General features: G+C 40.1%; 3 protein-coding genes and 1 long non-coding RNA gene across 6 annotated transcripts; 3 read left to right on the forward strand and 1 right to left on the reverse strand.

Moving 5' to 3' along the window:
* The first annotated feature begins 2 nt into the window (after positions 1 to 2).
* On the forward strand, positions 3 to 2673 carry LOC125179269. Of its 2 annotated transcripts, none has more exons than XR_007157209.1 (3): positions 3 to 19; positions 958 to 1074; positions 2609 to 2673. It is a non-coding gene; the product is annotated as an uncharacterized LOC125179269 (long non-coding RNA). The 2 variants fall into 2 exon arrangements; XR_007157208.1 differs by lacking the exon at positions 3 to 19 and adding an exon at positions 139 to 157.
* Positions 2674 to 3111: 438 nt separating this feature from the next.
* LOC108667191 (PH domain-containing protein DDB_G0287875) lies at positions 3112 to 6951 on the forward strand. Its single transcript, XM_047884831.1, has 5 exons — positions 3112 to 3131; positions 3468 to 3702; positions 3962 to 4067; positions 4537 to 6339; positions 6546 to 6951. The coding sequence occupies exons 1-5, from the start codon at positions 3112 to 3114 to the stop codon at positions 6572 to 6574; spliced, it is 2193 nt and encodes a 730-aa protein (XP_047740787.1). The 3' UTR covers positions 6575 to 6951.
* Positions 6952 to 18322: 11371 nt separating this feature from the next.
* Positions 18323 to 37358, reverse strand: LOC108667192. The gene is made up of 4 exons (XM_047884832.1): positions 37280 to 37358; positions 33183 to 33696; positions 27286 to 30375; positions 18323 to 23293 (listed from the first exon to the last, which is right to left on the reverse strand). Exons 2-4 carry the CDS (start codon positions 33231 to 33233, stop codon positions 18323 to 18325), a joined length of 8112 nt encoding a protein of 2703 aa, XP_047740788.1. The 5' UTR covers positions 33234 to 33696; positions 37280 to 37358.
* Positions 37359 to 42045: 4687 nt separating this feature from the next.
* LOC108667193 (beta,beta-carotene 15,15'-dioxygenase) lies at positions 42046 to 51885 on the forward strand. 2 transcript variants are annotated; one of them, XM_018154187.2, is made up of 5 exons: positions 42046 to 42115; positions 47471 to 47568; positions 48620 to 48770; positions 49567 to 49828; positions 50658 to 51885. In XM_018154187.2, the coding sequence occupies exons 2-5, from the start codon at positions 47484 to 47486 to the stop codon at positions 51771 to 51773; spliced, it is 1614 nt and encodes a 537-aa protein (XP_018009676.1). In that variant the 5' UTR covers positions 42046 to 42115; positions 47471 to 47483; the 3' UTR covers positions 51774 to 51885. The 2 variants fall into 2 exon arrangements, with proteins under 2 accessions (XP_018009676.1, XP_018009675.1); XM_018154186.2 differs by lacking the exon at positions 42046 to 42115 and adding an exon at positions 43770 to 44097.
* The last annotated feature ends 8455 nt before the right edge of the window (positions 51886 to 60340 follow it).

Here is a 60340-nt window from a genome sequence, read left to right on the forward strand (position 1 = left end):
ACCGTCCACTACGCTGCAGGTGGGTCATCTTGACACGGTTTGGCATACCGTCCACTACGCTGCAGGTGGGTCATCTTGACACGGTTTGGCACACCGTCCACTACGCTGCAGGTGGGTCATCTTGACACGGTTTGGCATACCGTCCACTACGCTGCAGGTGAGTCATCTTGACACGGTTTGGCATGAGCACATGTGCCTTCAAGTGCTACCTGTAGAATGTGTCACTAATGGGACAATATTACTCAATTATTTCTCCAATTGATGGGTAGGCTTAGTGGGAAATGATGTACGTACATACAAAATAAATGGACTATTCCCATGAGTTTATCCAGCTAACGCTCAGAGAGACTTTGTGGTGTGTTATTTGGCCTTTTGTGGGTCATCTTAACACGGTTTGGCATGAGCACATGTGCGTTCAAGTGCTACCTGTAGAAAGTACTCATTTATTTACCCATTTATTACCCATTACGTAACCATGTTACTCATTTATTTCTCTGAATGATGGGGAGGCTGGGTGGGAGATGGTGTACAATGTACATAAATAGTCATACATACATACAGATGGAATGGAAGGAGGGGGTGTGTATTTTATGTGTGATGGGGTGTAATGTGCGATGAAGTGTGATGTGGAATGATGAGGGTTTGATGAGTGGTGAGTGTTTGACGGAATGATTGGATTGTAATGATTGTGTGTGTGTCTAAGGGACAAACTGTGGCTGTGATAGCGAATGCGCAGATATATTTGGAGAGGTAAAAGATTGAAATTTTGAAAATTGATGAATAAAATAGATTGAAATTTTCTGATTTTGAAGATTTATGTAAAAATATAAAGAAATGAATTAATCCGTCTCAGCAACATTTTCGTGAACGGTACCATGCTTATTGTGGCAGGTTATACCTAGTAACTCAGTGAAAATGTCAGTCATTTAACTATGTCCATTCATGTTTGGTGTGCAGCGTCGGTGCCAGACGTAGGCGAGGAGGAGGAGCGTGTGCTGCGGCAGCGCGTGCTGCTCTTCGCTGAGAAGTACGACAACTTTGCCGCCCGTAACCTCGCCCCTCTACTGGCCCGAGGTAATACGTCTGGCGTCGCTGTTTCTACTCATACTTGTAACATGGAGACCTGCTGATGCTATTATACCTGCAAGTATGATATCTATTGTGTATATCAAGAGATAAAAGATGTATTACTATCCATATTCATTCACCTTCAAACCTAAATATCGAAAGTGTTCGTCATCAAGAAAATGTCTTGCATTTGTCGACACACAACGCAGTGACCTTCCAGCGCCGTGGCGTTCGCTGGGTAAACTTATAGGAAGAGGTCATATGGAGGCTTTGGGTGACGTAAGCGTGGAGGAATTCCATGCGGTTTTTGGAAACTAAATTTCTGCTTTGCGAGCAACGTCAGCCGATGCTCCATCGAGCTGTGGTGGTGCAGTGGTGAGAGACTCTGTCTCTCGCACCCAGCTCCCGAGTTCGAGTCCCACTGAGGACAAGTTCTACCGGGAAGCTCACCTCATGATCAACTCAGCCATTCATCCAACTCTGGTTGATAAATGAGTACCAAGCTTGTCCAGGGTGTTGTGTAATGCAATAAATTGGTTCTAGCGGGTCAGCGAGCCAGTGATGGTCGTAGAACTACCAGTGGCATTAAAGTGCTCGGAAAAACTGACCTATCACCCCCTCCCTAACCTAGTCGCCACTACCAGGATGGGCAATTACAGCAACACAACATGCTCCATCGGCAACATTTGCGCCGTGCTCGTTCGACTGCGTGCTCCAAGAATTCACTTGCATCATCGCTGCAGTGCGCGCGCTGCGGAACAATCAGTGTGCCAGCGATCTGCTGCCGATGTCGTTACTTAAGGGGAATGTCATAACCCTAGGACCATTTCTGGTCGATTTTTTCAACCGCTGCCGCACTGACGGTGTTGTTACGATGAACTTCAAATCAGCACTGAGGGCTTTCAGTGCTGCTTTCAGTGCCAGTGTCTGACTGCAGGTCTCGGTTGTGGGGTTAAGTTATTATGTAGGTAGGATTCCTTACATTTCCCTTCTCTGTCTCTCTCGTGCGGGCGGCCGATGCCCCGTAGAAGCTCTTGTCTTAGTTTCTCTTGCGTTTCACCTGTCCCTCCTTGTTACTTCGTCTCTTTGAGATGCTAATGCTGCTTCTTCCGAGCCAGCTTCAGCGGGGTGGACAATTGAGGCCTTCCGCCCCCTTGTGGGTGATGCACAGTTTTTGATTTGAGAAACTTTCGATAACTGATACCTTCCACCTCTTTGGTGATGTTCATTGTGACTTTCGGTGCGAGATAGCTAGATAGCTGAAGCGCTAGTAAACATGTGGCAACTAAACTAACTTTAACACTCCACTGTAAACCAAGCAGCAGGAGGATCAATTACCACAACAACCATCAGAGGAGCGCAGCAGAACTAGTCCGCTGAGGACACATACACTTGCCCCGATGCGTGTACGCCCAGTTTGCGCTCAAAATTGACATTCCCTGGCAAGGTAGGATGATTTGCAGGCGGACGAAGCCACCACCAAAGCATCATAAGATTGTATGATGAATATAATATTTTACTTGGTCTTTCGTTCCTTCAGAGGAGAGCTGCAGCTTCCTGGGGCGGGAAGGGTGGGGCGGCCACGTGCTGCTGGGGGGGCACCGTGCCCTCTACAGTGGTCCACTCTGCAAGTGGGAGACGGCCCACACGGACAGTGGGGCCCGGTGTAGGGTGAGGAGGAAGATGAGTTAGGTTTGGGTGGATATTTGTTACCTCTTGCGTACAAACATCACAATTACGTGGTTTTCCTGCTCAATATTGCATTGCGTTGTTCTATTGCTGTTTATTCAAAGAATATAAGTAGTGCGCCGCATAAAGGCTTCTTGAGTTACGAGCGGGTGTCGTAACTCGTAAGACATTGTTATTTGCAATAACATGTAAGGCTAATTATTGTCATGTCATTTCCATTACAATAACATGTAAGGCTAATGATTGTCATGTCATTTACAGTGCAATAACATGTAAGGCTAATGATTGTCATGTCATTTCCATAGCAATAACATGTAAGGCTAATGATTGTCATGTCATTTCCATAGCAATAACATGAGACTGCCTAGACCCTTGTGAACTGCCTAGACCCTTGTGAACTGCCTAGACCCTTGTAGACTGCCTAGACCCTTGTGGTCTGTCTAGAGCCCTAGACCCTTGTGGACTGCCTAGACCCTCTTGGATTGCCTAGACCCTTGTGGACTGCCTAGACCCTCTTGGACTGCCTAGACCCTTGTGGACTGCCTATTCATAAAAAGCCTTTGCTAGTAAAAAAAAGAATTTCTTCGTAATTTTAACTGATACTATCACCGTTGATGCTGCTATAGAATTCATTTCACGAAGATTTTGTTGATTGCTTGCAATTGTCAACATTATTGCTATCGATGCTACATTTATTCATGTTGTTGCAGGCGCGAGAGCGGCGGGTGGCGGGCGTGGAGCGGCGGTGGTGGGGTGCGGGTCGTGGTGGTGGTGGCGGCGGTGACAGCGGCGGTGTGGTGTGGTGGGCTGCTGGGTGGCGTTGCCGGCAAGAAGGGAATATCTCTGGTGGGCGGCGAAACCCTCCTGCTCTCAGACCTGGGTGAGTGGGCCACGGGGCTACGTGAGTGGGACTCGTGGCTACGTGAGTGGGCCACGTGGCTACGTGTGTGGGCCACGTGGCTACGTGAATGTTCCTCATGGCTACGTGAGTGGACCACGTGGCTACGTGCGTGGGCCACGTGGCTACGCGAGTGGGCCTCGTGGCTACGTGAGTGGGCCACGTGGCTACGTGAGTGGGCCTCGTGGCTGCGTGAGTGGGCCACGTGGCTACGTGAGTGGGACTCGTGGCTACGTGAGTGGGACTCGTGGCTACGTGAGTGGGACTCGTGGCTACGTGAGTGGGCCACGTGGCTACGTNCTGCAGGTGGTGGGTGTGGTGCACCGCGTAACGCTCTCCACCTTACAAGCTTGTGAGCGAACCGCGGGCGTCGCCTTCCCGCGAACCAGCCTAACCCCACACCTGCCCACCGGTGGGTTGGGTGATAAACTAGGCAACTAGTGTGCTGAACCTAGAAATTTTGTATCTGTTCTATTATTACAAATTACCTTTTTACAGTATTTATCAAGCCCCACTTCTGCTCACTGATAGGTTACGGGATAAGTTAGTAATTCTGGCAACTATTATGCTTTATCTAAAAATTACCTGCTTTGAAAATATTAATTAAAAGTTTTATTTATTTATGAAGTATGAATCGGCGCTAAAACAGTCGCGAGTGAAATAAATATGAATATTTCGTCGGTATAAGCGTATGTAATCCAGCTCTTGTGTATGATAGTCATGAATTGTAATTAATGTGGTAGAGCACATCATTAATGTGATTGAAGTGGGAAAGAAAATGTTTTTCTTGAGTTTTTATATTAGTATATAAATATCGCGAATTATTATGAAATTTAATATTTTTTTTTGCCGCAATTCACTTATTCTTCTTCCCGCTGCAGCTGAAGAAGAGCTGGTAGAGGCAGCTGAAGAGCAGCTGCTGAGTCATGAAGCACCTACAGCAGCTGCCATCACACCTGCTCCACCTGTTGCACCTGGCGCAGAAGCACCTGTAGTTGATGCACCTGCTTCCAGTGGAGCATCTAAGAAGACGCCACCAACTGAAAAACCTGATGAAATTGTGGCTGCTGATCGAAACAAAGAAGCGGAGATGGAAATAAATTCGGCAATTACGGCTGAACAGCTGGCACCGTCTTTGAGATCAGATGGTAATGAAAGCTGGACTATTCCACCAGCTGTGGACGTTGGTACGCCATCTTTAGTCGCAGAAAGAACTTGTTTGGATTTCGAAGAAGAATTGCTGTTGGTGCGCGAAGCTTTACGAAGGGCGAAACAAGCGCGGGGTGTTGATGAGAGGGAGAAGAAGGAGCGCAAGCAGATGGAGAAAACGATGCGCAAGCTCCAGCTGGAGCAGAAGGCAAGACTCCAGAAGGAGCAAGAGCTTGCCCTCGAACAGAGAAGACAGGAATTTGAAGCGAATAGAGAAAAATTCGAGAAAATTCTCAGCGAAAATGCTGCATCTGCTGAGGAAATTTCAACGCAGTCTACAGTCCCTACTACTGTTCCGTCTACAAGTCAGTCTGATGTTACTGGAGATTCTACCTCTAGCTCTACCGCTGTCCCTGCGCCTTCTAAGGATGGGTCGCAAACTGGGCCCGTGACATCTGACTTGCCAAACCTGAATTGTACATCAGCTCATGCTACTGCACATACCACATTGCCAGCTACTGCATCTACGACACCGAATGTATCTACTGCCACATCGCCGGCCACTGCATCGATGACATCTACATCTACTCTTCCGACATCTGCGCCTACAGCGCCTACACCTACTTTACTAACTCCTACAGCGCCTCCATCGAAACCTCAGCGAAGTGCGCTCAGTCTGGCAGAGCACGTGGCTCTCCTCAGGGAGCGGGGAGGCAGCCAGCAACCCCAACCTCATGGAGAGAAGCAATCCCATGGGGCGGAGGAAAAGCAACCCAAACCCCGTGAGGCGGAGGAAAAGCAACCCCAACCCCGTGAGGCGGGAGAAAAGCTATCCCGTGAGGCGGAGAAGCAACCCTTTGAGGCGGAGAAACAACCCCGTGAGGCGGAGAAGCAACCCCCTCGTGAGGCGGGAGAAAAGCCATCCCGTGAGGCGGGGGTGAAGCAATCCCCGGCAAGCAAGCGGGGGAAGTTCGGGGAGAAGTGGCATGTGGTGGAAGAGGCAGACGAGGCAGTAGGGGAGGCGGCGGCGCTGAGAGCGCGCATCATGCGTCAAATGGAGCGCATAAATGAGGAAATGCGACGACGCGATGCCATCCTCACACCCGCTGATGACGGGACCAAGTCTGCTGATAAGAAATGTATATCAACCGACAAGACTGATACCTTATCACGTGGAGTAGATAAGAGTTTGGGATCTACCGCTGGAGCGACCACGGCGATAGGGGAAACAGATGGCGGAGGTCAGGCAATAGGTGCTGCTGGTATAGCACCTGGTTCTGGTATAGCACCTGGTGCTGGCATAGCACCTGGTGCTGATAAAGCACCTGCTGCGTCTCTAACAGCTGCACAGCTGCGTAAACTGGAACAAAAACGTAAGCTGGAAGAAGAGAAACGTAAGCTGGAACGTCGCATCCAAGAACAAGTTGTTCTGAAACAACAACAGCTCGTGCAACTACGCATGCGGAAGCAGCAGCAACAACAACAGCAGCTGCTAAATAGCAGCAAGAAGCGCCAGCTGCAGCAGCAACTTGCTGCTATTGACGCAAAGAAAAGTAAAAATTGATGACATGAAGCAGCAGCAACAACAGCAGCTGCTAAATAGCAGCAAGAAGCGCCAGCTGCAGCAGCAACTTGCTGCTTCGCGTCAATTGTTTAATTGCTCTAGCAATTGACGAAGAGAAAAGTATTGACGTAGTCAATACTTTTCTATTGACGCGAAGTCAATAGAAAAAAGTACTAACTATTGACGCGAAGAAAAGTAAGAAATGATGACATGATCTCTGGACACGCGGGTCGAATACAGATTCTTCTCATTTTGATAGTTGATATCATTTAGCGATTGTGATATATTGAAATTGTTCGTGGCATTTGAGACGGGGGATTCTGTATAATAACTGACATAAAATAATAGATTAAAATGAAAAGTCATGTAAAAGTGAATACGTATTAATCTCCCAATATTTTCGCTTTATAAACGGTCAGTTCATTGAACTATACGTTATTAGCGCGATGATATAATTTTATTGTTGAAATATGTATAAAAACAGTGGAACTTGCAAGTGTAACCTTGGGGATCGATTAGAATTTCATTATGTAATAATTCTACTCAATTAAACTTGACGAAAAAATTGAATTGAAATTTTAAACATAAAGTCTATTTGCGGGCGCATGCTGGTGAAATTCCTGCCGTAAAGATAGCGCAATGTTCTAGATAAAAGTAGTGATAGGAGAGAAATACAAACAATTCGTTAATAAATGTTTTTATTGATAGACAAAATTATATTAGTCGCAATACAAAAAGAGTTATTGTAAGTAATATTAAGGTTGTCAAGTGGTAAGGGCGACATTACCATTAGGAAGCAACCGCATGCATAGTCGACGCCCCGTGTAAATAGGATCTGATAATATGGAGGTGAAGACCAGACTAGTACGCGGCATGTGATGTACAGGACACGTGATGTACATGGCATGTAATATACATGACATGTAATATGCACATGTAATGTACACGACATGGGATGTACATGGCATGTAATGTACACGACATGTGATGTACACATGTAATGTACATGGCATGTAATGTACAGGACATGTGATGTGCATGACATGTAATATCCATGACATTTAATGCCTACCATGAAATATTGCAACGGTTGGCACAATGGATAAACTATGCCCTCGGAATGGGGTACGATAGTGGAAACTAGCAATCCGGGGGTAATAGAGGGCTAAGGTTCGCAATTTAGCTCAATATTTATTAAGTTTACAAGGGAAACATGCTAGGGAGTTGTTGATTCGCTCGTAAGGAGCGAACAAGATCAGGAAGCACCTGCTAGAAACGACTGCATCATGGCTAATGCTTATAAGTTTGTGATCCAGACGCACTTGGGCACTGACGCGTATCTATCAAGACAAACTTCAACAAAAAAGCTATGCAGGTCTTGAAAAGGCACAGAAAACTTTGCAGCAAATCCTTGCTACCCAAGGGCGGCCCAAGCAACTGACACGAAGCTATCATGTGAACAGAATTGGTGACCTAAGTCCCTCGACCCTCCTCAAACTATTATGAATTATCTTTGCTCGATACGCAATCACTTTGAATTCCTTTGAAACTTCTAATCGAATTACTTCGATGGTATACATCGCTACCATTTATTATTATTATTATTGTAACCCTAGAAAACTAGGCTCAAATGGAGAACATGACTCAGAGATTCACGAGAATGGCCAAAACAAGATTTAATCCTGTCGACTAGTTGTATGGTACACGCTTTGGTAACGAATATAAGCAATATTTAAAACTAAATCAGTAATTATTAATAGAACTTTAACCAAGAGGAAATTATCTAAGAATATCGTGTGGACACGTTCTACGATACAGGGGAAAGTAGCTACAGTAAGTAAAGGCGAATCAATGAGGTCGATAAATTTCTTGCAGCCATAAACAATATGTTCTGAGAGAGATACGACTAGAGCTATCAACCTGTCACATTTGAAAAAGTATTATTTCAATACATCACTCAATGCGCGTGAAAGTATGGAATAAAGATGTTAAAAGTCGATCGGAAAGCTGCAAAGTATAGAACGCTTAGACGCTTCTATTCTAGAAAGCGTAATACGTATTAATTAAATTACGTGCTCAAATTGAACAAACGAAAAATTATCAAGTAAATGATGTGCATTTGAAGGCATGTGATGCGAGAGCGCCAGCAACACGCAACTGAGAGTCGGCAGTGCTCAGTGCGCTTAACAAACTACAAAGAAAAGATGATCATGGGATAACGAAGAACATTCTTGGCAATAATTACAATCCAACAGGCCTGATAAACTCAAGAAAAAACGTTTATGTATAATTGTAAGAACTACGGCTAGCAATTCCAAGACATGATGGTTCTTTGATTCGAATTCTGGAATTAATGTTGGCAGTAGAAGCGAGGCGCAAGCGTCTTTGTGAAAGTTACATTCCGCGGATCTTGTAAGAACGATTTACGAAGTACAAAAAACGCTAAAGTTAGAAACCTACGTCGCGATATTGAGATGACAATGTGACATGGCACAGACTTGATAAAATAAAATACATTCAGAATTTACAAGGAAACGAGCTATCCTCATAAGAGAGTGTGAACACGGCAGATTTTCATCAGCGCTTTTTAGGACTTATTTATACTTTTGTTTCATTGGAACAAACCAGACGGCATTGTTCTTAAAATCTCATCATTCTCCTCGTTTTTTTTAAAGAAATCACTAGAGGCTAATGGGGAAAATGACGTCCAAGTGTTGTTCTCCTGTAACATTGGCAGCCTCTTCAACTATAGACTTTACGCCAAACCAATAAAGTGAAGTTGCATATCAATATGAAAGTCATACTTTGTTGGTGTAGAAGTATAAACTTCTGACGTCAGTTCAAAACATGAATACATTGAATACATCCTAAATCTGCTTGCACTTCTAATTGCTTTGATTTTAATTACCTCTAGTCACAGGAATGGACACAGTTACGGTACTCATTTTAGGCATCAATAATTATCAAATCTAGATCAATCATAACTCAACCCAGAACATTAATGCTCAAGATCGACAATGCTTAACAAACCTTGCATAAAGTAACCTTGTCCATATTAACCTTCGAATTCAATTTCTGCTTAACTAGGCACAAATAAATTGAATTTTCTCAATTTTATGCAATAAAAATGGTTGACCAGAGATAGTAATAACACTTGGGTAAAGGAACATCTATAGCAACGGACACGTCTAATGAAACTTAATGGACAGAAACGAAGACAAAGTACGGCCAGCTTAAACAAAAAACAGACGAATCGCTCTTCAATAATATTTATGGCGTAGTAGTTGAAACTTCTTCATTAGATTTAATTTTGTCCAGAACTATTCATTATTTAGGATTCAAATTGGCATCGAAATGCTTGACTTGAAAGTTGGCAAATGATATCATCCGAATTTGATTTCATCCAATGGATGAAATTTGTGGAAGCGTTCCGTGGACGATAGCTTTAGGTTCGCTAAATAATCGATTACATAAAATAGAAATCAATCAAAATACTGTGCCCACGTATGCAACGGCAATGACATTGATTATTTGTATTGCAATGCCTGGCGCGCAGCAATAAATGTTTTAAAGTAGAGTGAACACTCGCATTAATTGGATGCGCGTAGGAATACCATAGCGCGGTTAACAACTGTAAACCTGTCACGTCGTGTGGCTTATGTGGACGTCGTGTGCACATCGTGCGTCTCGCGAGTGTATTGTGATGTGCTTCGTGCGTCAAGAGGTACATCGTACGCCTTGCGTTTACATCGTACGCTAGGAACCTATCATTTTGACAGAGGTACCACACCATTACATGGTATCAACCATACCGACTAAAAACGTGATAGCAGCAGCACTTGAGAGCTGAGTTGCATAACATAGTTTATAGCTTCTAACATACTTGCTATCATGGTTGAATTAATATTAATTCAACCATGCTTGCTATGATCCTCATAATCAAGAATAAAGAGGAAATAACGACTTCTCAATAAATGAGAGAATTGAGAGTAATAAGCATTTGTGACTGGACCCACTAGGTCTTCAGGGACTAAAGTGAAGCGTAACTATAATAAAGGTCTCTTTGCTTTACAATAAATTTGACCAAAATTGACTATTCTTTGACGATGAAGTTAACATCTATAAAAACATTCAAGTAATTTAACAACAATCAATAAATAATGCGGTAGGTGTCAATACATTTAACCAAGGACTTATTATTATTTGCTGTTAATAGAATGGTCCGGTAACTGCTAGAATAGAAATCATCGAAAGAAAAATTTAAGAAACTGTGTCATCAGTGGCCGGCTGTATTTGATTAGAAGTACAAGTACTGACTATCAACATCTGCTATAATCAACGGTGAACAACATGAAACTTATCCTATTCGTTTCATGATGACACATTCATGATAAATTACCATGATATTTGGCCACTAATGATGATAAACAAGGATATCACTAAATCTTACATAGACATGGCTTGTTCCTGCAGAGAAGTTTGGCTATTAAGGCGAGTCGAGATTTATTTAACAAGTTAACAAACATGTAATCTTCATTTTGTTGATATTTAGCTCACCTAATAACAACACTGAACTATTAAAATAGGCCTATTTCAATCCTGAATGGATATATTTTCATCAGTGCAATTTTTTATTTAAGACTTATTTTGTGTCGAACGCTTCTGAAAAATGACCTGGAAAGCATTTTAGTTCCCAGTCAAGGAGCAGAGATTTGTGAAATCTAAATAAGAACGAATAAGGACTTGACAACTTTGCATTTTCTGAACCCAGTCACCGAGTACCACATTAGTTTATCACAGTTTGTCCTATCAAAGCTGCTTCTTGATTGCCTACCCAACCATCCACACTGGAATCTTCGAAATTGGCACCGACGTTAAATAGTAGAAAACTCGATCTGGATGTCATCAAATGTCTGTCTATTTTGGCACATCAATTTTTTTTATTTGAGACTTTGTCTAGCAAGGCGGATCACATTCAATTTTCCTGAACAGCTTAACGCAGTTAACATGAAGGATATAGCACGTTAGTCCGTCAACTTGATAACCGGTGAGAACCTAAATCAGCCTTTTTAGCAATCTTTAACACACGTTTTAGCAATTCTTTAACACATCGATACTTCCAGGACAACCTATGCCTCAATTCTAATGTGCTTCATAGTTCCGATATAAGTTCAGTGTCAGAAGGCATTCATGAAACACGGCCTAAGCATTAATATCCTAACAATTCTAAGCACAGTAATTTGTCTTGTATTTGGCACAATTTGGCATCTTGGTGGTCAGGAAGTATATCCTCGAACATTCCATTACAATTATCTCTTCATGAACAGAAATACGTAAAAACATTGCCGCTCCGTAAACTTCATATTCGGTCACTTATTACATCGGAAGCTAAATGTACGCATAAATATTTTTGGATAACGTGTTATCAGAAAATATAACAAACAAAATATCCAAAGTTTTTGTTTATCAATTTATGTCGAGAGAATTTGTGAAAAAAAGTATGGTATTACTATTACACATTTGAATCACTTAATCGGTCGGAAATTAAAATGTGTGCAAACACAGGACACCCTGGATAACGTACGTGTTATCAGAAAATATAACTAACAAAATCTACCAAGTGTTTGTCCATCAATTTATGTAGAGATAATTAGTGAAAAATTATGGTATCACTATTACTCATTTCAAAAGTTGTTTATGGTAAGAACATGCATTTTATCACACGAGTAAACGAGTGCAGCAACGACAGGTACGGAGACTGCATGAATGGAAGACTTATGTCCATGTTCTTTGATTATGCGGACAATATGAAAGAAACGAAGAGAGTCCATGTCAATATGAAAGGAGAACAGAGGGAAGAACAAGTGAAGAATAGGGAATGAGTAATAGAAGGAGGAACATATGGAGAATATGCAGGTATGGCTGGCTGAAAAGAGGGCAAATATACGGAACACGGCCAACGTTACATCCGGGACCCGAGGGCGGGGTGACTTGCCTAGCGACGACTCGGAGACGGAGGACGACGAAGGCGGCGCATCAGCTTGACCGGGGGCTACGAAGTCCCGAACTCATCATAAGGTCATATAGAAGAAAGGATGCAGAACATCAAGCAAGACTTTCTTGCTACATTTGAATGAAGAATACAAAAAGGACCAGCAACAGCACCATTGGGAATTATTTTGACTAAATCAGGATGGTAGTCAGAATTGCAGCAACCTGAAAACTTAAGTTAATTTCACACAAGAAACTCGAGCTCATTTGTTACCGCAGTAGCTACTTACAAAGAAGTCTAGTAACATCTTCAAGATGATCAGGCTTAATTGGGTTGATGCATTTTTTCTTATTTAGACTTATTACGAAACGGCAAATGAAGTGATTGTTGGATATACTTTTGTAGCGAGCAGACTTAATTCGATTGAAGTACTTTTAATACTTATAGCGAATCGTAATATTTAAATTTTTGACGAATCGGCGGGAATCAAAGCAAGTTAGCGCGTCAACATAAGTGAAGCTCATCAGTTTCATTTCTGTATGTTCAAATGAAGTGATGGACTTGTACTAGTAGGCTTGTGATCAAGCTGTGCCTCTATCATCTACAACCAAGAACTATCGCCAAACGCACAGTTCAGTCATCACTAGCGTTACTAGCTAGTATATAATGCCCTAAGCACCTTCACCAGCGGCCCAACAATGATATCAAACACTAGGATCCAGGAGTGCTAATTATATAGTCGCCAAATCATCAAATGGTAATTAACCTCATGACGGCCACGTTTATAATCATTGCTGTCATCGCAAGCCGCGTTTTGGTGCTTGGTAATGGCGGATATACCCAAATGCGCCCGAAGGTTCTTCTCTCAATGCCTTCAGTTTTTCTGTACGTCCTTTCCCCACAGTATCCAACGGACAAAATAATTCTGATCAACAGAAATTTTCGTCGAAAGTTAGTTAACAAAAACACCAACAACAAATAACAGGTAATAAAATTGATAAATTACTTGAAAACAGTTGCATAACTGGCTACATGTAAGCGGGAATGAAAGCTCCAACAGAATTCTCCGTACGTAACGATCGTGGACGATAATTATATGTCGGGCGTAAAAATTATTCGAGGTGCTAACGAAGGTATAGGGAATGTATAACATCACACACGGGCCGCCAAATGGAATAAATCGACGCTCCTCAAAATATATTACAAATGAACTCAAACAAAGAATGGATCAAATTGTTCAAATGGTGACACACTTTCTCGCCCTGCACAGCACGAGCCCTTGCACTCATACGCCCTCGTGTCGGACCATGCGGGGTAAAATTAAAAGGTAAGGTTGGGCAAAAGCCTTGCCCACCACAAGGGCTAAAAACTAATCGTTATTTGGACAAAGTCTTGTCTATTTTTCTGAGTGCACCACAAACATACAGTTAATAACACCGGAGTTAATTGGAAGGCTGTCCTCGATATGCAATATATGAAAATTTTTACGGAACGTTACATATTAACAAATAATAAACGCATTTGTTTTAGAATCCACGTTGAGGTCTACCTGCAACTAAATATAATTTTCAGCGTTTAATATCCAATGCATTTTATACTTTTTTTATACTTTTTGCCTAGAAAAATGCGGCGGAGAATCTTACATTGATGACTTACGACGTCAAAATGACCGTGATAACAGCTACGCGCGCTCTTTCTGCTCGTATCAATTCAATATAACTTCTATCATAAGAACAAAAAATCAACTTTTTACGGAAGTTAAACCCTTTTAACATTTTTTTTACTGGCTATCATCACTTCGGTACATGTTTCTCCGACAACGCTCCGACATGTTTCTCCGACAACGCTACAGAAGACAACCGCAGTGCGTCTTTACTTTAACATGACCATCGGAAACAACAGATTTTAGAGAGCTACGGTAATGCAACAAATGATGATGAAACTTTAACAAATTCCTATTGTCACATATAAAATGAGCTTAGAAGGCGACGAGTGAATCAAACAGTTGTCGTTTCTTCTTAAACGTGCATGCCTAATACATTCTGGCGCCTGAAACCATAGAATACAGAAGCCTAATTCAATCGCCAATTTTATGTAATCATAGAATTAGTAACGTAATTATTTATGATAATTAATAGTTAAGTGATGAACACAGAACCTTGGCAGACGTCACCGGTGAACGATCGTAGACATCAAAGCATTTATCAACGGCGAAACAAATTGCGCCCAACATAGGAAAAATTTCGAAAACTCCGTTTATTAAATAAAATCGAAGTCCATTTACGCTTTAGCGGTATAAAAGGCACAAGGAAGGGAGACCAACGTAGCAATAAGTGCCACTAAACTAAACCCACACAACAGCATCCACAAAATACCCCACCATCTCCAGATTGATTACAGATTTTGTTACCGAAGTGACACCAAAAGTTATCATAACAGTGACAAGATCTGTTGCGCACATGCGCAACTTACTTTGTTGGTATAACAAACCTTCATGATCACAAATTTAGAAGATACAGTAAAGAAGTCTCCAGTAAAAATCTAAAGATAAATACTCTGATAAATCAACGCTGAAGTATATAAATGAAGTTAAAATCAACATCTAATACTCGTAAATATTTAGTTTTTGTAACAAAAATAATATACAAAACAATTCGGTGAAAAAATTTTGGCACCGTTTCACCACCTATAGAGGTTCGGTCAAGTTTCGACAGATAGAAGAAGAACTTGAATTACTACTTGAAAAATTTTCACGTTTTTTAAGAAACAAAGTTGCGTAAAAAGTGTTTCAGTTATTTACGCAATTAACTTTGGTGTCAAGCGTTTCTATTCGTAAGCAATCAAATTTCTGAACACACGTTCAGATTCATCCAGAAATCGAATTTTACCGCAATTCTGCACACGTAACAAACGTGTTCGGGGCGTGCAAATAACGCGCGCTTTATAGCAGGGAAGGCAACAGCATGTTCAAGTTAAGTGCAACATCTTAATATTTTACGATGAGAATAAATCTATATAAAAGCGTAAAAAGATAATTTGATGAACTAGGCTACTTAGTTTGTAGTATACCCTATTTTACATATTAATGACTGTTAATATAAAGCCTTGCGTAATGCCACTGTAATATGTGTATTTGGTAAGATACGCTTAACTCTACAATCAATGACTGCGAAGAGTTGAGAAAATGTGCACATGCGCGAATGTCTCGTGCTATTCTATCATACAGTCACCGGGAAATATTTATATGAACATCAAAAAGTTAAATTTAGTGCAATGAATCCATTCAAAGTAAAATTTCCTAATAGTGGAACACAGTTACACGTTCATGACATGAACGATGACATTTATATATATTAACTGAAAGAATTGATAGGTTTCCGTACGAGCTGTGTGAGAGAACGCGTCAATAAGAAATTGTGACGAGAAAAAATTTCTAAAGAATTTGTGAGAGATGCTATTTTGGTAAAAAATACTCTTACAAATTGAAGAATCCAATCATCATTATCGTATAATTTTTAGGAATTCATAACAGACGAGAAACTTGGGTTAATCTAGGTGCCATTTGGGACTAGCAAATAATGCAATTAATTTACCGATAAAAAACATTATGAACGTCATTGTCGCGTCGCACGTTTACAGCGACGAGGTCAATAAGTGTTTAAAAATTACATTAAGACAGCGATCTCATTATGGAATTAGAAGTAATATTGTTAACACCTGAAATATTTCTTTGTCCTGCAAGTGAGATTAAACGCCTATTGACAACAGTGATGTCCGATAAGTTCAGTATAACAACGAGACTTGTATCGCTTGTTGCTAAGATGTTATGCGAGTCTACAAGACTACGCTACTGTAAAGGTCACTTAAGAATGTATAAGTATAAAGAGAACAACAATTCAAAGGCTTATACAGACTATACAATAAAATCTCAGCTAGTGTGTGACTTGTGTAAGGTCGCCTCTCAGTGGTCGAATGGTCAATATTACCAGAAACATTAAACCCAGAAAAAAAACTCTACATTTAACAATCATGCCCTCCATATTTTACCCTCTGACTGAACTAGACGTACGTTACTAAAGCGTTTCCAACGTTAAAAACATACCGGCTTTGTAGTATAAAAGTGCGCTTATAGTCTCCCATAACAAAATGTATTAATCGATTGCATAGTCCACCTTGGAACGAAGCGTAATTGCCGAGTTAGGTTAACTAGAATGGGCAGTATACATGCGAGATATGGCAACGCAACTTTCGTCAAGTTGAATTTATAAAGACAAGTGAAGATTACAGTTGATATCAATAAGGATTTCCATGGCATATAACCGAAGCTCTAACAAACAACGAGATTTCAAAACTGCACGCCGTAAGTTTATGGCAAATTTTAGAAAACAATTTTTTTTACAGGTTTCTTAAAAAACATTCTAGGCGATAAAAATTACGATAATTATAGTAAGATGTCGTTTTGTTTTAGCGTGCGACGGCAACGTGCTTCTCGACGATATGTTAGGGCAAGTAGTATAATTAACTAACTACATATTTTATTAATCGGAACAACCAATTCAACTGCGACACTGTGAACACATCGGCGGACCACAAAGTGCTTTGCGAACGAAACCTAGGAGAGGTCAAAGTTGCATTGATACTTAAGTTTAAGCGAACTTGATGGCATCTAATTGATGAACCGTTCCAAACTTTGATATATCAAATCAATAAACCGTTCCCAAATTTGAAGTATCAAACCTATGAACTGTTCCGAACTTTCAAGTATCAAATGGATGAACCTTGAAGTATCAAATGGATGAACCATTCCGAACTTTGAAGTATCAAACGGATGAACCATTCCGAACTTTGAAGTATCAAACGGATGAACCATTCCACTCAGTCAGGCCCTCTACTGGACTCAGTCAGGTCCTTTACTGGACTCAGTAGAGAGCCTCGATATCCTCACTTGAGAACTGAGAGCGAAATGACTGGAAATCTCAGCAGCTACTGAAAACGTTGAAGATTCTCAATAATACTATTTCCAACCTAGATAATGGCAACTGTCGTCAGTTAAATGGCAACCGGTGACAGGATGCCAAGAGGCAACCGGTGACAGTATGCCAAGTGGCAACCGGTGACAGGATGCCAAGTGGCAACCAGTGACAGTATGCCAAGTGGCAACCGGTGACAGTATGCCAAGTGGCAATCAGTGACAGGATGCCAAGTGGCAACCAGTGACAGGATGCCAAGTGGCAACCGGTGACAGTATGCAAAGTGGCAACCGGTGACAGGATGCCAAGTGGCAACCGGTGACAGGATGCCAAGTGGTAACCAGTGACAGGATGACAAGTGGCAACCGGTGACAGTAGGTGACAGGATGCCAGCGGCAACCGGTGACACGATGCCAAGTGGCAACCGGTGACAGGATGCCAAGCGGCAACCGGTGACAGGATGCCAAGTGGCAACCAGTGACAGGATGCCAAGCGGCAACCGGTGACAGGATGCCAAGTGGCAACCGGCGACAGTATGCCAAGTGGCAACCGGTGACAGTATGCCAAGTGGCAAACGAGATTATCTCTCCTCAGTCGCAACTCAATTTTAAAAAACTTAAGAGAATTCATTCTTAGTTAGAGGAAAGCGGCACGGAATGCAGGGGCAAAACGTGTACAAATCTAGTGAAAGTGAAAAATTTCACTATGAAAGTAGTGAAATATTTGTAATGCTATGCACTAATATTAAGTAGGTTTAACAATGTTGATGAAGGTAAAAAGATCATATAGGAATTAACACGAATCTATAGGTTTTACAATCTCAAAAATCTTAGCCTAAAGAGATAAGTGTATTACTCGTAGCATATTAAAAGCTATAGTAAAGTTTTCACACTTAGGAAATAACAATAAAAAAGCTTAAGGAGTTATTAGGGAAAAATTCTACAACGACTCAAAGATTTACTGCATGATAATCGAGCGTAAAAAATTTGACGTTAGGTGTGTTTTTTAGATTCCACTGGAAGAAAAGTTGCTTCATCCGCTGGTGCTGCGCGCACGTCTTCTTTGGTACAGCACCTGCTGCAACTGCTGCTGAGGGAAGCGTACAACGAACCACAGCACATCCTCCTCTCCTCCTCTAGTTGCTCCATCTCCACCTGTTCTTCCACTTCCACCTGCTCCTTCTTCTCCAACTGCCCCTCCTTTTGCCCATCGTATATCTCATTTCCAGATGCAGCAAGTATAACCTGCGTAGTCCCACGGCACGTATTCCTGCACTCAGTCAAGTGCTCCTGTTCCTCCACCTGTTCGGTCAATTCTTGTTGTTCCTCCTTTGGTTCATCTTCTCGCTGCCCAAATTCCTCTCTTTCAAGTGTGGCACGAGAGACTTGCGTAAAATGCAAGTCACGTTCGTCAGTGTGGCAACGGTCCTTCAAGTCACCAATAGCCTTTCCGCAGCGAGCGTCAACTTGGTAGGCTCTGTCAACCGGGGCTGCGTCAACTTGATAGTCTCTATCAACCGGGGTGGCCTCAACTTGGTAGGCTCTGTCAACCGGGGCTGTCTCAACTTCGTAGGCTCTGTCAACCGGGCCTGCATCAACTTGATAGGCTCTGTCAACCGCGGCTGCCTCAACTTGGTAGCCTCTGTCAACAGGGGTTGCATCAACTTGATAGGCCTTGTCACCCGCGGCTGCCTCAACTTGATAGGCCTTGTCACCCGCGGCTGCCTCAACTTGATAGGCCTTGTCACCCAAGGTCTCAAATGTCTCTGTTACAGGTACTCCAGAAGTCTGGAGCGACACACTACTTGTGTTGTAAGTGTACTGACTCGAACCAGTTTCGTGGTCGCATAACATCTCATTGTTGTGGTCTCTACCACTCATTTCTTCCTTGCCACGGTCATGTTTGAATTCGTCAGTGAGACGTTGAAGATGAACAGTGAGTTGCTGAGTCACCTTCTCTATGGGGTCGCCAGCTGTAGGCACGTAACTCATATCTTTGTTACCACCATGAATATTACCAAGGACTTCATCACTGACGGGAGAGATCAGTCCCGCCGGGGAGACGTAAGAGTTCTTATTATTACCCAGGTGATTGACGATGTTTTCTACGAGGGAAATAGCTGAATCTACGAGGGAAATGGACTCACCGCCATGACATGAATCTTGCGTAGAACGTGGTGAGTTCAACTCTGAGTTCATTGACACTGGGTAACATGGCGAGGTTATTTGATTGCTTTCGACCGTTTCATTTACTAAATGAGGCAAGTGACTTTTAGGTGAGAAGGAATTAGTGGCACCACAGTTGGATTTGGAAGAATGCCCGTGCAATAACTCTTCGGGAGCCGCACGTAGCTGAGTAGGTAGAGGAATTTTAGGACCAGTATCGAGAATTTCACTATTTGGTCTGACATTTTCCTGCTTAACAGCCACGTTATCAATGCCTGGACTAACAGAGGCACGTGAATGAATTGCTTCCTCCCCTGGCACACAACCAAAGTAATCCACACGCTGGGGGGACAGTGGGCTATCCACGGGGTCTGATGGTTCTTGTTTTGGTTCCTTAAGCTCGCTAGAAAGTTCTTCTTGATCGTTGAATGATTCTTTAAGGTCGTTGGATGGTTCTTCGATGTAAGATCTGTCCTCGCCCTCCTCAGCATCATCCATGCTGTTACTGTCCTCTTCAGTAGACTCTACAGTGCCTCTGTCTCTCATGAAATACTTAGATTCTCCTAAAATTTTGATCTTGAGGCTTTTGATGGGATGGCGTTTCTTCTTGTGCGCTTTGAGGCAGCGCTTCAGACGGAAACTCGAGGGACACTCGTCGCACCTCAGCTTCTTTTTCACCGAATTGTGCATGCGTTGGACGTGCGCTTTGAGGTTGGTACGCTGGCTGAACGCTGCCCCGCACGCTTCGCATACGTGGTTGCGAGCTCCCGCGTGCAGTTTCATGTGGATTTTCAGGTTACTCATCATGGTGAACTTGGCGGCGCACTCAACGCACGAGAACGGCTTCATTGCCGTCAAGTTCTTCTTGCGACCGCGACGACTGGCACCGGTGAAAGAACCATCAGGATTGTGAACTCGGTTCTTGTGAGCCTTCAGGTTTGATTTTTGAGTGAAGGCTTTGTCGCACATCTCACATTTGTGTGGTCGCTCTCCTGTGTGTGTCACCTGATGGGTCTTGAGGTTAGCAACCTGCCTGAAGGCAGCTTCACACAAAGTACATTTGTGAGGTCGTTCATCAGAGTGGATCTTCTGGTGCGTTTTGAGGGTGGACAGTTGAGTAAAACAGTGCTTGCATACCGGACATTCGTACGGACGTTCCCCCGTGTGGATGCGGCGATGAGCACGCAGGTTGCCTTGCTGGGTGAACTTTGATCCGCACTCGTCACAAGTGAAGGGCTTCTCGCCTGTGTGTCGCCACATGTGGTTTTTAAGCTGCGTGCTGTTCTTGAAAACGCGCTCGCACTGCTTGCACTTGTGCACTATGGGCGCGCGGGGAGGCTTCGGCTCCTTTGGTTTCTTAGGTCTTGGAGGTCTGGAGGCAGCCTGAGTAGATACTGGGGGTCCCAGTAGGTGGCCAGGTCCAGCCTGCTGGTCAACAATGGCGCATGAGTCCATGTACCGAGGTGTGCACTTCACATCGACGGTGTTGAAAGCGAATTTGGCGCCATCAGGACTATACTTGACCGACTCAGGACTGTACTTGCTGGTATCGTAAGTATACTTGACAGTCCCACCCATTATACCAGGGGAACAAGAGGAGTCAGGCACCGAATCGTAATGACCTGACATAGGCGGCAGAGGATGATTCTGACGAAGGTGATGAGGCACTAAAGGGGCGGGGCTGATAGCTTCAAGAGGCATTTCATGTCCCCTCAAATATGCCTGAGTTGGAGCACACTCTGCGTTGATTGTAGCTTCGTTAGGGGAATCTGACTGCATAAAATGAACCTCAGAACTGCCACTCACAATTCGGTGAGGAGGAACAAGTGAATCTATGATCCTCAGAGCGTGGTCCGGATTCTGCAAGTCCCTGAAGTGGCTGTCATCATGTCGCTGCTGCAGCATGTAAACGTCATTCTGGGACGAAGAAACACTGAAGGCCTGTGACCCCAGAGGGCGGCGGAAGTGCACTTCATCAGCAGCTCGCTGCTGCTGAGCAGCAAGCAGTTCAGGGACGTGGTCAGGTAAGCTTACAGAATTGAAACCAACATCCGGCGCTCGAAGCGACGATGAATAGTTGTTCAAGACGGACGTGACTGGCGTGAATAAGTTGTTGCTATTGAACTGGGTTGATGCAGGACGATCTTGGGGCACAAATGACACCCTAGGGGCTGCGAAGTGTGGGGTTCTCGGCCCAGGCACATTTGGGGAAGATCGGTCAGGAAGCTGTGAGGACGTGTAGTGTAATGCCATAGGAGAGGCTGGAGGGTGACCGAGCCCTGAAGAGGACATCTGTGGGGGATAGCTGGTATCCATCGCACTCATGGCTGACTCAGTGGTAGAGTTATTCATGAGTCCGGTAGCTTCGATGGTAGCGTTACTCATGAGAGGTATGGGTGATTGTAGCTGGCGATTGTTATTGGTATTAATGGGTGATTCTGGTTCATGGCAGCTCATGGCGGGCAGGGGTGATTCTCGGTGGTGATTCATCGAGGCCAGAGATGACTGAGTATAAAGAGACAATGGATTATGTTCACGGTGATGGCCAGTGGATAGAGAGAAGGGGACCCTGTCCAAAGTTGAGGGGATTAAGGGTCGGTTCTGATGGGGTTCGCTAAGACATAGGTTCTCAGGGACGCATTGAGCTGTACGTGGCTCATTGCACGAACTACGAACCTCGCACTGGATGACATCATTGACTGAGCACACAACCTCCTTCTTCCTGAAGCCTTCGATAGATTCTTCTCTCTCTGCTGCACAACACGACGATCCCGGGAAGTCAGACGCACGCGTATGATCTCCCTCTCGTGCGCATTCTTGTCCCACCGGAGGGAAATATGCGCGTAAGCTCTCCTGCACCATGCGCTGCGCTTCGATGTTGGATCGCGCGTGTGAATCTTGTGCGTAACGCAGAGTGGGACTTTGTACGATGAGTCTTGTATACCCAAGGTTCGTGTCGGCAGATTGAACGTTCGTATCTGCAGGATGAACGTTCGAGTCTGCCGGATGAACGTTTGTGGCTGCAGCATGAACGATCATGTCTTCCCGTGGGCGCAAATTAGGTGATAGCCTCGGCCAGTTTTTGAGCGCAGCAAACGAAGATTCATCGGCAAGAGGCTGCGTAGACAGAGCACGAGGCGCATGGCCTTCGCCCCTGGGCACCGATTTGGCGTAGGTACGGCAGTATTGATCATCGTTCTGCAGAGTTTCACTGGATTCTTGGTGATTGCCTGAGGTTTCAAACTTCACGATTCCGGAGTCATTAAAATGATGAGTTTCATCCATGCTTCTCAAATGGGAGCCTAAAGCTTGGTTCTCGGGAGAATCCTGTTCTCGTTTTGGCTGATCTTCATGAAGCTCTTGACGAGGCTGGTGCTGGTGTAGGGTTAGCTGTCGTCTGTCATTATACCGGTAATTTTCTGTCGAACTTCCCCTCACGTGATGAGGTTCGACAGCGCTGCGATGCAGATTCTTGCCGTAATCATGCAGCCCCGTGGACCGAAGATCCTCTCCCAGCTGGTCCTCGGTCTCCTCGGTATACCGCGTCGATAAAAGCATAGCGTCTTTGGGACTAGCATAATATTTCTTGTCGTCGCTGCGGTAGGAATAATCAAAGTCATGTTGCATGCCGCCATAATTAACGGGACATGTGGCGCTACTCATCACGCGGTGGTGAGAAGATGAAGTTTCAACACCGCTATCTTGGCAACCAAACCTGGCGCGGTCGTCATTGACGGTAGTATTACTATGAGTGCCTTCCCTGACACGTTGGTGGGGGGCAGCGCTCCCCGTTGGCACCTGCAACAAAAAGGGGGGTTTAGTCTGGGGGGTTCAGGAGAGGGGGTTTCAAAGAGGGGGTTCAGTCTGGATGGGTTTCAAAGAGGGGGGTTCAGTCAGGAGCAATGAAGATCATTTATCATTTAGATAAGAAAGGTATGATCTTCATCTTTCTTTCTATCTTTCTTATCATTTTAGATAAGAAAGGTGATGTAACTTTCTCTTTTACTTAATAATATTTCTTGGATTAAGCGAAGTTATACCACTGCGATATTGCTTAGGTACTGCTTTACTTAATGGACTCTTGTAGAGTTCTATTATATTGCAACATTACTAGATTTTTTACTCAATATAATAGTATAATGATCGAGTTACATTACAATAATAGTTTTTTATTTAATAATCTTAGAAAGGTTCGCTCACACTTTTAAATTGAGACTCTTTTTAATTAATGACGCATTAGGCACGCGCGTCCGGTACCCGTTAAACTGCGTGCGTTGGCGGTTAATCCGCGCATGGTGGCCATTAATTTGCTTAGAGTTACTTAAAGCGTTCGCCAGGCTATGGCGTAACAGTGAAGCACAATAGCAAGTATTTATTTAAATTAAACATTCAATTACTGATTGAATGACATTGATGGATCCTGCGTTAAACACTTGAAATGAAATAATTCAGAAATAATAAGTGAGTACTCATATTGTTGGAAAGTGACAGGCAAGTAAATGATATCTTATGGTTATTTATGAATGAAATTCATGAAAGTAAACAAATTTCTTAAACATTTCCATTACAATATTTTGATACACACATATAAGTTAAAACCAAAACGTATGTTAATGCCCTTCTTATACCCCACGATTGTACGACCCCACGACGATGATGGTATAACAATCGTCAAGTTACGATGACATCATTATTAACAATCGTCAAGTTACGATGCCATCATTATTAACAATCGTCAAGTTACGATGCCATCATTATTAACAATCGTCAAGTTAAGATGACATTATTCATTAATGCGTGAATGTCATCGGCACACACAGCGTCCTTAAGAAGCTTTATTAAAGATGCACAAATAAGTTAACTAAGAAACAAATTAATTTAACAAATAGAAACTTACTAAATGTTGTAATTAAGAGGGTATTTCTCACCGTTATTTCCTATGTTCTGACATGATGCAAATCAGATCGCTAGTTGCCGTGGTAAGCTAGAGTTCGTACTTAGGGAGAGAAAAAGTTCAATGGACAGGTAGTTTATTAGGGTTAAGAAAGTACATTAGCATTATCAGCTGTAAGGTTATGTACAAAGATCTAAGCAATTTAATTACACTAATTAGAGAGGACAATCTTCCCACTGGTCTTGCAGGTAATATGAACTAACGAACATAGCGATTTATATAATAATGAACGGCAAATGTGTAGTGATGCCATAGTGCACCAGAACAGGCAATGCCTCTACCACAAGCAAACAGAAGGCAGTCTCGTAAACCTTCACTAAGTTGTAAACCCGAAAATAAAATTCGCTTTTTGTAAACACAAACAAGTCAAGTTTCTGACCAACACATGAGGAGATGTATGGTTTAAACCAAATTACTAGTACAATTTGTATTGAACCCATATTTACGCTTTTTAGCTCAGTTACTTGATTGCAGTTCTCCAGCAGAATTTAAATTTTAAAATTTATTTCTAAGGCTTCGGGTGAGCGGGTAACGCACAACCTAGCCTCGGCATAACTGATACTTGGTTAGAGTACTTCACTGTTTTAACCAATTAGCTGTACATTCATTTTGCATCTAAAATCGACAGTTTCATACTTGCATGAAGTGGTCGTCTCAACAACTTCCATGTCCTTCTCAACACATTTTTGCACATCCAGTTACGTGTTCTGAATAATTCGTGTCTCCTTACGTAGTTTTAGGAAATCTTTGCTTTTACTGACGCGAAGATGATTCAGCGTATTTACATCATTAGCTATCAACAAGATTTCATTCCATTATAAAAAAAATTCTGCAAGTGCTATACATGAAAACATAACACGAAAATATAACATTACTGTCACCTGAGAATAGCTCTTACAAGGTTAGCAGCCATACAACATGCAGAACTCAAGCCACCCAACATGACGTGAATAAGGTAATCCTTCAACCAGGACTGTGTTAATAGAAATGTTACGAGTGGAGCAGGAATTGTTGGGCGATCGAGCAGGAATCATTAAGGGGGAGCGGGAATTTTATAGAGCGAAACAGGAATTATTACGATTGAAGCAGGAATTATCAGGAGACATATAATAATAATTATCAGGGGGTGTAGATAAAGTTATTACGAGTGGAACAAGAATTATTATGAGTGGAGCAGGAATTATGATGGTGGAGCAGGTGTGGCAACTAACCCGAATATCATTCTCTAAAATTGTGACGAAAATGAAGCGAGATCGCGTTCACCATGAAGCAAGATCGTGTTCACCATGAAGCAAGATCGTGTTCACAACGAACCATTTACAGCAGCATATTGGGATCACCGCACGGCGATATACTCGCGTAGCCACAAGCATTGAGCACAACACTTGCAGGTATCGCACTTAGCAACCTAAATAAATACAACAACTAATAAGGCTTCCGATCCGTTCAAACGTATCATCATAAAAATATTCAACCTAGAACAAATAAATATTAAAAGTAGTAGTAGAAGTAGTAGGTGGAGGAGCAGGATTGGTAGTATAGTAGTAATATAGTATGCTAGCGCTTCAGCCCAGAGGTCAGATTAAAATCGCCAGCAAGGCGGAAGGTCTCAATTATTCAAAATCTCAAATTAATCATCACCCACAAGGGGCGGAGGGTCTCAAATGTGCAGCCCGCTGAAGCTGGCTCGAAAGAAGCAGCGTTAGCATCTCAAAGAGACGAAGTGACAAGGAGGGACAGGTGAAAAGAGGGACGTCGGCCGCCCGCACGAGAGAGACAGAGAAGGGAAATGTAAGGAATCCTACCTACATAATAACTTAACCCTACTACTGAAGTCCGCATTAAGACACCGAGAGCTCAGCGGTGGGGCGCTTAATAGCAATGCCCCCTAGGAACACGAAATCCCATGGTACTTCTGGCGAGAATAACACGTCAGAAGTCCCTCCTGATAGTATAAATATTAAAAATATTCTAATAACCTTGGGGCTGAATCGAACAGTCACCAGAAATGACGCTTCGGAATCGCTTTTCAAGATTTGTGTACGGTGGAATTTCTAAACCAAAACGTACACTGCCAAGTTAAAAACTCGGTAAAAATAATATATTTATGGATTAAAATAAATTATTTATTACTTTTAAAATGTGCTGTGGGCTACAAAGGCGAGTACACGCCATTTTAAGCTTGTATATTCATACTGAAAACTGGAACGAAAGTCGTTTCTTTCAAGTCGACATTCGAAGGAGGTTTACAGTTTCTATTTTCTTAAGGCAGCTGGGAAGAATATCATGAACATTGATTTTAAAAACTGTTAAATTGTTTTTAAAATGAGTGGGATCCACGAGCATGATTGGACATAATTTGACTCAGAATTTAGGAATATAAAATTAATGCTTAACATAAAAACTGTTTCGAGCAACTAGTAATGAAAATCAACGAATAACTACGAAATAGTGAAATTTACTTAGATCAGTCATTATTACGAGGCAACACGAGATTTTAGCCGTGACGTATTGCGTTGCAAACTCTCGTTGTGTGCCCACTGAACGCGTATGGTTTCTCCGTCAACATAATCTCAAGAAATTTAATTTAAGCAATCGTTCTGGTAGATAAAATTAGTAGAGATGGTAATACATTTACCTTAATTAAAGGTAAATGTTTTGAGCATTAAATTCATTTGAAATTCTGGGTTCAAATTAATTGAAATCTTCGAAGTGATGAAAAACGACAGAATGAGATCAATTTAATCTAGCGAACGAAAAAATTAAGACTTGCAGTAATATTATAATATCCATGTGTTTCCGGATACAAAGCGAAAAATTAATATTTTGAAGATTTACTTTTTTCGTTCATGTCAGTCGTGAGATCCTGACATTGAGAAGCTTCATCGTATGAGGGTAGCCCTCTAGAGGCGGTCTTCACGTCAGAGTTAACTCCCTGCTGGCTGCTCTGGGGAGCAGGTTTTGCATTTAGTCCGTAAAACCCGAGTTTCCTAGCATGTGCCAACGGCGGTTTATTAGATTCAACTTTAGGTTGTGGATGTGATGAACCTGAATTCATTGTTATCAAAGACTCCTGTGAAATGGCTGATAAGTTAGGGCACTGAGATTCTAGGTTAAAAAGAGGTAAACTCCTCTGTAGTTCGTCAGAATCAACTCTTCGACGTGGATCCTCGTGGCATAGCTCAAGGGAATTGGCAGTGTGAGGTAATGAACCATTTGCAGATTGACAATTATTCATGCGAGGCTGATATTTCGAATCATCTTGAATGTATTGAGGCAAACCATGAGAAGTTGACATTGAAGATGCCTGGGGAACTCTTGCCGTACGTGAGAAGCTGCTGCTGCTGCTGATGCTAGCATTTGCGTTGGAAGACTGAGTTGAACAACTTGTAGCACACGTATTGCCTTTATTAGTAGGAAACATTTCATTGTTATCCGCCTGACAAGTGTTGTTGGAAAGGGTCTCGGTTTCGTGAGACCTCATATTTCCGGTTAAATTATGGGCAGGATTGGAAGATTCTTGTATCTGAACGATTGGTTCATCTATGTTCAGCGACGAAGCGCTGGGACTAGTCTCAGTAGGACATCGTAAGTTCAGGGTATCTTGGTTCTTAACACGAGGTGAAGAACTATTACTAAATATAAACGAGTGTTTCTTCTGCATGTGAGCTTTCAGGTTATTCTTTTGCTTGAATGCCAGGTTACATTCAGGACATTGATGAGGACGATCAGAACAATGGGTGATCATGTGTGATTTTAAATTAGATTTCTGAGCAAAGGCGGAACCGCATTCAGTACAAGAAAATGGTTTTTCTCCAGTATGAATCCGCATGTGGATTGTTAAGTTCGACATCATAGAAAACTTGGCCCCACACTCGGGGCAAACGCAGTTCTTAAGCACGTTCAGAACTTTCTTCCTACCCGCACTGTAGCCGCCGCTTGGGTACTGCACTTGATGAAGCTTTACTCGGTGAGATTTGAGGTTGGACTTTTGAGCAAAAGCAGAGCCACAAATGTCGCACGCGAAAGGCTTTTCTCCTGTATGTGTTTTTTCATGAGTCTTGAGATTGGATAGCTGCCTAAACTTGGCGCCACATCTCTCACACGGGAAAGGCCTTTCATTCGAGTGAATTCTCTTATGATTTTTCAAATGTGAAGATTGAACAAAATCGGCACCACAATCCTCGCATTTGAAAGGCCGTTCACCCGTGTGGATAAGCTTGTGACTCTTCAAATTGGACATTTGAGAAAATCTAGTGTCACAAATGTCGCATTGATAAGGCTTTTCTCCGGTATGTGTCTTCTGATGAGTTCTGAGGTTCGATATCTGGGTAAATGTTGCACCGCAGTCCAGACAATTGAACGGTCTCTCGCCAGTGTGGATTCTCTGATGAGTCTTGAGATTAGAGTGCTGAGTGAAGGTGGAGTGGCAGACATTACAGGTGTAAGGTTTTTGCCCGGTGTGCCGCCAGTTATGGTTCTTCAACTGAGTACTGCTCTTGAAAACAAGATCGCAGTCATAGCACTTGAAGAACTTTTGCTGTCTATTTCCATTTGATCTTAAATCATCTGCATCACTGGGCGTAGAGAGATCAGAGCCATCATTATTCTCATTGCTTAATACTTTATGGTGATAAGTGTCTTGTAAATCTTGAGGCAAAGTGTCAATAAAGTCCTTGCTCTCTGTCTCATCTTGCACATCTTCGTCAATGTTTTCATTGCAAACTTTCGACTTTTCAGAGTTGCCGTGGACTTTTTGATCGTAAGCGTATGGAAACCCGTACACTTGCTTATTGGTTACAGCCATGTCACGCTTCGCAGACAATCCATCGCTCATGGCTGTGCTCCCAACCTGGGTTTCTACCGCACCAGCCTCAACCCAACCACGCGTCGCGTCTACATTGTGATGCGAACTCGCGTATCCAGGATGGTAATTTTTGCTATTTGATTGCTTGTTCATAGTAGACTTGAGACGTTTCGACTGATCATTTTCTGAAGGTTCCAAATGTTGAATTTGTTGGATTTGTGTGTGGTGAATGGTTCCAGAAAAGTCCTGTATAATATCAACGGAGTGAGTCATGTGCGAAAGGCTGTGTCTGTCCAGCTTCTGCTCCTGAACTGAAGCCAAGTTTGTACCTCTTCTTTCATCGTTATAATGAGCATTGCGACTACTCACGTTTTTACATGCAGTGGAAACTTGACCCAAGCAAGAATTGCTATGATCATGAGTGACAACTGAAGCAATTGGTGAAGATTTTCTCATGAGATCCCCGCCAACGTTCATATGGGCAAGTGCAGGCGATGTCAAAGTTTTGTTGCCTAGTGAAGTCAAATCAAGTTCAACACCGGGACAAAAACTTGGATGGTAATTTTTAGAATTAGCAGCATATATGGAGGAATTCATCCCAGAATTTTGATGTTGAATGTCTCTATAACTGGCTTCAGTGATGGCATTTTGTGTAAGTAAAATAGGAGTCATGGTTTGGGAAACAATTGGAATTGAATTAAAGTTTGAAGGTATAAACTGCCGGGAAATTCCGCTGGATGCAGCCGAAGAAACCGCAAGGGTAGCTGTGATGTCGCGCAGGTGAGATGACACATTCTGCTGATGATGTGCAATAGAACTGGCACCATAATCTACGGTAGACGCCAGTGTGTACTCTACATGTGGCTGATGAGTAGACTCTGAGGTAGACTGAGCACGCGGACCACGCAAAATGTCAGGCAAAAGTTTCATGCCGGGCGTCATTAAGTTATAGGATCCGAGACCAGCAACAGCATCCACAAGTAAAGGATTGGCGATCGACATGACAGAAGAAAAAGCCGTGGCATGGCTTTGAGATGCCGTTGACTCGCCATGGTTTGTATTCATCATGTTGTAGCTGCCGCCGCTTGAGCCCACGCTGTTAGAAGCGATCTTTTCGTTCTGAAATAGAAAAGAAAAGTAATTTTAATAAAAGAACGAAGATAACGTCATTATGATATAGCCCATGTTATGTATAGACATTATACGCAAATAACTGTAAAAAAATTTCCAAGTATTTAACAGCACTCCAGCAGAAAAGTTTGCTTCAAGAAGCAATATCTGTTAGAACCTCCAACGTACAACTCGAGTTCACTTTAATAAAATACGTTCACCGAGTTATTGCTTCTTGAAACAGACCCTCCATAATATCGAAACAGTATAAATAATTCGAGTAATGAAGCTTACCTTTGCATATCAAGACGAGTGAGAAGTTTGCTACGAGTAGGATTGTAACACACGTGAAGCAGCAACGTCTATAACGGGGTCCGTACGAAATTTATAAATCTTCACTTCAATCAAATAATAAATAGAACGGTAGCACAAGGGTCTGTTTCACAGAAGCTTCAACTCAGGCTCACTGAACACCCACTGAATATGTCAAACTACAGCACGATCCGAGCCAAGAATGCAGAGGTCTTTTGGAGAACCACGAATAACGCGTTTCGTTAACAAATAAACAATTAAAGAAGGTTTTCACTCAGAGGAGAGTGAAGAGCAATGCTTTTCGAAAGCATGGAAAAAAACTCAACATTATTGTTATGAACAGTTCTGTCTGCGCTCGCGTATTTACTTGCGTCGCCCTCAAATTGCTCTAATATCACTTTAACGCTCACGTCATAAATCCCCTAGGTATTCAATATAAAAAACAACAATTAGAAACATTTTCAAGTATTACAAGACCAGCACCATCAAATTGTATTCTTTAACCGATGATTCAGCAACTGTGAGTTTCATCGAAAATGAGGTGAATTTTTTGGCAATGTAATTTACAATTAAATTCTAGGTGATTGGTCGTTCACTGAGAAGCCCAGCAATGCTGTTAGCTCAGCACTAACCTATTCACAGCCGTGCTCTCAAACTGGTGATCATGAACCTTAATAAATCCCGCTTTTGAGAGCACTATAGAGAGTAATGTTCATGGTTACTTATGCAAAATATATACTTTCAACTCTGATAATGTAGCTCAATTTATTTAATCAGAGCATAATTTTAAAAAATTGTGTTAGTGGGCTAAGCTCCTCCTTGGCCATTTGATGAACACAGATGTGACAATGTTGCTGGTGTGTTACTAATATCCAAGTCAAAAATTGATGCAATAAACAATCTCTATAAATAAATTTTGTAATCAACAACCAATCCTGAAGGCAAAATTCATCAATATTTACTAAAAATTGTATTGTCCCATTACCAATCTTGAAGGCAATTATGCAAACTAATTACTAATCTTAAATGTAACTTCTCGTGACCACAATCAAACTTCAAACCAAATTTTGTTATCTAATTACTGATCTTTGAGTCAAATTTCCTTACCACGTCAACCTGTATTGCAAATTTTATGCTCTATTACTAATTTAAATCCTATTCCAAGCTTGAGCCTGAATCAATCAATCCAAGCATTGATTTTCAATATAGAGCTTCCATATTATAAGTCAGGTCCTCCAACATGAACATAAATGATAGGCAACACAACAGAGCAGAGAGTGGCTAAACATGCACAACTAAGTCTATCTTACATGAATAAAATATCTGCTTCCACAAATCATCCTAAGCCTGATCATTATCATCAGCAACATTAAAATCACATTCCACATCACATACTTCTCCTATTTTCCGTATGACATCAAATCTGGACCTTGACAAAGAAAAGTAAAAACCTTCATTGTAGAAATCAATATTAAAGAGTTCAAGGATCCATTTCCATTTGAAACTTGAAATTTGTGTACAGAGAGGAAAAGGAAGGGAGTATTAACAAAGAGCTGCACATCAAAATATAAATAACAGTTTATGAAGAAAAATTTGTAATATATTTCTGAAATGGACAGCATTGGCTTGAGAACAGCAGAATGTGAAGCTCAATGAGTTAACTTGAGCCTATTTTCTGAACATCTTGTCTCACAGAATATTTTAAAGCCACTGTATAAACAGTAAGCTATAGAATTTTGTACAAAGACAGCCAAAATTATTTGCATTTTATTTAATTTATAGTTCAAAATATAAAAGGAACTGAGCAGCAACAGGGACATAAAAATTTACAAAAATATAATCACAATCTAAAAATGCATCACATTTGTTGCTTGCCTCAAGAATAATTATTTATTTTGCATGATAGAAATCTTAATGTCAAAATGAATATTTAGCACAGGCATCCCAGTATAACAAAGAATCCAACATGTGTTTGCTTGACCACAAAAAAAATTAATATCTTTGCATTTCTGTCTGCATGCAAAAATTTTAGAAATGATCACAATTAAAAGCCAAGCATTACCACTGGAACCACAAAAAAAAATATTGGTAGAAAAATTCACAAACTTTTATCAGACTGCAACCATACTCATGACTTGCACATGTTCAATACCATAATAAATATTTTCATGTATAAACTTCTTCCAGATTATTCACAGTCTTCCCATTTTTTAAAAAATTATGTTTAATGTTCAATTACCATTAAACATTTGACATCCAGTGAATATAAGGTTTGAATCCCATTATCCCAGTGCCCTTGAATCATCACAACTAATTTATGCAGCCAGCTTTCTGAATTTAAGTATTGCAAAATAGATGCATAAATAATACAATAAACAAATAAGGCAATAAACAAATAAGACAATAAATAAATAAGACAATGAATACACAAGATAATAAATAAATAAGAAAATTTAAACAAATAAGACAATAAACAAATAAGATGCTAAATATTTAAGACTGACCTGCGTCAAGTCAGGGTCCTGCATGCTGGTGTCAGGGAGGTGCTGGAACATCCTGTAGAGGGCATCACAGGGACAGGTCGTGCCCCATGTTCTGCGCAGGCTTAGACGGCACAGCTCATGCCCCTGAGTGATGCTGCTGCTGCTGGAGGAGGTTGTGAGAGCAGATGAACATCAGCTGATGCTCTTCACTGATGCTTTGCAGTGATACTTGAACAAGATGAGCTGCAGGAGGAGAGCACTGGATGTATCAGCCACAAGCTGGCTTCATTAATGCTTCCAAGCGATGCTGGTGATGTAGGCTGGCTACATTAATGTTTCCAAGTGATGCTGGTGATGTTGGTGAAGCAGCAACATGAGGACACTAGATGGAGAGCAACAGAGGGAAGAATGTTGATGCTGAGCAGTCAATTAGCAATTTTCGATAGCCAAGGCAAAATGGAAATAACACTCCTGCTGTGGTAGCCCAGTTGTCTCCTGTCTCTGCCCACACTTCCCACAGTTCATCAAGAACAGTCTGGAAAAAAATAAAACTTATCAGTTTGGTATTAAACAGATATGAGGTGATACTCAAATTTAACTGTCCAACAAGACCTCAATTAAGCAATCACTCCAACTAATATTGTTACTTATGAGAATGAAGTTAACCTTGTTTAAAAAGCACATCTAAATAACTTTGAACTAATTTTCAATTCCATACTTTTAACTCAGTTTGCCTATATTTTCAGGTTTTCAGTCATGATATTCTTTTATCCATGAAACTAACCTAGATGAATATAAGGCTTTCATAAGTAAAACAATTAAATTTCAAGTCACTCACATATACCTATACAAAAATATCTACTATAAACAAAATTTGATCTTCATTCAGTTCCAGGTTGTAATAAATGCAGAAACAGTTTGCTCATAACTCAGTGTATGCCAGACAGAAAAAGTTAAACCCCAGAAACTTGAGTGGAATTCTACATTAAAACCTTGGGTTCATTTTACAACACTTTTCTTTAACTTCACTTCTTGTCGTTTGTTTGTTAGTTTGTTTGTCTGCTACAAATCTTTTAATCAATATTTAACATGCTTCTACCTGTCCAATCAATCTGAAATTTTGCACACTTACATAAAGTTGGAGTCAATGCACGAATCAGTTTACAGAATGAATATGTAATTTTTAACATTTACAAAATTTTTAAATTTAAAATAAATTTTGAATTTTTTTTTTAATATTTGAAAATAGCATTAGAAATTCATTGTACACGTGTAACATCAAGGACACTGGATTCTTTAGAAGTGTTGTCTTTAAAAAGTAATCTTTAAATCCATATTATTTATCCAGAAACTCAATTAGAACTTTGTGGGAAGATTGGCTCCAAAATAAAATGGTCACCATAACACTCTATTGGGGCAACATATCACAAAAAGTTGGATACCAAAAAAAAAAAAAAAAAAAAAAAAAAAAAAGATCCTGTATTAATATCTGCTCTTGGTATTGGTTGTCTTCAACTCAAAAATTCCAGATGAAATCAATTGTCAAATCACTACATAAGCCAAGCCAATGCAGCCATTTGGCTTTAGGTATTAGCCCATGGCCTCAATATATATACATTGGGTCCATTGGGAATCTAGCAGCTTGCAGCCCAATGGTATGCTTGTATTACCAAATAATAAAAAGGAGATAATTCATCTATTGGGAATTTTGCTGCTCCAAAAATGGGGAGAAGCTCTAGTAACAGCTCACATGCAATATATTCTATGCCATGGCCTCACACCTGACCTGCCAAAAAAAATTCAAAAGCTGGCTTTCGGTTAATCTGTCAGTCTCAGTCTCAGACTCTTTGAGAGTGTGAAGAGATATTTGGAAAATGTGTGGAGGTTGAGGGAGAGGATTTCAGAGGAGGATGATAAGAGTAGGGTCTTGAGGTGTGGAAGGTTGAGAGAAGGCCGGATTAGAATTTTCCTACTTGTTTCTGAAATCTTGCAGCTCCAACGTGACAAATTTTGAATACCATTGGAATCTTGTGGCCTGATTGTGGTCTTCTGTTAACAGTAACCAATAAGATAGGATGTAATTCATTTGGCGGAAATCTTGCGGTTTTGAAAATGCCGGGAAAGCTTTAGTTGCGGCCCTAAAGGTAGACGTTTTCCACACTTGAGAGAGGAGAGGGTGGGAAGACAAAGGTGACCATGCTAAATGTTTTAATATGTCATTTCTGTTTTTCAGGGTGTTGCAAGATGAAATGTTTTAGTTTTTTTTAGGATTCAGTTGAATCCAACTTAATTGGACTTTTTATCAACACACAAGTGTGAACTTTTCATTTTTTTTACACTAGTAAAAGAGCTATCATGCAGCATGTATGACCGATTTAAAGGTCGTGACTGAAGGTCAGCACCGATAACAGCACGCATCCAATTCCAATTCTCAGTTACTCCCAGTTCCCACAACAAAAGACAACAGCAACAACAAATAATTTTTTAGTACCTGCTTAACTGCAGATATGCTCAATCTAATAGCAATCTTGATTCTTGATTAGGGTAAACCTGGTATATTCCAGCACATTAAGGACGTAGCAAGAAATGAATGGCTATAAAAATATCACCTTATGCGCAACTCAAGTTCTGATTGGTTTACGTAACTCTCAAAACAGCACACTACGCGCCAGCAACGATGAAACATCACAAACTGTTGCCATATTTATTTAAAAGCCTTTAGAACTCAAACCTACAAAATCCCTGAATTCCGACGCTGTATGCGACTAAATTAGGCATATTGTGAGACTAATTCCGACAGCACTTCAAACTCTATTAATTTGTAATTCCGGCGCCCTGTGTTGGAATTTCAACGCCCCGTATGCACTGTATCAGAATATAACACAGCTCGGAACGAGCTTAATTAAGAAAATTTCAATTTTTGGACACAGCTTGGAACGAGCTGTGTGTGTCTAATTCCAAGCTGTGTTGGAATTAGTTTTTATGTGTCTAAAACCATCGCTTAACTTAATCAACTATTAATTTATTTACCACTTGAAATTAGCAAATACAACTTTACAAGTATACTTAAAGGATTCCTAATATATTCACAAACTTATTTAAAAGTCTCAAACCATAATATTCTTTCTACACAAACAGTTTATCACTATATGGTAGAACAAGGTGAGGTCAACTATCAACTTTGACAAGTTTTTCGATGTTCTCACTGGGTGATGTGCATTGTGCACTGTCGGACTGTCTCTCTTTGGATCTTAACATTTTCCCGCCAGACGGCCCAGACCTAGTGTTTTGGCAATAGTATGGCGCGCAATAGTATGACGTCACTATTTCAACCATCAACGAATGCAAGGAACTAAGACAAGGCTTAATATAAAGGAAAAAAGTTTAGAAGTGTTGGAATTACCCAGTAGGTACCCACGATGTCGGAATATACTGCATTTACCCTACCATCAATTTTTTTTAGATACAAGAGTAACAAGAGAATATAAGCATAAGCCATAAGCTCATCATTCCAAGTCATTTATTAATAGAATTTTTCAAACATAACAGTACACTGAGTACACTGTACAGCACTACAACAGCAGTAGCTAAGTCCTGTCGTAACAGCATAGCACTATGATCAGTATTAATCAAGATAATGCTCAATAAATATAAACCTTAAAAGCCTCTCGTCTTGTGACCCAGTCATTTATTTAGAAATTTTTCCCTGACAATCTGAAGTAGGCCTCCTGCCTACATCCCATCAAATGATCAAAGATCATTCATGGCCAACCCAAGTCGATCAGTCAATGCTCTGACTCTGAGATTTCCGATGTGCCTCTGAGATTTCCGATCGCACATCCTGGTACCTATTAACGTTTATATATGCTAAACAATCAGATTCTGACTAGCGTTACAGTTTATACGCATCATTGAAATAAATCGTACGCTTAATGCGCCAATAACATCTAATAATAGTGGAAACACCCATGGAAGGGAGTTGCCCGTTAAACTTCGGTAATCATTACACAGAGGACAGAGCACAAGAAATACTCACACATAACGTATCGCGCAACAAAAAACATGTAAGTTCATCACAAAATACCATTGCAATCCTCATTTTTGTAATTTGAACTTACCGGTTGTCCTGAGAACGATCAAACAATAAAAATCAAGCAAATAATTTCGTAGCTGCTTCACCCAGTGTCAACAAACACACCCGCCATCTTGAAACTGAATAATGACGTAATGCAGCGGCCGCGAAATTTGATTTCCATTAGCAGTCTGGCATGTCAGTCATTTGGAACATGTGAAGACACATTGAGATTATAAATGTGTAGATACCGTATAGAATGGACATAACATATAGAATTAAAAGCAATTATATACCGTCTCTTATCCCCGTTTCAACAATTTAATCACATAAAAAGTAGACCACATGTAGACAGTCGACACTTCTAAATTTTTAAATGACATAAATAGATTGTCATATAGGCAGGAGCATATATATAACTTTCACATGGGCAGCATCGCAAAGATGTCCTCATTAATTAGCTCAGGATGAGCAGCAGCTCAGCAGAGACGTACTCATTAACCGGCTCATTATGAGGAGCAGTGCAGAATTGTATTAATTAGTTTGCTCATGATGAGCATCAGCGCAGAGTTGTACTAATTAATTAGCTCATCATGAGAAGCTGAGCAGAACATCACCGAGCAGGTACAGTGTAATTGATCCGCTCGGCCGTGGTTTTGTAGCAATGAATGTCACGTATATGCTACTTTGATGGACGCTACTAGGCTGTTCAGGGGCCGTATTATCAAAACTTCGTAAGTACGCAAAATCGACTTACGACTGGCGTAAGTGCTGATATGATGACGTAACTCTACCTCATTCTGCCTTCCACTTATGGAAGAATATTTAAAGCACGCCTTCTACTTTCGAAAGGATATTTTATAATTTGAAGCACGACTTCCACATGCAGTATGTCAAATTGTACAATTCGCACAACTTACTAGCAAGTAGGGACTTATTTTCTTTAAAATTTTCACTGAACTTCACATCATCAGGGTGACATTTATTTGAATCAATTTATTCGTTGAGGCTAGCTAAAAATTTAATTGTGTTTCCGAGTCCACCAAGTTGTTGTTTTTACTCTTCAAGGGTTGGGTTTCAATCATGCCGAGATGTTCGCCGCATATTCGTGATTGTTATTCAAGTTTCTATCAAAACATCGTTCCGACGTTCTTGATTTCTATCAAGTGTGCAAAGCTGATACCAAAGCTGATTAATTAACTAAGCTGATTAGCATTAATCAGCAAAGCTGATTAATTGTTTGCTGAAATTTACACAGATGAAGCTTGCTTACCAATAATACATTTCTTAGAGTATTTAGGACTTCGTAATCTTAACAATGCAATAAAACAGTATGACCAATTTTCATAGCTCGTTTTCAAGCAATAACTTAGTACGTCAAACCAAACCCGATTTTGACCATCTTATAACAACGAAGCTGCTTAATCACGATAAGCCCCTGTGAACCGAATCGACACTTCAGCGAACTCGCCTGCGAGCTCGAATGCAAAACCTAACTTCATTTTCAACTCTGACACTCATAAATCCGTCAATTATGAACGGATTTTATTCAAATTGGAAGTATAAGTAGATAATATCAGTAATTTGCTAAGCGTTGTCAGAATTATTTTCATAGTTTTTTTCGCGTAATGTGCTGAATTTTAAATTTTTAAATCTTGTACACGACTAATAAAGTATTATGTCTAGTAATTATGTTACGGTTTTGTCTCGTTGTCTTCCAAAGTTGCTTCATAATTCCGTGCCCGGCATTGCTAGTAAATAATGGCATACAATGCTGGCGTGATAATAATGATAATAATGGAGTACAATACTAGCGTCATAACAAAACTAATAATAGCATACAATACTGGCGTGATAATAATGATAATAATGGAGTACAATACTGGAGTGATAATAATGGTAATAATGGCGAACAATGCTGATAATAATGGAGTACAATACTAGCGTCATAACAAAACTAATAATAGCATACAATACTGGCGTGATAATAATGATAATAATGGAGTACAATACTGGAGTGATAATAATGGTAATAATGGCGAACAATGCTGGAGTGATAACAATAATAATAATGGAGTACAATACTGGCGTAATAACAATGATAATAATGGCGTACAATACTGCGTGATAAAAATAATAATAATGGTGCACAATACTGGCGAGAATTAAATTTTGTAAAGTTCGATAGCCATGTGATGTAAAAATGTGTATCATAAATTTGATGAAATAAATGCTTGAAATATATACAAATGGTTGGAAAATTGAACAAAATTCTTGAAAATTGGATATAAAATCTGTTTATTTCGTTAGAAATGCATAAATTCGCAATTTTTCAATTTGGATAATGAATGAATCATGAAGTAAATTATATTATTCGGATTTCTAATTTAACCAAAATATTTGAAAAAATGTAAACATATATGCGTGAAAATAATGGTTGAAAATGCTTATAAAAATGGCTGAAATTGTAAGAAAATAATCCAGATATCCAGAGAAAGTGTAAATGATCAAGTGATCTGAAATGCCGAAATTTTTAATTTATTTCGATTTGGTATATGCATTCGTCTTTTGGGTTGCGGGCAGGTGGACGGAATATGTGAGAATGTCGTGGTGAAAAGAATTCACGAGAATGATTAAAAAATGGATATATCGTTATTTTTTGTGAAAAAACACTATTTAAGCGTTAGTGGAAAACACGAAGAAAACGGTTTTGAAAATAATTGAACAATTTAAGGAATATCTTTGGAATGATATAGCAAATTTGAAGAAAACTTGTCTTAAATGCTGGGAAAAGCGAGTTTCAAGAGAAACGTGATGCTAAGTTAGGTTTACGTACGTGTGAACGAAAGACGCGTTCAGGAAACAATATATTATAATTATTAAAACTAGAAATGCTTAGTTAATTGTTGTGTGGAAATTAGCGAATTAATATGGCAGGGCGCGTGGACATCTCGTACATATTGAAACGCAGAAAACGGGCATCTTTATGAAATTGTTTTCTGCTTTCGCTTGGGAACGGTTTTGCCGCGAAGTTGTTTCGGTAAGCTATGGTAATAATTACATAACATAACATAACATAGTGATGTCGGCGCTAAAGAGTAGGCCTGATGTGGCCTGTCGCCGATTCTTGAACTTTTCGTGCCTTGTTCACAGAAGATCTAATATAGTGTCATTTGACCGGATCTTTTCAAGACTGACGATAGTTTGAAATAGCTATAGACTTCCACCGGGTTCGATATGATGCTAGGCATTTCAAGTCTGAACATATATTTTTCCATAGCTTTATCTAGTCTGTTCTTGAACGCGTTCATACTTGGAACGCCAACGATGTCATCAGGGAGGCTGTTCCACATTAATTAATAACGGTTTCAGCGTTTATTAGGCCGTATAGGCCTGTCGCCGATTCTTAACATCGCAGAACATCTACAGCTTGTTGCGGGCTCGAACTAGCAACTCACTGCTTCAATTTTTGCTTTTGCTTAACCGCCCGGCCTCCTTGCCGATTCTGACCAGAAACTGGCGCAAAGAGATCGAACCCGCGCCTCTCTGCGCCAATCCAGGTAACTCTGAACTTTAACCACTGGGCCACCCTGCCTTTATTTATTATGTTTTATTATTCTAATAGTTTTTTTTCACGTAATGCTTTGAATTTTAAATTTTAAAATCTTTTACACGACTAATTCACGCCATTATACATTATGTCGGTGACTCGAAGCGAGAAGAAATGTTGGCGCGTCGAGAATTTAATTGCAGCGCAGTTTTTTTAGTTTATAGCCGTGGCCTATGGTGTTGGCTCTTGTTTCAAATTCTAGTAATCCTTTATAAAATAAAAATGAATATAATTAAAAGTAATATAATATAAAAAATAACATAATAATTATATATAATATAATATATATAATTAACATAATTATATTCTATTAGAAAAATAATATAATATAATAGTATGATTTAATATAATAATAAAAAGTAATATAAAATCACATAAGGTGTAGGAGAAAAAATATCAGCGAAGAAATTATAAGTCGGATGAAGAAGTGTAATTGATGTGAGTTATGCTATATAGTTTGTTACCTAAAGCTTAGTAAAATTGGTTAACGTTTATTTAAAAGAACGCTCATGTCCTCGTAAACACTTGCATTCTTAGAATAAAATTATAGGGTATTTGAAATTTTTTTAGCGCGCCTAGAAAATTTAAAGGGATTTACTCATTCTATTTAAACAAAGTTTGATTTATCGTAAAATGCCGTCCGTTTTGTGTAGTCATCGTAGCAGTTATAGCCAATTTTTTATTCCTGGTTCATGTTCAATTCTGGCTTCTAAAATAAGCCCAACCAACTCGAGGTAAATAGAAATATCCATTGAGGTTCAAATTTTCCATTGACTATTTTCAAATGTGCGCAATCTATGGAGTTAGATGAACAATCAAGCTCAGACGTTGTTTGTATCATCGTTTTTGAATGTCCTTATAACCTATCCTAGTTTTTCCTCATAAATTTGGGTAATATAAATTTCCCGTAAGACGATTGATTAATCTTGATAATAGCATTTTGAAATTGATTAAATAGCGTATTATTAACGTTAAAATTGTCATACCAAGAGTAAATAATATGGTCGAATTTTTTTTTTTCAATTCGAAGTGGCCACCTTACACGTCAACTTTACCTTGACATAGCGAATTCAAAAATAAGATTTGTTTGGATTTTGATAATGTATTTTTGCTGTTGTTCACCTATAGCGGGGAGGGCATTTTCTAGCATTCATTTGAGTCATTCAATTTCTATTTTCTAAGACAAGTTAGTTGCGTTTGGACAACCGGCGAGTGAGGTTGTAGAAAAATTTTCTCCGTCCGCTCGTCTGAGAAATTCTTAGCGTTAATAAGGTACTTGTGACACTCACAGTAACATTTGTACTCCTCTATAGATTATTCACGCTATTTTGATTTCTTTCTAACCCAACTTCTATCGTTATTAATTTGTCGTTCTTTATCAATTACTTGTGACACTTGCCACGCAGCCACTACACAAACCAATTAAGGTTCTAAGAGATTATATGCATGTGGTCCAGTGATATTAGCTTAGTGCAACAACTGCAGTATTAGTCATTATGTGTTGTGTTCGAGGAAACTAATTTGAACCTATTGCCTGACTTTTCATAAATAGCATTTGTACCCTAACGTAATACTGTCGTAGTATCGGTTGCTTGGTTTTTAACGATACAACGATACAGTAGTAACTGCAGTGTGCAGTTGACTCAACTTGACTGATTATTCAGTGGCAAAATGCAATTTGCATTTTGTTGGCAAATTAAACGTGAAGCTTTCATTCCAATGATTCTATTCTGTTCCAAATAAGTTCTAAAATTAGTTACGAAATTTGATGTTGAGGACATTAAAAATTAAATCAGATAATTGTATACTACAATATGCCCTGGAAATTCAAATTAGTAGAATTTAAATCCGTGAGATAAAGTTTCGAACACTGGAATGAGAAACAAATAAAGCGCGTAGTGAACGAAGAAGCTACAACTACCCAGCTGCGACGTGTCCGCGGGTTCAATGTCGTAGTTGTTAGCCCATTTACTCCAATGTATACACGATTACACGTGATGTACCTATCATCTGCCGTAGAAGTGCGCTGCCTCTAATCCACTAGCTTTGTCTTTGCTATTTTAATCAATATTTTCAGCTCGGGTTATATCCCAATCATAGTTGCCATAAAGATCAATGCGATAATATGTTGCGACTTGCGAATTGCGATGAACGCTTAGCCTTCAACCAAAACCGGTTCGCAGTTACTGGGCGGCTCTGCCATGTCGTGTCCTTGAGAATGAGCCGTGTTGTACAGCAGCAATGAGGAGTGGATGAGCGTAATTTTGTTTAGACCAACGCCTGTTGGGTGTAGACTAACGCCACTTGAGTGTAGACTAACGCCACTTGAGTGTAGACTAACGCCACTTGAGTGTAGACTAACGCCACTTGAGTGTAGACTAACGCCAGTTAAGTGTAGACTAACGCCAGTTAAGTGCAGACTAGCGCCAGTGTAGACTAACGCCACTTGAGTGTAGACTAACGCCACTTGAGTGTAGACTAATGCCAGTGTTGCGTGTCGACCAAAATAAGTTGCGTATAGAACACCAGTGTAGTGTAGACTAATGCCAGTGTTGCGTGTCGACCTCGACCAAAATAAGTTGCGTATAGAACACCAGTGTAGTGTAGACTAATGCCAGTGTTGCGTGTCGACCAAAATAAGTTGCGTATAGAACACCAGTTGCGTGTCTACCAACACCAGTTGCGTGCAGACCAACGCTAGTTGAGTGTAAAGACTAGACCAACGTCAGTTTGTTGTTAACGCTTTTCCGCGCCAGTTAGGCGCGCATTTAATGAGGCAGCTATTTAGTCAGTAGAGCAAACGTAAGTTGTACGTCGCAATAGCTGCCAACATAGGATAAGGCAATAAAATTAGAATTTCTCAATTTGGTTTCAAAAAAATTTCCTGCAATCTACGCTGGCACCGAGTTCTTTAAGACTGTGACTATCAGAATGTGTTGAATCCATGGTTATGTCATATGCGTGTTAGAATGTTTTCCCAGCTGCTTCCTGAGAAAAATAACTTGGTTTAGGAGGTTTAGATCCCCATTGCCAATTTTATTACGCAAATTGAAATATTTTTACTCGCTATACCAACCGTCGTATGATATGATAGGAATAGTATTGTCCTCTTTTAGCCCGAGGTAGGACAGTGACGGACAAATATTTGTGTACAGTGATAGGAACTTGACAGAGAGCTGAATGGCGGCAGCAGCAGGATTACCGAAAACGCGACGTTTAGTTAGGTTCTTCTGTTCGATTGCGGGTTTGGCTGGGTGAGTCTGAAGTCAAAGCAGTCACTGATCAGTGATCACTTGTACTGTCTTGCAGTCAATGATTACTTGTACTGTCTTGCAGTCACTGATTACTTGTGTTGTCAACTCTGCATTCTGCTGGACTGAAGTCACTGCACTCTTCTTCTTCAGTCATGATATACTTGTACTGTCACTGCACAGTGCACACATGTGCTGCTGTCGCTGCACTATAGTGACGCAGTCATTGCACACTTGTACAGCAGTGGTGGCATGAATCATGTGCATCCCGTAAAAAATAAATGTATAGTTACTGGTGCATTTCTGAGAGTGGAGTGTGTTTTATACCGTGTTGCGGCAGCTTGGATTTTGTGCCTTGTGTCGTGATCGAGTAAAGCAGTGGTTCCCACACTTTTTCAGGCTGGCGCCCCCTTTGGCTCCCTAGTGAATTTCTAGCGCCCCCCACAGTCATACGCCTCTTTCTTGAAATTCAGTACGCTGCAATCTTAAAAGATAAATGTTAAACACAAATGTGTATTTCACAAATAGAACTCCATTTAGTGAACCAATGTGTTTTTCACCTGTTTTAACTGATTCAGCACTAGAAACCTAGGACGTCTCGGGCAAATTTACGGCCGGACACTTGGCCAGTCTCACGACCAATCTCCAAATTCAATTATCAAGTAATATCTCCCAAACTAATGAACGCAGCTCAATGAAACTTGGAACATGTATTCATCAGAACTTAAAGTTGATGTTTAGCTCTTAATTTTTTTTAAATTTCACCTTCATTCGTGAGTTACGCGTATATTGCGAAATAGGCCGAAATTGCAGTGATCAAGGAATTTCTTCCAAACTATTGAACAGATTTGAACAAAATTTTGAATATACCTTCCTAACTACCAAACGGTGATTTTTTAGCTCATAAAATTATTTCGATTTTACCTTCGTTTGCGAGTTTTTCATTTCACCGTCATTCTTGATTTCGCACTTCCTTATATTCGGCCCGTATCGCCGGGTAATTTGTCACTTAAATTTGCGGCGATCAAGAAATTTCTTCTAACCTACAGAACAGATTTCAACGAAACTTTGTATATAAATACATAACCTCCCAACGGAGATGTTTAGCTCGGGACACTTTTTATATTTTGCTTTCGTTCGCGAGTTTTACAAATATGGCAGGAACGACCGGCTTTTCTACCGGCCGGTTTAACCAAGAGCCTTATACGTATAGCCGTATAACTCGCAAACGAAGGCAAAACGAAATAATTGTAAACATCACCGTTGCTGAGGTTAGGTATTTAAATACTAAATTTCGTTCAAATCTGTTCAGTAGTTTGGAGAAAATTTCTTGATTACTGCGGATTTAAGCACGTATTGCTGTTTCAATCACGAATGAAGGTGAAATGAAAAAAAACTCGTGAACGAAGGCACAATAGAAAAAATTTTTCACGAGCTAAACATTACCGTTCGGTAGTTAGGACTGTAAATTCAAAATTTCTTTCGAATCTGTTCAGTAGTTTGGATTTTACTTGATCACTGTGAATTTCGGCCCGTATTGCCATATAACTATGGCAAAAACAAACGATGGCAAAATTCTAATAATTTTCACGAGCAATACATTATCTTTAGGTCCTAGTGAATACGTATACCAAGTTTCATCGAGTTAAGTTCATTAGTTGGAGAGATATTCCTTGATCATTGAATTTGGAAATTGGCCGTGAGACCGGCCGCGAGTCCGGCCGTTAATTTGTCCGAGACGTAAACCCAGGAGAAGTTAAAAAACAGATCTGGGTGAAAAAAACCATCGCTGGGAGTCATGTGCTGCACGTGTTGTGTACAAATCGTCAAACAAACGTTAGAAACTTCTGACATTGACTTCGGACTACCGCCCCCCTATCGCCCCCCAAACGCCCTCTCCTTCCTTACCGCCCCCCAAAATCTTTTCACCGCCCCTAGGGGGGCGATATCGCCCACTTTGGGAACCACTGGAGTAAAGCCTTTTGGTGTTTTGCTGGAGCCTAACTAAGTTCAGCTCTGTACTGACCGCTAGTATAGTATGTAGACTCGCCAGCGTATGAGTATCGTGCTTTTTTCTCTCTGTAGCATCATATTCTTGTTTTTCATAACAATAAAAAATAGAATTTGATCTCGGTGAAATAGCATTGTTGTATTTCATTATAATGTAAAATTAACTTGACCATTCGACACGGTCTTCGCTATTGCACCTCGTTCCTAAAAGGAAGCAAAGGCAGTGACGACAATGTGGGGATTATCACCAATAAAATAGAATAATGAAACGCCTAATACTTTGGTGTCTCGATACTATACCAAGACCATTTGATTCGATTTATACGGCGTTACGCAGCCATGATGCATAGTTCTATAACGTAAATTAAGGATTGATGCGCCGAGTTTATTCCGTCTAGTACAGTGCTGAGACAGTTGTAGTACTGATGCTTGTCTAGTGTATGAAGGCTTAATTAATGTGGTGCGTTGCAGGAACCTGAGTTTGGTTCGTTTTATACTGCGTTGAGACAGACAATAACACCGAGGCTTTTTCATGTTTAAAGGACTAACGTGGTTCGTTGCAGGAACCGGAGTTTGGTTCGTTTCATACTGCGTTGAGACAGACAATAACACCGAGGCTTTTTTCATGTTTGAAGGACTAACGTGGTGCGTTGCAGGAACCTGAGTTGGGTTCGTTTTATACTGCGTTGAGACAGACAATAATACCCAGGCTTTTTCATAATTTCATGCTTAAAGGACCAACGAGGTGCGTAGCAGGAACCCGAGTTTGGTTCATTCTAAACTGCGTTGAGACAGAAAATATCACCGAGGCTTTTTAGCGCATTTTCTCATTTATGGAAAAATTGCACTATTGTGCTCGCCATGTTCGTCCGTCTGTCTGTCCGTCCGTGACTTCACGTATTCGTCGACGAGAAAATGCGCTCTCTGTCACTCACTGCAGTGAGTACTGAGGTATATTTTTTCATGTTTGAAGAACTAACGTGGTGCGTTGCAGGAACCTAAGTTTGGTTCGTTCTAAACTGCATTGAGACAGACAATAACACCGAGGCTTTTTTAATGTTTGAAGGACTAACATGGTGCGTTGCAGGAACCTAAGTTTGGTTCGTTCTTAACTGCGTTGAGACAGACAATAACACCGAGGCTTTTTTAATGTTTGAAGGACTAACATGGTGCGTTGCTGGAACCTAAGTTTGGTTCGTTCTAAACTGCGTTGAGACAGACAATAACACCGAGGCTTTTTTCATGTTTGAAAGACTAACATGGTGCGTTGCTGGAACCTAAGTTTGGTTTGTTTTAAACTGCATTGAGACAGACAATAACACAGAGGCTTTTTTAATGTTTGAAGGACTAACGTGGTGCGTTGCAGGAACCTGAGGAAGATGTCAGCGGCAGACTCTCCCGCCAGCGTCTGGGTGCGGCACTGCGAGCAGGACACGCGGGATGGCGTTGAAGGCTCCGTTTCTGGTCAGTTGCAGGCTTGTCCACGGCTAGAGCTAATTATTTATTATATTAATTATTTTAAAAATCCTAAGCATCTGTTTTTGAGCCGCAGTTGCCGGGTGCTTAGTTTTTTTATCTTTATGATCACAATGGCAAGCTGTTTAAGATTTTTCGTTTGTATTTATATACCTAACTCAATGGCCGAGTGATCATGGTTCTCAATTCGTCTGTATGAGCCTTTTTAACTTGCAAAAAATTGTGTTCTCCGCTTACTTGTTATTACTGGTACTAGTACAGATTAGTACAGTTTTGACGTTTCATTTTGCTGCGTGAGTTACGATAGTAGAAGTACTCGACATCCTGCGATAAGAGTTACGATAGTGGAAATACACGATTTCGTAGAGAAGAGTTATGATAACTAGTACTATACAATATCAAAACATCGTACAATAAGAGTTACATCATCGGCAGTTGGCGACGTCTTTAAATAAGAGTTACATCATCGGAAGATAAGAGTAACTCTAAAGAGAGTTACTCTTAAGTCTAGAGAGCTAAGGTAAGATTTCTCGCCACACAAACAAACGATAAATAAACACTTTTTGCAATGAATATCCTCGTTCCTACAACACTGAAGCATTGACACGTACACACATAGTTGAACTCTTCAACTTGTTGATCTAATTCATTATTTCGTGAAGTCACTCCAGTTAACTATTCGAATTGTCTAGTGTTTTTCTATACATAGGTAGCCTACGAGCCCGTGAGTCTGAATCTGAAGTTAAAGAATTGAAGTTGATCAATTTACGATTGAATTCATTAGCAATTAGCAATTTCTTTGTTTACAATACCGCGTGCTAGATAATTAGTTTTGTGTTGTAATTACCTTGTTAAATATTTTATTTTTCATTCATCGGCCTCGCCATCTGATTATGTAAATGCATTTTGATTGGATTTCCAACATCCCCCACACGTTGACCTGTGTACGCAGCTAAACTAGCGATTATTAGCAACATTTCAAAATGTGCTGCTATAATGTGGGGTAAATTCATTTGTTATAGAATAATTGATCTTGCAGGCACCATCCCGCGCTGGCTGAATGGGAACCTCATCCGCAACGGTCCCGGGGGGAAGAAGGTGGGGGAGCATCACTATAATCACCTCTTCGACGGCCTCAGCCTTCTGCATCTCGTTAACATCACTGATGGAAAAGCCAAATACATTTCCAGGTGCGTCCAGATTCGGGTTCCAGGTAAGGGCTTAAACCCGTAGCAGGTACGTCCTGAGGTTGAACCCAGAATAGGTACGCCCGGAATTTAAACCCGTAGCAGGTAGGTCCTGAAGTTGAACCTGAAGCAGACCTGTACGTTCAGATGAAGAATGAACCCCCGTAGCAGGTTCGTCTAGAGGTTGAACCCCGTAGCAGGCGCGTCTAGAGGTTGAACCCCGTAGCAGGCGCGTCTAGAGGTTGAACCCCGTAGCAGGCGCGTCTAGAGGTTGAACCCCGTAGCAGGTGCGTCTAGAGGTTGAACCCCGTAGCAGGTGCGTCTAGAGGTTGAACCCCGTAGCAGGTGCCTCTAGAGGTTGAACTCGGAGCATGTTGTCCTGAGGTTAACAGCGAAGACCTTTTGCTCTCCTAAATATTATAAAGAATTTAAGTTTCGCGCAATTAATTAACTGCTAGTGAAGAAACGTATGAACTTCAAAATTCAAGTTACCGACTAGTCTCGTGTAATTTGATTGGAATATTGTGTCTTTATCTCCTATTAATTAGTCTTCTCGATTTCCTGTTAAAGCTTTCGTTGATTCTAACTCTTCCGTGATTAAGCATCAGAGTTAAATTATAAGTTAAAGTCACAATTGAATTTCTAGATGAAAATATATAGTTGAGTGTATACGGCACTCGTATTTCATTCGAGACTCAACTCTATAGAGGGCTGAATATACCTAGGTGCATGAACCCGCATATACACAGATACATGAGCTTCATATATACCCAGTCATATAAGCGCCATATATACCCAGGTATCTGGAGAGCGAGACTTACAAGCTGAACCACCGTGCGAACCGCATCGTAGTGAGCGAGTTTGGCACGGCAGGAGTGCCTGATCCTTGCCTGAGCCTCTTCGACAAGTTCTCGACGTACTTCAAGCCCGCACTCACCCAGAAACGCACCGACAACTGCCTTGTCAACGTCATGCAAGTCAAGGATGAACTTGTCGCCATGACAGAGCTCTCTACAGTCAGGGTTGTCGACCCCAACACACTGGAGACGAAGCCTGAACTGGTGGGTGGAGCTGGGTGACTAGTTAGGTAATGGGGCTAGTGGTGTCGGGTGAGTAGTGAGGTAACGGGACTAATATGGTGCGGGGTGACTTGCGGTTGCAGAGTGATTTGTGGTCTAATACCAATAAGTAACTAGTTGGACAAGGGGACTAGTGGTCCATTTCTACTGGTTGACTACTGGTCTGTTGATACTTTTTAACTAGTGGGGCAGGGTGAAGAGTAAGACAGAGTGACTAGTAAGACAGGGAAACTGGTGGAATTGGGTGACTATGTGATTAGTGGTACTACATTGAAATTAATATTACATTATTAAATAGAAATTTGAAAGCAAAGAAAATTCCACAAAAGTTCATCATTGTAGAAATGATGAACTTTTTTTTACAAATAAAAAGTCTTCTATTTGTAAATTTAGATTTTAATTTCGGTTGCGTGACTTTCGATTGTACTAACTTGTGATTTTATATGCATTCTAGAATCTTCGAACTGGCGATGGAGGAAAACTCCAACGTTTTCTATAAACTTACGATAAACTTCTCTGAAATTTCCTTTGTTTTCAAATTTCTTGTTAATTTGCGATTAAGCAAAAAAGTGACATCAAAACATTATTAAAAATTCATCGAAAGCACACGCTGGTAGACCATACCTATATACCCATGATCACCGTATAACTGATAATAATCTTATAATCATGATTATCTTAGAATCCACGATCGCCATTTAGCTCATAATCACAGAATAATACGATAACCATAAAATTTGTGATCACCGAATTTATAGGTCCTCGTATAGCTCGTAATCACAATGACCGACCTTATAATGTACTATTGCAGGTCCGCTACACGGACTACGTGTCGGTCCAGCGGGTGACCGCCCACCCCCACCTGGAGGGCAACGTGGCCTACAACCTCGCCTTCAGCACCGGCCCGAGCGGTCCTCCGAAATTTGCCATCATTTCCTTGGCCGACGGCAAAATTCAAAATTCGAAAATCGTGGCATCGGTGCCATGCAGGTGGAAGTTCACGCCGCCTTATCTCCACAGTTTCGGTATCACTGATAACTTCTACATCATAGCCGAAACACCGATGGCCATCGATGCCAGGCTTCTTGCGTTACCGGCTTTCTTTGGCATGAGCTCTTTTAACGCCTTGAGATATTTCAATGGCGAGAAGACCAAGTTCAGAATAATGTCTCGCGAGACTGGAGAGGAGATTAAAGTGAACGCTTATGCACCAGGGTTCTTCAACTTCCACTACTTGAACTGCTACGAGAAAGATGATATGTTGGTTATTGATGTGTGTGCGGCAGATGACAACCTCATCGAATACCTCAAAATGGAGAATATCAAGAAACCTGCCGATGACATGTCCAGAAAAATGTGTAACGTTGAACCAAGAAGGTACATCATACCTGTTGGGAACCTCGACTCAAGCCCCGTCAACGTAGACCTTCTAAAAGATTTTCCTGACGCTAAAATTGGGGAAAATAGAGCCACGGCTGTGAAAGAGGCCAATGGGGAACTCATGGTCACTGGGGTGCGTCTGGGGGAAGTGTTCATGGAGTTACCCCGTATTAATTATCGGTACAACAAGAAGCAATACACGTACGCATACGGTGCCTCAGTGTCCGACTACAAGTTAAAAATGTTCGACTTTGATGGTATCGTGAAACTGAACGTGACGAACGGCGAGACAACTTTTTGGCAGGACCAAGACTACTTCAGTTCTGAACCTGTGTTTGTAGAGACGCCTGGGGGCGTTGAGGAGGATGACGGAGTTCTGCTCAGCATTCTTATCAGTAAAAATAAACCCAAGGAGCTGGCACTGATCGTGCTCAACGCTCAGGACATGAAGGAAATGGCTAGGGTCGACTTCATTGCAAGTGGGGCCGTTACATCCACGTTTCACGGCCAGTTCATTGCCTCGAAGGGAGAAGTTCACGCTTACTAGACCAGTGGCTCCCATAGTGGCAAAGCAGAGACTTTTTAGACTCTGTAACAAGTTGCAATTTTAAGTCCTATAAGTAGACCAATAAAGTATCATGGATCCAAGCATCATCATACATAAGTTATTGGCTTAAATCTTGAGTAAATGAGAAATGTAAATGAACTGAATCTAAAAAATCACTTGTTTGCGCTATGGTGGTTCCTAAACTTTCTAATTTTCTTATCCATGTTAACATGATGCCACAATATTCGTGTTCCTCCCCTTGCAAAAGAAGTTAACATTGATGAATGTATATGTACGACTAAACTAAATAATAAGTATTCTTTTACCCTTCCATTACTCTTGAAATATTCATAGGTTACCTCCATGTTATGTGCCGCTGAGCCACTGTATCAGGCATTGTGAAGGCACTGGATGAGTTTATTTGTTCAAAGCAAATAATGAAATGCTTTAATTTGGTTCTGAAATGTAAAAGTGTTCCTAATATTTGAATTATGTTGAAGTTTTTGATTCAAACTGGCATTGTGGTATAAGTGCGTTTTGTTGCGATTAGATTTTAGTGAGTTTATTGTTTTGGAAATTGATTTCCACACAAATCATTTATTGTATCTGTAAAGTAAAACGTGTTGTCGTATTATTACAATTATATTGAATCTAAACATTCTGAAATTATTTTATAATGGAACATCTTGTTGAATTTAACGGTTAATTTCCCACTGACACCTTTTATTGTCTATAACGATGAAAATGCGCTGTCGTTTTGTTCAGAAATGATTTCTACAGAATTTTTCGAGCAATGTGCATAATTGCTGTGCTAAGGCTGTACACTTAAATAGTGCGAGAAATCATTGCCATAATCTCAGTACGTGAAATCTCATTGATTTAATTGAAATCTGAATTATTTAAATAGTATTTTCATCGAATCTACAGGGTGCGAAGTAAATAAATTTAACTGAATAAAATAAAATTTTATTTATTCAATTTATAATAAACGAGCCAGTTTATTCATTATTTGATTTTTTTGTGGATTTTACAGGTATATTATCCGTGCCTCGTGATAGCAACATTGTTCAGTTTGCGAACTGCGGTAAGATTGGAGAATTTGAACAGAATTAAATTTATGATTCATGCCGACATGTTGCGCTTCAAGCAGCCTACATGTATGTAGCTGCATTTATGCAGCTCAGTGTTTAATCTTTTGTGAATGTTTGCATGGAGACCATGAAGTCTATAAAATATTATATATATAATGAACGTAACTTTGCTTATAAATAATTATATTGTGCTGTTTTTCGCTTCCATAATAAACATTAAAATATATTGCGTGTCTTTATCCAATTGAGGAAAAAGGGACCGGCTACCCTCCAACAAAACTTTTTTGTTTACAGACGGATCGTTTTGAAACTTGGTACACATATGTAAAACAGAAATCTAAGACCTTTGTGTTCATGTAAATTTAAAAATAAAATGAAAGAAAACGTGGAATTAATAAAGAACGGCAAATAAGGGGTACTCTAAAAAAGTTGATAACTTTTGCAAATCACATGCTACAATGTCGAGACACATATCATTCGATTTGTAACAACAATATCTAACGACTGTAGAATCCCGATTTTTGATTTTCCTCATCGTTTTTTTCGCGTTCTTCCCATTTTTAGCCCCCCCCCACCTTCCTCCCCCTCCCATATATAAATCAAACCATGCACATGACATATTAAAAAAAAGGTTTCTAGAGTCGCTAGGTATTGTTTTTACAAATCGAATGGTATGTCTCTCATTGCCGTAGCTTGAAAACTGTTGGAGTTATAATTTTTTAAGATGGCGTTTGTTGTGAACGCAACATTTGCTTTAGAATAGTAGTTTAATTCCGTGGTCTTGCTGAACATTTTCGCTCATTAGTCACCTGTCGGCTGCGCGGTACAGACCAAACTTTATTCAGGAACGAATTTTGGTGAGCTTAGTTCTCTTGTTTGAATATTTCTTTGCCGCTTAGAAAGCCTTGGTTATTTACTGTAATGTTTAATATTTGCGAATATTGTTTATATATTCAATGACCTTTTGTTTGTTTTAGTTTGAATTTTTTGTATTTGTACTGGTTTCTTTCCAGAAACCGTGTCATCTGGGATTATGAAGAAAAAGAATGAAACCTGATGCACGCGTATTCAATTAATCCTGCCTTAGATAACAGTTGCGCTGAAAAGCACTAAATAGTCTGCAACAGCGTTTTTTGGATTTTTGAATTGTTCAGGGGAGCCAACTTAAGTAAAATTCATTGAAAACAGAAGAATATGCCCAAAAAGTCTTGATATTGTAGCCCAAGCTTTCCCATTGCCAATTATTTGCATTCAAGGTACCAGCACGCGTCTTTAGACCTATTTATATTCAATTTACCGTGAATAATAGGCTATAAAATGACTTTTTATAAAAAATGACTTTTTTTTTACACGAGCATGCTTCAGTACATCAGGATAAATTCCAGTAGACATACACAAATTAAAGATATGAGCTAAAGCAGGCGCTATAATATCGGGAACCTCGCACAATACTCGAGCTGAATTTCTTCAACGTGAAGCCTCTTGCCTTTGCACAATCGTAGCTCTTTATCTCAGATGAAGAAGTAGGAGATAGGTAGCATGACGCGTTACAGAACGGAACATCACAAGTCGTATTACCCTGCACCGGACCTAAATCTTTAGTTATGTCATTCGCGACGGAGATAAAATATTCATTGAATTCAATGGTTAGTTCAGAATCAGGCCTTAACTTGTTATTTTTATACTATTCAATCTTTTTGCGCACAAGATTACTTGCAAGAAGAGAATTAACAGTATTCCATAAGGCCCTCGAGTCATTATAGTCTTGCTGGATTTTAGTCGAGCGGTGTTGTTTCTTGACCATTTTCAACAGCACATTCAAGACATTCCAAAATATCGAGTAAGATCCACGACAAATTGCACCAGAACGGAAAGCTTCAGGAGTTTATGCTCCTTCTGGATTAAAGATTTAATTTCAGTGGTAACCCAAGGAGGTCCACGTTTTTCAATCACGACAGACTTTATTGGAAAGGACGAGTTGTAAATTTTGAAAAGTTCATCCAAGCAAGACCGCATGGCAAGGTTAGGGTCATCAATATTAGTTATTGCTAGGGAAGGAAAAAATCTCATATGTCGACAACTCAGTTTCAATACGGAGCTGTCGACAACTCAGTTTCAAAGTAAAAAAATGTCTTCAGATGGTCTGATATGTCACAGTCGATAACCCCTGCTTCTGGATTAGATCCACAAGAGAAGTTGCACCAAATATTGTCAAGCAGTGAATATAATGTAATAGAATTTTCAGGAGGATAATCTGGTAGGTTTGGTTATGACTGGATAAAAATTATAACAAAGAATGACATGAATAAAAGTACTTATATAATTAGTCTGCTTATATCGCAAGTTCACAAGGAATTTAAAAGCAAAGAAAACGCCAAGAAAATTCACCATATCGATATTGAAAACGTTTCGGAGTCCAGCTCCATCATCAGTTCGACTAAACTAAAAATGAATAAACCACGTTTTTCGTTTTAGATGTTGTAAAATATTTTAACTGAAATACAAAAGACCAAGAAAATGAAAGCAAACAGAGATCAGTAGCTGCCGAAAAATTATTTTCTACTTTTGAGTCCACATGAAAAACGTGGTCTTTAAAAATTTTTTTTATACATTTTTTCTCGTGTCAGTGCGACCAGGTCCTTGCGGCCAGGGATTGTTTTCTATCTGTGAAAAATTTGAATGGGCAAAACTACTCAGTTCCGACGGCTTTGATGTAAACAAACATTATATTAAGTCCTCCAAGTGTATGATTAGCCATGAAAGCCTCGTGATGAATCTAGCACTCACCACTGAATAAGAACTTGATTGACTTTATACCTTGTCCTTGAGAGTCCATTGGGCTATTGAAATAAATTTTCTTTCCGGGATCCAAGATGCAGAGTCCTTTGAATTTATTTCTTCCTGATGGCGGTCCGAGGAAGACATTGAATCTGAGTCCAAGGAAAATTGAATCGACCTTTGAGGTCAGAGGCGACTTTAGTAATACTGGCCGTTGGTAGATGGACATCGTAGCACGGAAGTATCGGGGGCGTTGGAAATTCTGACGCTACCGAGATTCGGTGGCATTGATCCTTTTCACCACTAAAACATTTTTCGTACAGCCGGAGAAGCAATTGGAGAAGCAATGGAGAAGCAATCAGCTGGAGCTGGAGAACAATCTCCAATCAGCTGGAGAACGTACAGCTGGAGAAGCAATCAACCAACAAAATGTGACTTTTCTTCGACGCTGTTCGAGTGCGCGCAATGAGAGAAAGGCTCTTCTACGGGCAAAGCTACACACATAATACGCTTTTCATGAAATTTGGAACATTTTTCGTGGGTTTTTGCTCCGGGAGAAGATTGCGTGGAATGACAGGCATGAAGTGAGTTGCCAGGGCAAAAAAATATTTCACTCCTAAAAATGACTCTCATCCTGCTTTCTATTTCTCATCCTTGAAAAAAATTTACTTATTTTAATTAAATTCTTCTTGTTGTTCTTTATATTTGATATGATTTCGCTGACCATGGTGTTTGGAAGACTCTATTTATTTTATAAACCGAATTGTGCACATAGTTCATATTAATGCAAAATTGATTGAAGACCAAGGAATGCCTTCTATTACCAATAAGAATAAATAATCAATTCATTGAGGAAACGAACAATGAAACTGTCAAAAATGGTCAAATTGACAGAAAAAATTCAGCATGAAACGGTAAATATTATCCTCTCGTGGACTTAAATGCAATTTAATTCCAATCACCATCAATATAGGTATAAATTTTACTGCTACTAATTTCAAACTTCCTAACACGTGGTCACTCTAACTAGATGCGGTCGATCGTTAAGCCTTTAGATACAAATTCAAAGCATTGGTCAAATTATCTGCTGCATACAGGGATATTAATTTTGCTCAATACCGCGTTTTATATTTTCCGTTTCTGCGCACTGTTACAAAAATGATTTTTCGTATTCATGATGTTTGATCGACATGCACCGATAATAATTCACTCGACATTAAATCTCTGTCTCGAATGCAACAAGGCACTGTTCATGTCTTCCCGCAACATGGCACTCTAAATTTTAAATAAAACAAATGTGATTCAAAATAATAGTGCCAGGAACAAATTCCAAGACAAAGGATTTTCAACCCGGTGTATCGGTGATGTTCAACACCAATTTTTAGCATTGACTTGAATTTTGTGGGCACATTAACGACATAATAATGATTTGTAAATTCGCATAAAGATAAAATTCGTAGGGTCTTTGCCGATTATTTTCTTTTTTGATTAGAAATTGTTTGAAATCGTATTGGCCGACTTGGCACCTCGAAATTATGTCGATCCATTCATGGGTATTCGGCAGAAGTTGACTTGAAGTACTCATGATTTAGTTGTGGTTTATTTGACGGTATATGAATTAGTTTTACATCTAATTATTCCAGTAGCTACACTGTTCGGAAAATCAACGTAAAACGGTTAGTGGCTGGCCGTTCCTCACTTCAGTGGCCACGTGGCGAACTTAAAAAACACCACATCGTAGTTTTTTTCAATTTAACACAAGAAACCTGCACTATATTACAAAAAACTGCGAAACAGTTAATTTTCACGCTTTGTCCGGCCACAAGTACGCTGTTCACACCGTTTTTCACGTTTTTTCGAACAGCACACGTACGAATTAAATTCATTGATATTGTTAGTCTCGTTCCAATTTTTTTTAATATCTCGTCCGGTATCGAAGATGACTTGACGACTTTCTAATGATCGTACATTAACGAAAAGGAACGAGATTTGGCAGCTAAGAAACTGGCATGGCAATTGCCCTGTTACTCATAGTTTCGGTTCTGATCCTGAATTATTGCGCTATTACTCCAGCGCGACGGGTAATGTTCGGCTCAGTGAAAAAATTTAGCCAAAAATTTTCCAACAAAATTTGTTGATAGAATGTTGTAAGAAAAACTTTCACAACATAATGATGTACGCTTCCAATTAGCGATGCTGTTAAGGAATAGTACCAATTTAAATCAGATTTCATTAACAGCAACTTTCTATTTTAGTTCAGAGACTTTCGTACTTTAGGTTTTGTTTATTTACAAGATCAATTCATTCATGTTTTAGATTCTAGCTGGAGTAGACTGCAGGGCATAACGCAATTATTGTACAGTTCTATAGGGCTATATACTTTCAAAAAAAAAATTAAGAGATCGTAAGTTCATCAGCCAATCATTGACGGCCTTTCAAGCCACTCTTTTAAAAACAGTTAAGAGATCGTAAGTTCATCAGCCAATCATTGACGGCCTTTCAAGCAAAATCCACCAATCATAGACAAGGAAATAGAACGTAAGTACTTACGTTCACTTAGCGAGTTTTGAAAGTATGGCCCCTGTTTTAGTAAATATACGTGTGAATAATCTGTGTACCCAATGAGCTGAACCTGCATGACCGCGATTTATATACGTAGCTCGAGTCACAGAGAGACGAAGTCAACAGCCACGCTATTTTTATTCACTTATGTTCCTCGTCATGGCGCTGATTGCGAGAATTGTTCGAAAATTCGAGCAGAGAATACATATACAGAGAACCCAATCCACGCTCTGATGGATTAACTGACAATAAAATTCTCATTTCCACCTATTTCGTAATTTTGTATAACAATTTTTTGCGCCATATCGTCGATATTATCTTATATTTTCTTAAGCGTTTGTAAAATTTTCTTCACGACTCAAGATGAGGAGAAAATGAATGTGATACAGCAAAAAAAATTATGATTTTCAATTTTTGAATATGAACGAGTTTGAGAATGAAGCCACACAGAAGAGATATGATGGCTTTACATTTCTTCCACTTCCAAAATTGTTTATGGTTGTCTTGTATTTCAGTGAATTTTCCTCGCATTTTAAAACATCAATTATAACTGCGAAAAAATTGCGCACACAATCTATTTATATGCAGTATTTTTTCATTGTTATGGAGGCGAGACATGCGAGATCATTGGCCATGGAGACCGCAAATAAAACAGGAAATTGGCGCCCGAGTGAGCGCTGGTCGGACTTCCAAGTCTGAATTCTGAAATCATGTTTTACGCGGATCTTCTTTCAATAAACATGAAACTATAAACATGAAAGTCTAAAAATTCAATGTGCCAAACGAGTGAAATACATAAATTTTTCTGTCAAATAAACAAGATTCCTGTCTTGAAATTGCAGGACCTCTGGCTCGTGTTTTTATTTGCTAGTGACTTTTGCAATCATTTAAGCGTTAGGTCGATGCACATCTTGACATAATTTTTAAAACATATTCATTATATGCGCCCCGAGAATGAATTTAAGAAAATCTGCACAGCAAAAAAGACCTTCCATGTTTTTTATCATAACGAACATAAACCCTTAGTGCGTTTTTTTCGATAAATTAGGCAATTATGGGCGGCTAACGAGTTTTTTTCCTCCAGCCTTCATAGAAAATATTCCAAAATGAAAGACATCGCTAGATCTAAAATTCAATTGCATCCCATTTAATCCGCATAATTTTTCAAAATCTATCTCGAATTTTACACGTGGTCCGATTGTATTTTTTCATCCTATAAACGGCCTGGCTTTATTTTCAACTCTTCAACATTCCATTAGCAACATTTCCGCAACATTTTCATTCATAAAATTTTCTGGCAATTTTTTTCTTATTTCTAATTTTGATGAGATGACTTCAATTTAAGTCATAAAATATCATCGCAAAAGAGGTCATAAAGTCAGAATGGATGAGACTTCCACTTCAGCTGTTAATTCTATTACTTGGTCGAATTTCCTTTATCTTATAGCGGTAATATTTTCCAAACTTGTTCCGAGGGTGGCAATAACTTTCGCTAGAGTGAAGCCGTTGGCAACTGGACACGTGACTCTTATTTCCAAAGGAACTGTTCGATTGTTAAACACGTCTCAAGATACCCGCTACCTGCTCACAAAATTCCGGAAATGAGAGCAAATTTCTTGTTTGTAGTCGGCTATCATTTACATAAAATCTGTAAATACTTAAAATATGCCATGGTGCAAATGCATGTTTTCGGACTATAAAATCTGTATGTATAAAATTTTCTCGCGGAATAAATATTCTGTAGCCATAATCAAATATGATTTGGTTCGTTCATTACGGAAATTATTTTTAATATTATTTTCTTGATTTGCAATTCAAGGGTTATAAAAGAGTCTGAACAAAATTTCCCGCGGGAAATAATTTAAATAAAACTTGTAATTTTTTACTATACCTATCCAATAATTTGGACTACCGAAGATGTTATATGAATTAGTTTATGACAGCTATCTCGCATGCTAATAATTGTTTTAATTAGTTCTCTTCCCCTTGTGCGCGATAGAAACTTTGACATCTACTGGTAGAGCCTGCTTGTAAAATTTGGTGTTAGTGGTTTTTTAAAGTTATGGAATCTCTTCTTGACTTAACTTTCCATTATTTACTTATTATTGCAATTTTTCAGGAAGGCAAACAAGATGA

Source organism: Hyalella azteca, unplaced genomic scaffold (assembly GCF_000764305.2).
Source record: "Hyalella azteca isolate HAZT.00-mixed unplaced genomic scaffold, Hazt_2.0.2 contig16259, whole genome shotgun sequence".
Taxonomy (NCBI): Eukaryota; Metazoa; Arthropoda; class Malacostraca; order Amphipoda; family Hyalellidae; genus Hyalella; species Hyalella azteca.

What these genes read in the sequence shown, in the direction of transcription:
- LOC108667191 (XM_047884831.1), top strand. Translation starts at nt 3,112, where the DNA reads ATGAGACTGCCTAGACCCTT. An exon ending in AACCCCACACCTGCCCACCG is followed by an intron (nt 4,068 to 4,536) that starts GTGGGTTGGGTG and finishes TTCCCGCTGCAG; the next exon opens with CTGAAGAAGAGCTGGTAGAG. An exon ending in GCTGCAGCAGCAACTTGCTG is followed by an intron (nt 6,340 to 6,545) that starts CTATTGACGCAA and finishes AAAAAGTACTAA; the next exon opens with CTATTGACGCGAAGAAAAGT.
- LOC108667192 (XM_047884832.1), bottom strand. Translation starts at nt 33,233, where the DNA reads ATGTTCCAGCACCTCCCTGACACCAGCATGCAGGACCCTGACTTGACG. An exon ending in AGGACCCTGACTTGACGCAG is followed by an intron (nt 30,376 to 33,182) that starts GTCAGTCTTAAA and finishes TTTCTATTTCAG; the next exon opens with AACGAAAAGATCGCTTCTAA. An exon ending in CTGACATGAACGAAAAAAGT is followed by an intron (nt 23,294 to 27,285) that starts AAATCTTCAAAA and finishes TTTTTGTTGCAG; the next exon opens with GTGCCAACGGGGAGCGCTGC.
- LOC108667193 (XM_018154186.2), top strand. Translation starts at nt 44,024, where the DNA reads ATGGCGGCAGCAGCAGGATTACCGAAAACGCGACGTTTAGTTAGGTTC. An exon ending in AAAGCCAAATACATTTCCAG is followed by an intron (nt 48,771 to 49,566) that starts GTGCGTCCAGAT and finishes ATATATACCCAG; the next exon opens with GTATCTGGAGAGCGAGACTT. An exon ending in TGGAGACGAAGCCTGAACTG is followed by an intron (nt 49,829 to 50,657) that starts GTGGGTGGAGCT and finishes GTACTATTGCAG; the next exon opens with GTCCGCTACACGGACTACGT.